The sequence below is a fragment of the Electrophorus electricus genome, chromosome 4 (genome assembly GCF_013358815.1).
Source record: "Electrophorus electricus isolate fEleEle1 chromosome 4, fEleEle1.pri, whole genome shotgun sequence".
In the NCBI taxonomy this organism is placed as follows: domain Eukaryota; kingdom Metazoa; phylum Chordata; class Actinopteri; order Gymnotiformes; family Gymnotidae; genus Electrophorus; species Electrophorus electricus.
In genome coordinates, this window is record NC_049538.1 from 11,536,422 (window position 1) to 11,596,911 (window position 60,490).

The 60,490-nt window shown below is 39.1% G+C and overlaps 7 protein-coding genes across 7 annotated transcripts; 5 read left to right on the plus strand and 2 right to left on the minus strand.

Moving 5' to 3' along the window:
- The first annotated feature begins 10,778 nt into the window (after positions 1-10,778).
- LOC113592364 (extracellular calcium-sensing receptor) lies at positions 10,779-13,769 on the plus strand. The gene is made up of 6 exons (XM_027033235.2): positions 10,779-10,981; positions 11,076-11,358; positions 11,464-12,279; positions 12,370-12,591; positions 12,666-12,789; positions 12,868-13,769. Exons 1-6 carry the CDS (start codon positions 10,779-10,781, stop codon positions 13,767-13,769), a joined length of 2,550 nt encoding a protein of 849 aa, XP_026889036.2.
- A 6,736-nt stretch (positions 13,770-20,505) lies between these two features.
- On the minus strand, positions 20,506-24,497 carry LOC113569247 (extracellular calcium-sensing receptor-like). The gene is made up of 6 exons (XM_035525596.1): positions 24,274-24,497; positions 23,799-24,096; positions 22,696-23,529; positions 21,982-22,203; positions 21,494-21,617; positions 20,506-21,401 (listed from the first exon to the last, which is right to left on the minus strand). Exons 1-6 carry the CDS (start codon positions 24,495-24,497, stop codon positions 20,506-20,508), a joined length of 2,598 nt encoding a protein of 865 aa, XP_035381489.1.
- Positions 24,498-27,760: 3,263 nt separating this feature from the next.
- On the minus strand, positions 27,761-31,983 carry LOC118241257 (extracellular calcium-sensing receptor-like). The gene is made up of 6 exons (XM_035525646.1): positions 31,760-31,983; positions 31,297-31,594; positions 29,952-30,785; positions 29,238-29,459; positions 28,750-28,873; positions 27,761-28,656 (listed from the first exon to the last, which is right to left on the minus strand). The coding sequence occupies exons 1-6, from the start codon at positions 31,981-31,983 to the stop codon at positions 27,761-27,763; spliced, it is 2,598 nt and encodes an 865-aa protein (XP_035381539.1).
- Positions 31,984-33,433: 1,450 nt separating this feature from the next.
- Positions 33,434-37,141, plus strand: LOC113589743 (extracellular calcium-sensing receptor-like). The gene is made up of 6 exons (XM_027029533.2): positions 33,434-33,552; positions 33,763-34,051; positions 34,241-35,050; positions 35,309-35,533; positions 35,923-36,046; positions 36,237-37,141. Exons 1-6 carry the CDS (start codon positions 33,446-33,448, stop codon positions 37,139-37,141), a joined length of 2,460 nt encoding a protein of 819 aa, XP_026885334.2. The 5' UTR covers positions 33,434-33,445.
- A 1,098-nt stretch (positions 37,142-38,239) lies between these two features.
- LOC113589744 (extracellular calcium-sensing receptor) lies at positions 38,240-42,027 on the plus strand. The gene is made up of 6 exons (XM_035525569.1): positions 38,240-38,448; positions 38,812-39,100; positions 39,345-40,169; positions 40,284-40,508; positions 40,930-41,053; positions 41,135-42,027. The coding sequence occupies exons 1-6, from the start codon at positions 38,240-38,242 to the stop codon at positions 42,025-42,027; spliced, it is 2,565 nt and encodes an 854-aa protein (XP_035381462.1).
- A 3,464-nt stretch (positions 42,028-45,491) lies between these two features.
- On the plus strand, positions 45,492-49,427 carry LOC113589727 (extracellular calcium-sensing receptor-like). The gene is made up of 6 exons (XM_027029516.2): positions 45,492-45,727; positions 45,905-46,205; positions 46,434-47,219; positions 47,457-47,681; positions 47,946-48,069; positions 48,514-49,427. The coding sequence occupies exons 1-6, from the start codon at positions 45,492-45,494 to the stop codon at positions 49,425-49,427; spliced, it is 2,586 nt and encodes an 861-aa protein (XP_026885317.2).
- Positions 49,428-49,860: 433 nt separating this feature from the next.
- LOC113589728 (extracellular calcium-sensing receptor-like) lies at positions 49,861-56,768 on the plus strand. The gene is made up of 8 exons (XM_035525405.1): positions 49,861-49,871; positions 50,286-50,573; positions 52,635-52,952; positions 53,135-53,435; positions 53,656-54,429; positions 54,637-54,861; positions 55,240-55,363; positions 55,855-56,768. Exons 1-8 carry the CDS (start codon positions 49,861-49,863, stop codon positions 56,766-56,768), a joined length of 2,955 nt encoding a protein of 984 aa, XP_035381298.1.
- Positions 56,769-60,490: the final 3,722 nt, after the last annotated feature.

Consider the following 60,490-nt stretch of genomic DNA (forward strand, 5'->3'; position numbering starts at 1 on the left):
ATCAGATTCCTCAGGATTACAAATTACACTTACACAAACTGTTCTAACCAGTGATGTTTTGCACACCAACATGTTCTTACAGTAAAATTTCAAAATCAGAATTCTTTTTTTTTTTTTGTCTGCCAAGACATTCTGCCAAGTATTCAACTTCTTCAAATGTTTGTTTGGTAGAATAAACTTTTGATCCAGTAATAGCTTTAAGTCTATTGCGGCAAGTTTCTACCAAATTTTCTGCACATTTTCTCCAGGTTGTTTAGGCTTTTTAGAGGATACTTGTGGAACACAATTTTCAAGCAGTTCCAGATTGTCGACAAGACAAAATCTATATTCAACTTTCACAATTTTGTAGCCAACTCTTGTGTTGCTTTGACCTTTTGCTAGGGCTCAATGTCCTGCAAAAGGTTAAGGTTCTCCCATCTGCAGTAGATTGTCATACAGTATCTCCCTGAACATCGCAACATCCCTTCATCCTTTAACTCTAACAAAATGCCCATTCCCACTGACGAAAATAATTTCCACAACTTGATGCTGCTGGCATTTTTTTGTTGGGTCACTAGTTCAGTCTTCCAAACTCCAGACATGCTTTGATAGCTCAGTGGTTAAGGTCCTTGGACACTGGTACCTCAGTGGTTAAGTTACTCAACTAGTAAATCAGTAGCTCAGTGGTTAAGGTACTTAATTAGTAATTGGAAGGTTGCTAGTTCAAGTCTTGCCAATACTGGGTCCCTGAGTAAGGCCCTCAGTTACTCAAGTTGTATTCACTCATAATTGTAAGTTGCTTTGGATAAAAGTGTCCTGTAAATGTGTTTTCTCCATGAATGGATTTTTCCTAGACATTCTCCATTACAGGCCAGTTGTATACAGAGCTCTTGATATTACCGACTGGTGCACTTCCCCTCCAGTATCAGCCATTGTACCTTCTAGCTGCTTTAAACTGATTCTTGGGCTCTATGTGTCTTCCCTCACAAATCCCCTTCTTGTTCTGAGCTGGGTTTTGAGGTACGGCTTTGTCTAGGTAGTGCATAGTGGTAGAGACAGCTTCCGTTTCCTTGTAATTGATCCAACATTGCTCACATTTCGGATCTTGTTCATTGCTATAACTCTAGCCACAGATTTGTTAGAATGCTATTTGGTCTTTATTTTTACAGCTTTCCTTCAAGAGAACTGTAAGCCAACTGTGCCTGCGTTAGGGCAATACCTTTCATATGCGTAAACTTGGAGCTTTCACAGAAGAGTGGTTGAATACTTATACAAACAGCATTCTTTTTCATTTTTGCCACAGAATATTTTGTTACATAAAACAATATCATTTTAAATTAATCAATTTAGGGGTCAGTCTTTTAAACCTAAATATGACAAAGCATCATTTGATGACACTAATCATGTTCAGGGAGGTTAAACAATTCTGATTCTCATTTTCAAATACCATATTAGTGAGATCCCCTATAGTCTGTGACATTAACTTCATTGCTAACAGCAAGAAACTCATCCAAGCCTTGTTAAATCTCTGCTAGATTATTGCAATGCTATTTTATATGGCCTACCCAAAGGTTTTAATAATCTGTAAGAAATTCAGAATGTCACTGTTATAATCCTCACATAAGGAATAAAATGAGGTATCACTTTACATTGACCCAAGTATTCCTCCACAGGTTACCCATATATTCCAAATTGATTTTAAGTATTTTCATTACTGTTGAAATGCCAGAATAGAGCCAGTAGAGCCATAGATCCAGAAACTCTACTCATATTTTTGCTGTTTTTTGCTTCAAGTTCTGGTTTACTACTCCACATTCCATAGTGCGCTATACTGTCTCTTCAAGGCCAGAAAACAACACAGAAATGTATTATGGCAAATTATGACATGACTAATTTAACTTAAACTATAAAATATATAAGTTCATATATATATATATATATATATATATATATATATATATATAAATCAGTTCATGCAGAAATTACATTAGCTCATGCAGAATTTAGGTCCTTCCATGACTGTTATCATAAAGAGACCCCCCTCTAGTGGAGAAAAATCAGAATGTTATGATCAAAATTTTCTCTTTCTCTGTGGGGCTAATAGGATGACTAGATGTGGTTTATTCTGGCATGTACTGCCTGAAAAAAATATATGTGTGTATATATAAAAAGCATAATTACCTTATGTTTAGAAAAATGTTCAGATAAAAAGGTTTAATATCTTTAAGAAAAATTATTTCAAGATTAGGATTAAAAATCTGTTTCTGCACACCATATGCCAGAAAAACACATTATGTGATCATTACTACAAGGCATATATACAACATGCAGAACTTGTTTAAAACTTGTTGAAATTGTATTTTACATGAGGGAGTTAGTAAAACGTACAGCGAAATACATAAGGTTTCCAGAAAAACTGCAAAGTTCCTCTGAATATTCACTTCCTAGAAATTCAGAAGCATTTTGCTTACTCAGTTGATGTAGGAGGAGACAGTGTCCTATTTCTCTAGAAATCTTGTGTCTTACTCTGCAATTTATACTACTTCTGCATTTTTAACTACAGTACACTGCCTGGAATCTAATTAGCTCTATATGCTTATATATAAGTCTAAGAAAGAGATGCAAATGAAAAAATAAATAAATAAAACAAAGTCAGAATTTTGGGTTTTTTGTATTTTTTTCTTTTTGCTATGTCCTATTGAACTCTTGGGATGCTTAAGATATTAAATTCTTTATTGATTTTCACAGATAGGGGGTACATAACTACATATTTAAATAACATTTTCTATTTCAGTGGGGGGGGAGGGGTTCAAACAAACATTGTGTAGTCTTCATAGTATGTCAATTTTACCTCTGACAATTAGGGTCATATTGTTACAGATCAACTGTCCCTTCAACCACCCAGGAGAGGCTATAAAGGCAGTATGTTCCTTGGGTCTAGAACTCAACCTGAGTGCAGCCTCGGAGATGAGAGGAGTTGCTCTGGTTCTGCTTGCTCTTCTCACGAGGGCACCAAATCCTCACCTTACATCAACCTATACTGGAAAACAAAATCATCCAAGTGTTGCTGTATTAATCCCAATAAATGATCGGGTTGAGAAAAATCTTAGTTTTTGTAAACATGATTACACTGGGAGTATCACACAAAGAAACAAAGAGAAATATGGAAGGTGAGTATAATTTCAAACCAGAATGCTCTTTTTAATTTCTATTTTTAATTGCTTATAACCTTGCATGAACAGCATCACATAGATTTTAAGTAAAGATATAAAAAAATATAGAGAAAAATTAATACATTTTATAGTACTGAAATGAAAAATTGCTAAGAAATAGTTGCTCCCATGGAACACATTAGTGCTGTATTAATAATGATAATTTATTCAATTCTGTGCATTCTCTCATTTCAGGTTTTCCCTAGTAGAATATCATAAGTTGTTTTGTGTTGAGGCACCCAAAGTGAACATACTGTTCATTCAGGTTGCCTTTTCAGAATACCAATGCATCTGTGTCAGTGAATTCAAGAACTGGCAGGCTCTAAATGGTCAACTTGTATCACAGCAAGACGAAGTCATTAAGCAACTGCAGATGGTGAGAATATAACAAATTTTGAATGCTTGTAATGCAAAAGTGCTATATTTAAAAAACAAGTAAAAGGAAACCATAAGCTTTCCAATTAAGGTTTTCAACTGGCAAAAAGTAAAGCCTGTAATAACATTTATTTCTTCATCTGCATATTTGTCCTCTGATGTCCTGGCAGTTGATGTTATACACACACACACACACACACACACACACACACACATCACACAACCTTGGCTTATAACATTTTCCCTCTAAACAGGTTTTCCACTTTTCCAGATTTGTTTGTTTAAGATACTTCCATGTCTATCCTATTTTCATAAGAGCTGTGGGAAGCATACATTTAAAGTTCACATTTCTGCTTTTGCTGAAACATCACTACAGCCACTGGGCAAATATAAAGCATGTAACTACTAAATTCAACATCCAAACACACAGAAATGAGAAGAAAGGCATGTTGTTGTCCTATGCCAGAGTTTTGCTGACTGGAGCATGGTATATAAATAGTACAATCAGTCTGTGGCCCATGACCAAGGCCTGGAATTTCTCATGTAGCTTGAATGAGATAAGTGAAATGATGAATGAAGATGGGTTTATAACATCTCAAATTCCATGTCTTGCTGAGAAATTACTTATTCCAAGGCTGTTGGATAAACAGGAGATCATTTTCATCAAACCTTTGTGGAAGAACATGTTCTACCATCACCTGTCAGTTTCTGCAGCTCTATTATATGACTTCACTCAGGCACATGTACACAATATAACTGGCAACATCTATGCTATAGTAAAAGAGACCAGAGGGAACTATGCATTCAATTTTGCTTTACACTGCACTGGCTTTAGCAAATACAAGGTAAGATTAAACAACACATTTGTGGCTTTCTTGCACTGTGAATGTTTCCCTGACAGCAATAACAGCTAATTTATTTGTTTTGAAAAAAAAAAAAATAGTACAGGAGCTTAGACCAAAATAAAAACTGATCAAAGAAAATAAACTTTAGTACTAATTAAACTGAGTCTACAGTTTCTTCTTGACAAGGAAATTGTGTAGCAATCACACTACAGAATGAATTTGCTTACATTTTATGTGTAGAAATATATGCATCTAATGAGCTGCTTACCAAGAAAACTAACAGATGAAAACCATACATCTGAAGGATGTTTAAATACAAACTGGCCCACATTCAAACAGTGCCAAAAAGGTGAACCTTTTCTGTTTAAAAATAATACCACATTCACAGCACAAGACACAAATAAGGAATGGTCATAACTGAGGTACTGCTATGTTGATTGTGATATGCTTTCCCCTATCTGTTTAGTTGCCAAACAAAACATTCTGCATCTGTTGAAGAGCTACTGGGTTGCTGTCATCAAAGGCCTAGTTCAAGCAGGAATTATGGGATTGTTGCTGTTTGCTGTGTCACTTTATCTGCTCTGTCGTACAGCAGCTATTATGCTCATCAGCTACCAGCAAAAGAAACCCTGCCAGCCACAGAGCCAACTCTAAAACTAAGCTTCTTGCTGCTTTTCACCATTTCATGGTGCTCTCCCTGTCCACTTACACTCACTGCTCAACCATCTGGATGTTCTTTGCGAAGTCCGACACACTGCATTTGGTATTACCTTCATCTTCTGCATCTCTTGTGTCATGGGAAATACAATAGTGGTTTAATGGCCTTCAAGGCTATACTTTCGTGTAAAGTCATGAAATGGTTTAGGCACAAATTCAGTGTTCTTGCAATCATTCTCTTCCAGGTCTGCATTTGTTTGTTTTGGTTAACAGATAATACCTCTTCCCTAAACATAAATATGAACCAGAAAGAACATATCAATCTAGAAAGTGACTCAGGCTCTGCACTAGATCAATTAAGACACATTGCAGTGTTGTCTTTTTTTTTGGCATTTATAGTCAGGAAAAAACCCTTTACTGTGGATATCTATTTATACCTAAACATACCCATATTTACTGGCATGATAGTATGGACACTGTTAGTTAATGCTGGAGCACAACAGTGTATGTTTAGCAAGTGACCTGTATGCAGCGGTATAGAGCTCTTATAATTATATAGGTCAAGGAATTTAAAATTTAAATGTAAAAAAATGTGTGCCAGATTTATTTATATAGCGCTTTTTACAACAGCTGTTACAATACAGCCTTACAAATGTCAGAGTCCAAGCACCCAGTGAGCAAGCTAAGGTGATGTGGTAAAAAAATTAAAATAAAAAGATTAAATTGTTTTGTACCTCAAATCTGATGGTGGTATGGCTGAAATTATATTTGCTCAGAGGCTGAGAAAAATAAAACATTTAAAATTGCTAGCAACAGACAATACATTTTGGATTCTTTTGATTCACAAAAAAAATGGAGATAGTTTACCAAGTTCACCAAGGAGGGCAGTGATAGCTCAGTGGTTAAGGTAATCAGAAGGTTGCCAGTTCAAGCCCCACTACCACAGTCATAATTGTAAGTCACTTTGGATAAATGTGTCAGCTAAATGCCATAAAGTGCAAGTGTACTAGACCTAAGTACAGGTAGTAGTACTGACCTATCACACTTCAGTATCTCACATTCTACAGTAAAAAAAGAAACTCCACAGGTTAGACACAAAATAAGATCACCGCATTTGGTTAAAAGCACAGAAAAGGTTGACAGCACTTGTGTCATTCCGAACAAGGCAGAGGAGCAAGATGTAAATGATGGGAGCAGAATTGTTTATTTAGGAAATCCAGACATTAAAGAAACAAAAACAGGAAATACAACACAGGCTACCATCAACGAGGCTGGAGATGTCTGAAGATGCAGAGGCTTTATGAAGCCAATGGGACACACTGAAAGCAGGGACCTGCAAGATTGAGTGAACGAGGGAAGGTGTGGGGAATTAGAGATTAACGCTCTGATGATTGGGAATAGGAAGGTAACTAAGGTGTGTCATGACTACGGAATGCCAAATGGGCCGTGACAGTACCTCACACCCACACAATTGACCCCAAAGACTATCCCAGGCGACCCACATGGCTCGGTGGAAGGACCTGATGGAAACCCACCAGGTCTTGGTGGCACTAGAAACACGAAGGATAGAGTTGACATTGGGGCTCTTGACAGAGTTATATTGGATGGGAATAAATCTGCAGGAGTATCAGGGATGTCTGGTGAGTGATGTGACTCTTTCCCCCTGAGTCCACTATGGCTTTAACAGAGGTTGTATGTAACTTTTGCTTGAAGGCAATAGAACTGGTCTAAGGAGGAAGAGATACTCACCTTTGAGCTACATAGCTTAAGCTCACCAGCAGAGGGCAGGTTCAGCAAACATGGTTCACACCACCACAGTAGTGGGAGTGTCTCCCCTTCTCTGCAGAGAAACGAACACTGCCCTGCTGCATGGGTTCACCTGGGACGAGCGCTCCCACACAGGATTGGGCAAGGCTTGCATATAGGATAAGTACCAAAGTGAGAACCGTTTCTCCTCCAGATGGTATGGTCTACAATGTCATCTTGGGATCTCATCCCCTCACAATAGGCAAGATTGGCTTGGTGGTCTCTCTTCAGTGCCTCCCTGAGTATGTCAGCAAGAGCCTCTTGATTCCAGTTGGTGGTAGCTGCCACAGTCCAGAATTCTAGGGCATACACCACTGCTGAGCAGCAGTCCTGCTTGAAATGCAGTAGGGCATGACTGCAAGCTCTACCCTACTATGGATGGTTACACTGACTTGAGCAGGCAAACAACGTCAGGAGTCAATCACCAGCATGGTGCCCTAGAGTTTGGCTCTCCCAGTGAGCCTTCTAATGACAAACTCCACCTTGCCATGGTCAAGCATCATTGATTAATAAGCAAAGTACAAGTCACTGTCATAGGCTTTCAGAGTAGTGATGTAGTAGGACTGATATCTCAAATATGTGGGCCATGCAGGGGTACCAATCATGGTTACCAGGCTCGGCGAGAGGGCCTCCACACAGCTGGTGAAGCAATTCAGGTTAACTCAAAGCTGGTAGATCTCCTGTTACTGTCCAACCAGGTCTTGTTGCTGCCAAATGATGGCTGTGCCTTGCCAGCTCAGTACCTCGGTCATGCAAGGATCACTCCCTGACTCCGTTCAGTCAACACCACATTCCCTGACAATCTGGACAAGGCAGAGATGTGAGGCACAAGTGATGGAAGCAGGATGCTTTATTAAAGTAAACCAGATAATAAATAAACAAAATTGAAGAAATACAACAGAGGCTACTATTCACAGAGCTAGAGCTGTCTGAAGACACAGCAAAGTTTTAGTCTCTAAAACCAGTTAATACAAAACACTGAAGACAAGGACCTGTGGGATTAAATAAAGATGAGTGTATGAGATACAGGTGTGACTGATTAGAGATTAGTACTCTGGTGATTGAGAATGAGAAGGTAATAATGAGGTGAGTCATCATTGGGGAACGTGAGTGGCCCAAAGGCTGGCTGGGTGCCAACTGGGGCTTGACAGTATCATTTGTCTAAACTTAAAGTAATAGATGAAAGGCACACAACTCATCTCAGTAGTGAATTTAAATTCAGTTGTTTTCCTTTTTCTGTACCAGAAGGGAAAGTTAGAGCATTATAAAATGCTATAAATGCCAGAAATTCCCAAATACAAAAGCATTGCTAGATGATATCAATCAGTTATATGATGATAAACTCCTATCTAAGTAGTTTGTATTAATGAAATGAGATTTCTGGTTATTATTCTGACTTCCATATAATTATTTTTTTACTAACAGCTGATGAACAACATTTAGTAAAAATCAGTGGGTTTAAAAGAAACCTGAATTCATTCTATTATTTTAATGCACAATACTTCATCACAAGAACCATCTGCAAATGAACAGACATTTCAGAATTCTGATTTCATATTACACTGAATGTGTTCAATAGGCATGAAATAAATAATAAGATTATAAATTAATTCAAAAATGAAGTTTTTGCTAAGTGTTAATGTCTGCACTGCAGAAACAAATAAATGTGCAATTATTTATCTTATTTAAATTTACAATGCCCTCTATATACTTATTTACACAGAGGAAAAAATCTACTCTGGGGACACCTGTGTTATGCTGCATAGAGAACTGATGAATAGGTTGTAGAAACTATAAAAGTCTGGATTTGACAGGATTGCTCCTTATAATCCTCTTGATGTTTTTTGAAAAAACAGGCTCAAGGATCTCACTGCAAGGTTATGTGTTTCTCACTTGACAAATCAACTATTTTAAAATGGTTTTGGTTACAAAACAAAATAAAAAGGTGAAAAGCCTAAGTATTGAAAACAATTTTTTTGCACACATTGTGACTGTGATATTATTGTTCTAATAGATTACATATTATGTAACAACTGGCAAAACAATTGGCGTTTGATGTTACATAAACAACATCTGTTTTTATATTTTCATTCAAGCTTATCTCAGAGAGTTGGGTAAAAAAAATGGGTAAATGTAAATGTTATCTATAATCTCACGGTAGCGGGCAGGAAAAGAAGCAGAACTGAAGACAACTGACGTTTTGTAAAATGTCTTGCAAATGGGTCAGATATTTGAAAGCTATCATGATGGCCATAGAGGACATAAAAACAATCTTTCTTTGAATATTGAAAAGACAAAAAAGAAAGTTCAAGACTGCTAGAATTAACAAAATCTGCATTTTACTGTGCTTGGGAAACCTGAGAGCAAAGAACTGAAAAGCATTGTAAAAATGGCACTGAAAGTTATGGTAAAAAAAAATGCCACAAAGGATGCCATGTGCAGTGTTATGTGTGTGCTGACCAGCCAGCTCAAAGGTAGCTGAAAAATGAAAAGTGGCATACCATATTTGTCCATGCAGTGTATGTATACAAATGCATGCACACGAACAGATACACACCCGCAATTCTTACTTCATCAGCTGTGCAAAGTGCCCCTAAGGCTTCATGAACTTTAACATAAACTGTTTTCACTATATTTAGACCTTTGCCCAAATCTGCTTCTTTTTATTACCTCTACATATTTAATGATGGCCCCAAGCCCAATCCTCAAAGCATCTGTCTTCAGTTTAAATGGTCAAAATTGGGGTTTTGTAGCACAGGATCTTGACGCATGCAGGAAGGGGCACTGCCAGGGATTTTGGGCCCAATTTGGCTCAAAGGAATGAGTCACAGGCTTTTAGAATCATCCTATACCCCAACATATGGAGCCAGCACATGCAGGCATTACGGTCCTAGAAAACTGCCTCACAGTCCTGCTTCCATATAACCTTTTGTGTGCAGTCCATCCATGTGAGTTAAGTCAATCATGAAGCTCAGGTAAAGTCTGAATCAACTTCCTGTAGCAACTATGCCCATAAATGACCTCACCTTCCATTTACTGCAGGGTACTGGGCAGGTGGTGATGGCTTTCACCTTGTCTATATGAGACTGTATGGTTCTCCCTCCTAGGATATAACCCAGATGTGACTGATGCATTTGGAAAAGTGTGAAGGAGAAAAAGAGAGAAATTGTTTGACTTTTTGGGCATTACAATCTTTTTTTAGCCTCACCAGTACAAGGCTACCTAGGTTTTAGCTGAGTTATTTGAATAAACAGTTTGCTTACTACATACAGTTCATTTTAGAATAGTTTTATATGCCTCTATAAAACTGTATATAAATGTACACGTTCTACTCTAGTGTGGCTTGTCCCCTGGTATGCCTCCTCTTTAAGGCATTTTGCACTTACTAGCACCTGCATTAATTAAGGCCTTGTATGTTTTACTTCTATTGTCTCAATGTTGAAAAAAACCCTTCTTAACGATCTAGATTCAAATATTGAATATTGACATTAATATGCAATTTCATAAATAAAATGGAAGCTAACAGCAAAAGCATATTCTTCTCATATCAACTTTGCTAAATATTACTGATAATGAGCTGTGCTGATAACTGGAGTGCTGATTATCACTTGTGTAGAATTGGTGGTGTGAAGAGGGCTGCAAAATGTTTATACATCAATATCATGTCACTGATTTGTCCCATGGCTTCTCCATATGTAAGGGCATCCCCTAACATTCAAATAATTTTGTAATGCATAAAGAATTTACATCATACTCTGCAAACTAGTCCTACCTCTAAAGAAAATATGGTCAGTTCTAGGACACACCCCTGGTAAGAACCACCCTATAGCATGCATGGCAAGCAAAAATGCAGTGTATAAAAGAAGTCACCTCATTCTTATCCTCTTCAGGTTGCTGAGTAGCCATGGGAAAGCTTAATATAATACATCTATGTTTTCTGCTTTGTACAAAAATGGGTTGTGCATGTGAGCTACAACACAAGTTTGAAATGCGAGATATGTATAAAGAAGGACACATTATGATAGGTGGCATTTTTCCTATCTTTAACAAACAGGAGGATATGCTTGTTTCTTTTGAGAAAGAACCACATAATGCTGAATGTAAAGGGTGAGTTTAAAACTAATTTTTGTAAGTAACGGAACAGCTGACAAACGTATAAATGTTTTGTTTGGGTTTTTTGCACTGCTAAAATATTCACCAGATTTGATCTGCGAGCATTTCGCTGGACTAGGATGATGATGTTTGCAATAGATGAAATAAACAATGATGATTATTTGCTACCAAACATCTCTTTGGGATATAAAATTTTGGACTCTTGTGCCTCTCCAACTAATGTATTGCGAGCTGCCCTTACTCTTGTGAGTGGATCAGAAGAAAAGGATTCTTCCTGTCATCCACCTCCCATATCAGCTCTTATAGCCGAGTCTGGATCTACCCAGTCCTTAGCTGTGGCTGAGGCACTCGGACCATTCAGAGTGCCAATGGTATTTACTCAAAAAAACACCAAGAAACATGTAATACTAAATTTCTAAATATTTCATGAAGGTCTTTTAGACTTCTTTCAATGTTCAATTCATTTGTTTGAATAGGTAAGTTACTTTTCAACATGTGCATGTCTGAGTAACAAAAGGAAATATCCCACATTTTTCCGCACCATACCAAGTGACTATCACCAAGCAAAGGCTTTAGCTTTCCTGGTCAAACGATTTGGCTGGAAATGGATTGGTGCTTTACAGTCTGACAATGATTATGGAAGAAATGGTATTTCAGCATTCGCAAAGGAGGTGGAGGCACTTGGTGTTTGTATTGCATTTGTTGGGACAATTCTGCGGACATATCCCCAAAATAAAATCCTTGAAGTTGTTGAGATGATAAAGCAACCAACAGTTAAAATGATTCTTGCATTTGTGCCAGAAGGAGATCTCTATCCTTTAATGCAAGAAGTGGTAAAACAGAACATAACAGGAAAACAGTGGATTGCAAGTGAAGCCTGGATAAGTGCAGCCCGACCATCCACTCCAGAGATGTTCCAATCTTTTAGAGGGACAATTGGATTTGTGGTCCAAAAGATGGCCATCCCCAAACTGGGACCAATTCTAAAAGATATCAGCCCTTACCATAATTCAGAGTCCAGCTTTGTCACTGATTTTTGGGAAACAGTGGTGGGCTGCAGGCCTGTATCTTCAGTAAATATTTTATATAACAGTACAAAAGTATGCACAGGAACAGAAAAAATTAATTACACAAACCAATTTTTTGACATTACACAACTCAGAATCACATATAAAGTCTATCAAGCAGTATATGCGATTGCACATGCGCTTCATCATTTAATGTTTTGTGAAATGCCAGAGACCAATATATCAAGACTATGTCTTAATGCATCACAAATTACCCCAAATATGGTAAGCACTGGTGTTTCAACTGCATTCCATTTAAGCATTAATAGTACTGTTAACTGATACATGACCTACAGCATATTCTTTTTTCATAAGGTAAATGAACATTTAAAAAAAGTACATTTTGTGGATACAGTTGGGGAAAAGGTGTTCTTTGATGAGAATGGAGACCCACCTGTTTCCTATGAAGTAATAAACTGGCAAATGAGGGATGGGATAGTGCAGCATATTCCAGTAGGCCATTTCAGCACCTCTGTAAATGGAACGTATGAACTTGTGATTGTTGAGGACAAGATTGTCTGGAGCACAGGAAATCAGGTAATAAAATACATCTATCCTTTTTTTTCTATTTCAATTTATTGAGTCATCTTAAATGCATTCTAATATGCCAGACGCCAAAAGCTGTTTGCTCAGAAATTTGCCCACTTGGCACAAGAAAAGCACAAATCAAAGGACTGCCTGTGTGCTGTTTTGACTGCATCTCATGTGCTGATGGGTCTATATCAAATACTACAGGTAAAGTTATCAATTTTTATATTAATATTCACTAAGTTTATTACTATTCTGAGTATCACATATTTGTTTCTATTATAGGAGCAGTAGACTGCATCACCTGCCCTGAGGAGTACTGGTCAAATGAAAGAAAGAACAGTTGTGTCATGAAAATCACGGAGTTCCTGACATACACTGAAACAATGGGGATTGTTCTAACTGCTCTGTCACTATTTGGTGCATGTTTAGCTTTTTCGACCATGGTGGTGTTCATATATTTTCGAGACACACCAATAGTAAAAGTAAATAATTCAGAGCTTAGCTCACTGTTACTTCTCTCTCTTTTCTTCTGCTTCCTCTGTCCTCTCACATTCATCGGTGAGCCTACAGATTGGTCTTGTATGTTACGTCACATAGCATTTGGCGTCACCTTTGCCCTCTGCATTTCCTGCATTTTGGGGAAAACCATAGTTGTTGTGAGTGCCTTCAGAGCAACACTACCTGGAAACAATATGGCAGGAAAGTTTGGACCTGCACAACAAAGGGGCATTGTGTGGTCATGCACTGCAATTCAAATTGTTATTTGCATTCTTTGGCTAAAGATTACTCCTCCATTCCCTGATAAGGTTTTTGAGCAACATAATAAAAAAATTATTTTAGAATGTAATACAGGTTCTGACATAGCATTTTGTGCAGTTCTAGGGTACATTGGCCTTCTCGCTGTGATTTGTTTGATATTGGCCTTTTTAGCCAGGAAGTTGCCTGATAACTTTAATGAAGCCAAATTCATCTCATTCAGCATGCTCATATTCTGTGCAGTTTGGATCACCTTCATTCCAGCTTATGTGAGCTCTCCTGGAAAGTACACAGTAGCTGTAGAAATATTTGCAATTTTGTCTTCTGCATTTGGCTTGCTGTTATGTATTTTTGTACCAAAGTGTTATATCATTTTAATCAAACCAGAAAGAAACACAAGAAAACATGTAATGTCCAAAAAATCCTAAGCACACATAATATCCAATGCAAATTAAACCTCTTTTTAAATGATCGTTTTAAAATGGGCCTATCAGTAGACGTTTACATGCAAAGTTTATTCAAAAACGTCTTACACTGTGATTAAATATCTTATTAATTTTGCACATTTAAAAGTCACATATTTAAAAAGTACCCTATGAAATGTAGAAAACACTACCAGGAAAGAAATCAAGTTGTGTTCTACGTTTGAACTCTACAAACGTCTACCAAAACTAAAGACAAAACACATTTCCCTTCTGAAAAACTAGCTAGCTAATAGCAATGCGGTATAAAACTAATTTGCTAGCGTGACCTAACAATGATATTAATTAAAATCTAGCCATCTACCTTAAGTTAGCTAGGTTAGGTTAGCTAGCTAACCTAGACTTCTAGACTGACGACTACGGTATTTAACGTAAAGCGCTGTTTAAAAAATAGGCTACCCTAAACTGAGTTTTTTTCCAATTATTTAAGCCTTGCTTGTGCATGTTTCAATGGTTAATACAATTTTTAAAGCTATTACCCAGCTAGTTAATTATTATTCGGATCTGGTAGAACGCTATAGAACTAATACGACGAAGTAGATTGCTAGTTATCTAACCTATAAACTAGTTAGTGTTCGTCAGCAAGATAACTGACGATAACATTAGAACTATGAAGTGTCAGGGATCTATGAGCGTAGGCTGTGTATTTGTTGATCACTTTAGACTAAAAACCTATCAAATCTGTATACTTTACCTTTAACTATGTATCACGTTTTTATTTAAGATATAGACAAACCTTGTGGTTTCCGGCTGAAGCCCTATTTGGACGGGATTAGTTGTACCTACACGATCAGTCATTTTTACAGACTGCGAGTTCCCACGTCAGTAAATGCCAAACGACAAGCATAAATAACCCAAGATTATTATAATGCAGGGCGCATTGCCATGAAAGCACTCGAGCATTTACTTGCGTTTTATAGCTGCTGGTATTAACATACCAAAGGTCATTTCAGAGGAGTGACATTTCTGGTAATGTCAGAATGGATCTACATGTTTCAATTTTCCAAAAACACATTATTTTTCACCCTCTGTCTGAAACACTGTTAGAGCTCCTTCCTTCCAGATGGGCCCTGTCTGCTCTGATTGGTCAGTTCGCCCACCCCGTTCTGCCCCGGTCTTGCTTTTGGTCTATCAGACACAGGTGGGCCACTTGAGGAACATTGTTATTAAAATAACTGATATAAGCATTCCACAAAAGACCCAAATGTGAGCTACATCAGCCTTTCTAATTTGACTCACTTCTGGTGGAGGTTTGGTAATGGTATGTTACAGATCTGGCTGTACAAGTCGGATGACTGGCCATTCCCTAGCGTCATATTTTTATGGTTTCCTGTCTCGTCATTGGTTCATTTTCTCCATTCTTGCTCCAGTCCTTGTTTTGGTTTTCACCTCATTTGTATCACCTGTGCATTGCTAGACCTCATTACCCTGTGTATGTAAACCCTGCATTGCGGCCTGTGTGTTTGCTGGTCATTTCTAGTGTTTGTTTATATCATTACTTGTATCATTTTTACATTATGCCTCCCATTTTGTCATTGTGTTGTGTTTCATGCAGTTTAAGATGTATTCTCGTACTCTATGCATTTTCTTATCGACCCTGGACTGTTCTAACAGATCTGATTGTGGATTTTACCTTAATAAATCTCGCTCTTCTCAGCGTGTGTGTCCAGCTCGTGATCGCTCCACGTAACAGGGTTAGATGAGAGAGAGAGAGAGAGAGAGAGAGAGAGAGAGAGAGAGATAGTATTTACAAACTGTCAAAATGATTTATTGCTTGATTTGACTGAGTGATTTGACAGCTGTCAATCATCCCCCACACCTCCTCCCCCCTACCCATACAGGACAAAAATTGAATATTGCCCATCACCCCTCCCACTCCTCTCCCATTAGTTGATTCTCTAAGAAGTCACACCTCCTCCCAACAACCCCCCCCCACCAGTTTTTCTCTACTTTCTCTCTTTGTTCAGTATCCTCTCTGACACACACTGCAGTCAGGGTTCATTGACACACTCATTCTCTCTCTCTCTCTCTCTCTCTCTCTCTCTCACACACACATACACACCTCCTCACATCTTATCTGCCATATGTACTCAATCAGGGCAATAAGTAAACTTTTCACAAAACATCATAAAGTTTTCTTTTATTTATTTATTTTTCTGTGATCTCTAAACAAATGTGTTTACTCTGTAAGTTTTATCACACTTGGTTTTTGTCCGTTAGCACACATTGGGCCCTTAACACTTTATAGTGCATTCCACATTACAGAGTGTTTTTGGGGAGGGGTGGATTGTAATTTACAGCTTTTATCCGAAAACCATTTATTTTCTCCACCTACATTTCTTTGTTAATGCCATGTTTTACGGTACTTCACTCCTTTAGTTCACAGTCGTATTTGATACATCTGAAAACTTCTGTCAAGACCTCAGAACATTGCTCAACCATTTTCAGATTGTCTAAGACTGCATTCAGATTGTCTAAGACTGTGTAGGTCAGATTACTGCTACGAAAACACAAAGAAGAGATATGAAACTTGTTGGGTGATACATATTCATTATACAAAATAGGATTCTACTGCCCCAAATGCGGAATGGTAGAACATTTGAGCCCCTTTAGCACAGGTAAAAAAGAACATAAATGTGCACAACCTTGGTGCAAAGTTTGCAGTGAAAAAATAGAATTGGAGGTCAAACATGAATGTTTCATACAACCGTTACAGGTAGAGATAGCAGACAAACATATATTTTATGATATCAAGTCCAGACAGGAAACGGACGTAGATACAGCTAATTTTATATGGTGCATGGGGCTGAAAGGGATGGGTGCATCGAAGCCTTTTTTAAAATGTTCCGTCAGAAAATTTGAAGGATACACATTTGTAGCACATAATGCAACGGGTTATGATTCCTTTCTTTTGTTAAATTACCTGGTAAAAGAAGGGGTTACTCTTACTATCATAGTGCAAGGGGGGAAAATTTGTGCTTTGAAGACATGGCTTAACAACAGAGATTTATAGACAGTCTCTCATTCCTACCTATGAAACTTAGCACCATTCCGAAAGCCATGGGGTTTACAAATGCTAAAAAAGGAAAATTCCTCCACTTCTACAACACCCTAGAGAATCAGAACTATGTGATTTCGTATCCTCAGCCTGAGTTTTACGGTATGGATATGATGAAGTCTCTGATAAAGTCTTTGACTTCAGAAAAGAGATTAAAGAATAATGCTGTAACAATGTTGTAACAAGATTTTGAAAACAGGGTGTAAAATTTTCAGGAGTGAGATTTTGAGAGACACAAGCTTTGACCTATTCAAGTCGATTACCATAGCATCTGTATGCATGAAAATATTCCGCACTATGTTCCTGCCCGAAAACACTTTGGCCATCCCTCCCCTAGATAATTACGTCAACTGTCAGAAATCTTTCTCGATGCCATCTATTCAATGGCTCAAGTACGTCTCAGACAAACAGAACATACCCATTCAACATGCACTTAACATTAGGGAAGCCAAGATCGTAAATAATTTTGTAGATGGTTACTTTGATGATGGTAAAACGCACAAAGCTTTCGAGTTTCTCAGTTGCTTTTATCACAGATGTGATACGTGCTTTCCATCATGAATGCCACAACTTTTAGGTAAAGCCTCAGAAACCTTCGGAGACATTCATCAGAACAGTCTTAATAAAATTCAGATGCTGCAGTGTATTCACAAATGATCTGTCACCATCATGTGGGAAAATGAATGGAATGACATGAAAAAGAATAGTGAAGATGTAAAAAAATTTCTCAAAACCTTTGACTTTTCAAAGCGCTTAAATCCTCGGGATGCTCTGTTTGGGAGTCGTACCAATGCCCTACAGCTCTATTACACAGCTCGACCTGGTGAAAGAATCAATTACTACGACTTCACCTCCCTCTACCCTTATGTGAAAAATGTAAAAATGTACCCCATAGATCACTCTGTTATCCTTTATCGTGACTTTGGGTCATTTGAAAACTACTTCGGCATCATCAAGGTTAAGGTTTTACCTCCCAGGGGGTTGTGGGCCCCTGTTCTTCCCTACCGGGTAAAGAATAATCTCTTGTTCCCTTTCTGTAGAACCTGCGCTGAGCAACAACAGCGTAGCTGTGATCATGGGGATGATGAGAGGGCCACGAGAGGTGCTTGGTGCAGTGTGGAGCTGATGACGGCCCTGCAGAAGGGGTACAGAGTGATGAAAGTATTTGAGATTTGGCACTTTCCTAATAGAACAAATGAGCTGTTTTCAGAATACATTAAAATGTTTTTGAAAACCAAACAAGAGAGCTCAGGTTATCCTTCCTGGGTGGTTGATGAAGCCAAAAAAAAAAAGGAGTATGTTCAAAAATATGAGGAGAACGAAGGCGTTAGGCGTTAAGCGTTAAGCTGGAGGAACAGAAAATTTCAGTTAACCCGGCCAAGAGGTCTGTAGCTAAACTCCCGATTAATTCTTTGTTGGGTAAGATGTGTCAAAAACCAGACAGGTCAAACACAGTTTTGATCAGAGATCCTGATGAGTTTTTAGAGTACATGTTCTCCAACCTGTACAATGTAAGTGATTTCTCTTTTCTGAACAGGGAGGTGGCAATGGTGTAGTGGCATCACAAGGACATCAGGTGCTATAAACTGGGGTACGCTAACGTTTTCATAGGTATTTTTACGACCGCATATGCTAGGCTCGAGCTGTCCAATTTGATAGACCGTTTACAAGACCGTTGCTTGTACACAGACATGAATAGCATCATCTTCAAAAGTCATCAAGATGATTGGATACCGCCTTTGGGCAATTGCCTGGGGGGTCTTACAAGTGAGTTGCACTGTGTTGTGATGAGATTGTAGAATTTGTCAGCTCAGGACCTAAAACACATGGGTATAGGACTCCCAAAGGTAAAACAACAATGAAAGCCAAGGGTATCACTTTAAACTATTCAAATGCTAAACTCGTAAACCTGAAATCTCTGACAGAACTGGTTGACGAATGTGTTAAAAATGGTGATCAGACTAGAGTACTTACGACCACCCACAATCAAATCGTGAGAGATAAAAAGGGCTTTCTGTTGAAAAACAAATCACAAATTAAAAGATTCAGGATTGTTTATGATAATCGTGTTTTGTTGCCTGATTTCAGGACTCTGCCGTACGGGTATTAAGAATCTGATTGTATATAGGATTTGTATTTTTTAGTGTTATTGTAAAATGTCTGTAACTCATTGTTTTGATGCTAGAATGCAAGTACCATTTTCATGTATCGTTTGTGGCAGAAATAGCAGAACATTTTTTTTTCATCAAAACATTACTTGAAAATTGTAATGAGACGTTGTCTAAAGTTCCTGATAACATTGTATGGTGTTATACATTTTGGCAACCTCTGTATGATGAGTTGATGAACAAAATAAACATTAATTTTGTGCAAGGAATACCAGAATCTTTGTGTGATGATGAACTGTTTCCCCTCAGCAAGACTAACCTTCCAGTTCTAGATGATTTGATGAATAACTCCAGTAAGAACGAAGAAGTAGAAAAGGCTTTTACAAAATATACTCATCACAGGAACCTGAGTGTATTGTATTTGGTACAGAATCTGTTTTTTCAGGGAAAGACAAGCAGAACTATCAACCTGAATGCAAACTACATGATTTTATTTAAGAACCCCAGAGACAAGTCACAGGTCAGCGTATTGGCTCGTCAGATGTATCCGGGAAATGCCAAATATTTTGTGGAATGTTTTCAAGACGCCACCTCTAGACCTTAAGCATATTTATTTGTAGACTTGAAAGCTCAGACACCAGAAATCCTTCATCTTAGGTCAAGCGCGTTTTCCTGGGAGACCCCTGCGATGTACGTTCCTAAGAAAAAAGCTTTAAATATTGAAAAAAAAAAATGTCTACATGACTACAGTAAAATCTAATGATGCTGAATACCCTTTATCAGTCATCCCCTCGGTAGAGGAAGGTTATATTATGCAAGGCATCAGTGGATCTCATACTTTCCATTTGCAAATTGGCTTTTAATCTACTCCGTGGTAATAGCCCTCTGACGGCTCGTCAGTATAGGCTTTTGAAAAGACATAAAAAGTGGATAAAACTGTTTGCTAATAAAAGAAAGTCTATAGATACAAAGAGAAAAGCTATTAATCAGTCCAGAGGTTTCCTCTTACTCTTGCTTATTGTAGCCGTACCCTTTAGAAGCAGTTTGATAGCATCACGCAAAGATTAAAATGGATACTGCAGAGAAGATGTATTTGGTACCACATCATCAGATAGAAAAACTTAGAAACATCACGTCCAATAAAACAAATTTAAGACAGACTGTGGAAAACGACCTAGACGAAGTGATGCGGCAGATTTGAAATTAAGTCGAACTGAATTCATTTTCAAAAAACTGAATTGAAACTACAATGTACCTAAATGAATTTAATTACTGCTTTCTTCTATTGGGGCAAAAATAAATGTAACCATTTTATTTCAAATCAATGGGTTTGTTTCTCACTGTCTGTTTGTATTTTTGTGTTTGGTGTGCCTGTATAGAAATATCAGACAAAAGCATTGTAGAATGATTTTTTTTAATTGAAGTATAAGATTTTTTTCCTGCAGACATAATACATACTTTTGTTATTCGTGAAAAAAAAGATATATTCATGTGTTTATGAGTGCTGGATTCAGGGCTATTTTTTCATCATATTCTTTCTAATGTTTTTTTCAGGTCTCAACAGCACAACATAACATTTTGGAGCAAATATACACAAAAGGAGACCAAAAGCAGAAGCTAATATGGCAAACACATGCACAGCAACCATGTACTTTCCACGAGTACTCACATAAACAGGGATGAAGGTTATCCACACAGCAAAAAAGATGACCATACTGAAAGTGATACATTTTGCCTCGTTGAAATTATCTGGAAGTTTTCTGGCCAAAAAAGCTGTTAAAAAGCATGTGCAAGCCAAGAGGCCAATGTATCCCAACACACACCAGAATCCTATCTCAGATCCCACATCACACTCTACAATTATAGTAGCACTCAGAAACTGAGTTCTATTAGCAGCAAAGGGAGGCTTGGTCGTTAGCCATATGATGCAAACAAGAGCTTGAATACAAGAGCAGAATATGACACTGAATCTCTGCTTAGCGGGTCCAAACCACTTCATGACATCACTACCAGGAAGAGTGGCCCTGAAAGCCATCAGAACCACAGTGGTTTTAGCCAAGATACAAGCAATGCAGAGCGCAAAGCTGATTCCAAAGGCTGTGTATCTGATCTGACAGCGCCAATCAGTGGGCTTGCCAATGAATGTCAGACCTATCAGAAAGCACACACAAAGGAACAAGAGAAGCATGAAGCTGAGTTCCATATTGTTGCCTCGGATGACAGGGGTATTCCTATACATCACAAACACACAAAGCACTGCCACAGTCAGACAGGCTCCAATAGTCGAAACCACCCAGAGCACTATACCCAGTGGCTCCCAAAAGGACAGGTATTCCAAGACCTTAGGCAAGCATTGATCTCGGGCTTGGTTTGGCCACATCTCCCTTGAGCATCTCAAACAATCATTTGAGTCTGTGAGGAAATGGATAAAAAACGTTGATATAATTCTGTAATGTCCAGATTTTCAGAGGACTGAGAAATGTCAAATAACCTCAGTTCAATACCTGTTTCATTGCTAATCTCTCCCTCAGCGCATGGTATGCAGTCAAAGCAGCATATGGGTTCACCCTTTCGCCTGGCCTTCCTGGAGCCTGGCAAACAACTTTGGCTGCACACTGACACCGGTGCCTAAAAACCACAGCACAGGGAGAGGGGCAGGGACTACATGGACTTCACTCTTGACATACTCAAGTGCATACAACATCCACATGAAATGAACAACCTCAAGCTTTGCAAATATTACACTTTACATATGTTATATATGCAATATGTTGGAAATAAAAGGAAGAAATGGTGAACAAGTTTGATTTAATAAATATTTCCCTGCCCTTGTGAGATTTGTTAAAAGCCTAATGTAAAATAAACAAAAAAAAACAACAAGATTATGCCATTTAAAGATAATGCCTTCTAAGGGAATCACAAATATGTAGTAAAACTGAATAACGAATAGCTGTATAAAAAATGATCTGCTGATGGATGAAATGGCACACACCTTGTTCCCACTGTGCCACATAATCACTGAATCATTTATGACTAGGTTCGTCTCATCCTTCAGTGAGGCATCATAGAAGCCCACTTTCACCAACTGAAGCGAGCCATCACTCGCAACCTGCCAGCTCATCAGGTCATAAGAGGCAATGGGATCCCCATGCTCATCGAAGCTCACATCCTCACCCAGAGTTGTAAAGTTTGCTCGTTTCATGTAGCTCAATAGCTATGGGGGAGAATAAATAGAAATATTAATGAAATGTCACATACAAGGCCTAATCCCTTCTCAAAATAGCTCTGAATGGGGAGTGTGAAAAGTTTAATGAAGGTGTTTTATGATTTAAACTGCACATAACTATTTAATAGTACAAAACCAGACATCCAAAGCACTTGTTATAACATTTTACTTATTGTATAGTACCTACAAATGGATTAAAAGGTTTTTAATTCATCTTTAGTTATGATATAATTAAGAGCACCACACATATTTTTGTATGAGTATTAGTTTTTTTGTGCATTCAATATTCAACATGTAAAGGATAAAACATTTAAATGTACTAGTTCTGTGTGTTCAATATTTATTTTCCAACATGTATAGGATATAACATGTAAATGTCAGGTAGTATTGTGCAGCATACAAATATGGAGGAAAAAAAGATAGATTGGAGTATTTAATATTGAAAACCTTAGAAACAAATTCAAAAATATATACACAAACCTGCCATGGCAGAAGGTACTTTAGGCTCCCACACGTTCCATTATGAAAGGGGCCCTGTCCTGGAACACAGGTGCTCATATCATGCAAGGCATGTGCTATAAGGTACACAGCCTTGTATACATTGTAGGACACTCTAAGCTGTGACACATCTGAATAGAGGGTGTACACATCATCCAGACTTTCCCTCCCAGTGCAGGCAACTCTGTTCAGGGCTTCCTGTCTGTGTATGTGTGTATTTAAGGATCCATTGACACGGCAGTTGAAAGTGTCCTCCCAAAATTCAGATAAAAAATGGGAGGTTTGAATGTTGGAGGTGTTCAGCAATGTGAGGTATCTATATAGGCTCGGGATTTCCCCCTTCCTAATGGCAAAACCCAGTGTCCCCTGTAATAGATCACTAAAATCACCCCACAGGGCATTTGATGTGGCCCAGGCTTCACTGGCGATCCACTGCAGATTCGTGATGTTTTGTCGTCGGCACTCTTGCAGGATGGTCTGCAGCGTTGATTCACTAGAGAAGTTGAGTATGACTGTGGCTGTGGAGTCTCGAATAATGTTCATTAACTCCCTCAGTGCTTCTTTGGAGAGAATGACGGGGTAGAAGTGCACATATGCAGGGCACACATTATACCTGACAGACTCCTTCAGAAACAGCTGAATGGCAAATCGTGCATAGTCTGAATCTGCGCCTATAAGCCCTACCCAGCTCCACTGGAAATAGTGGACTAGCTTTGCTAAAGCTTTAATCTGAAATTCATCACTTGGCATTGTCCGCATAAATGAGGGGAACTCTTTCTTATTGCTCAGACAGGAGCAGGATGCAAAGTAGCTTACCTAAGAGAATATACAAAAAGACAAAACCAACACTATTAGTAAAAAACTCTTTTTCATGCATTGATGCATATAATGAGGTTTTTTCTTTTCACACTAACATCTGATCCCACCCTAATGTATGGGATTCTAACACTCAGTGTGTAAATCAGTAGCCATTAAAACTACACAGCAAATCTGTGCTTCATTAACACGATGGGTTTGGATTTAAAACTTTCATATTACTCTTCATACAAAATTGTCTTACATATCCCAATACTCTGTAGCCTTACCAAAGGTATTTGGAATGAGCCCAGAGTTCTCAGCACAGCCATGGACACACCTGAAGAAGCATCTCCCACTATGACAGGAGATGGCTGCCTGCGCACATCTGCACAGCTTGCTCCTCTTTCTTTCTCTGGCTGCCCATTGACCAGGAGCAGTGATCTCTTCACTGACACGGGTATGTCATCACAGCTGTCATGAATGTGATAGCCCAGAGACAGCTTTGGTAACAGGTCCTGCCTCTGGTTAATCTCTGCCACTGCAAAGGTCATCGTCCTCATCCACCTCAGGGCTCGAGAACTAAAGCTGCATCACATTCAGAAAATATTTGATGCATGAACTCTGTATACATCATATGGAAATGTTTCACAAAGTTTTAGTAACAATAAATGATTGCCATGTTTAAACCAAACCAATAAGTGAATATAACTTGGCACAGAATATATTCTTTTTCATCTGTCACAGTACAAATATTTTACATACTCCTTGTACTCAGTTGCTGCAGGTTTGCTTTGGAAAAATCTCTCTGTTGGAACAGGGCTGTAATGCAGGGGGAAGAGGCCTCCCAGAATAACATCTCCATCCTGGTAGAAACTTTGGCTGCCTTCTTCTCCCTGATAGATGCACTCATTCTTATTTGTGGACAGACACCACATAGGCATGATCAGGAAAAGCCAGAATGTGAGCAGACATGCATGGTGTGCCATAACTGACACAGACTTACAAGACCTAGACAGGCATATATAACTAACATGATGAGCAGGGGATGGTCTTGACTTTTCCCAAAGAAACATGTGAACCAATGACAATGGCAGCTCCTGCTGTCAGCAATTTTATTACACAATCCATCCATTAATAAGATTGTATAAATCTACTTAGAAATAATAGTCATAAACTATTACTTAACTAATAATTTGCACTATTGGAACCATTTTAAAAACTAATTGTTTTTTATCAGACCTTTTTTATCTTTTCTTTTATCAAGTATTGCCCCACTGTACCTCAGTGGACTGACTGTTAAGTATGTACCCACAAGAGCTCTCAGATCTACTGACAATAACATATTAGTCATACCCACTCTCAGATCTACACAGAGCAACGTACTAGTCATACCCACTCTCAGATCTACTGACAGTAATATAGTAGTCATACTTACTACGTGACTAAAGACCAGCAAAGCAGCCTTATATTTATATTTATCTTTATACACACACACACACACACACACACACACACACACACACACACACACACATATATATATATATATATATATATATATATATATATATATATATATATATATATAAATTTTAGTTCATTTTCTATTTAAATCCACTATATCTAACTTTAATTTAATAAATTGTTTTTGTAATATTTTATTTTTATTTTTGGCAAATACCTTGTAATAAGCTTTTTTTATTCTGCTATCTTATGTGGGGCACTTTGAATTACCCTGTGCAAAAAAATGCTATGCAGATAATGTTGCCTTTCCATGAATTTGAAAGCTATCCATCAAAATTATCCAAACAACAAGTGGTTCATTGACATGGCGCCAGGAATCGGGTTTCCTCACTTTTATATGTACTTGATTTTGATTTTGATGGGAAAAATACACTAAGCAAAGCCTACAAAAGCTTTAATGCTTGATAATACTACAAGGCAGGATTTGTTGGTGTATTAAAGAGACAAGGACAGCAATGGATATTCAGGTTGTATGTGCATAGGTGTGTACAAATACTTGTATCTATTTTATTACAACTTTTATTAGAAAACTACAAGCTAGCTAGGCCTACTTTGGCCAACTCTGCTTCACAGAGACCCATCATTTAAGATGCCATAGAATGGAAAACTATTTACCTTTGCATAGTTGAATAAGGAGAGTTCAGTAGGCTACATAGAACTGACATACCCTGAACCTCAAACTCTGGTATAACCTTCTTCAAATGTAAAGAAGCAAAACAGGGTTATAAACCAGACCAATTCCAAAAAATCCTAGACTGTTATGTAACAGTCTTGATTGATTAATATTTATGCCTCTAAAATTTGCACAAACCAGCCCGTATTCTACCCCAGGCAACAGGCTATTACCGTGGATCAGTACAACTTCAAAAGTTCTGCAATTATTATGAACAACAAAATGATGGCAATGGAGTAGCAGCCATGGTTGACATTTGTATTTAACAGGATTGTGGACAATAACTGACAGGTGTTTCTAATGTAAAAGTATCACAGGTAAGCATATAAATATAAAGCTTGTCACTGCAGGGAAACCCTAAAGTGTTCAGTGCAAAGGTACCATATTTGAAAAGTGGCATTGAAAAGTGGAATTTGTTCAATATTCTATTACCCATTCAAGCCGAAATATTGCAACAGCTATGAACAACTTTATATAACCCGTAAACACAAATACCTCCTCAGCCGTTTTAACTTCTAAACTTAAGTATCATTTTAAAGAACCAATTGAAATTAACGATCCTGAATCATGTCGTGAGATGATAAACACACACTGCGGGACCACAGCCAGATATTCCCAAATGTTCTCTAAGGTAACAAAATTAATGTTACTTTGGGGACCATATTAGGACGTTGCTGAAGAGCCTGTTAATGTCAAACTGAACCAAATCTGCTATTAAAAATATAAATAAAATGAAGAATTGGCAATTCAAGATGGAACATATGGACAAATTTCCATACACTAAATATACAATTTTAAATAAATTCTCAACAAAACAACCTCAGCGTAAAGCTGGAGGGAACCCAATATGCACAAGACTTATCAATTACTGAGCAAGATCTTAAAGATAAAATGAAAATTATAAAATCTAAAAAGGACTTCTGGACCTGCTGGAATCCCAAATTAGATGCTAAAATGTATATTTAATTTGGGTATTGTGAAATACTATAGTTTGATTCCGGTTGTGGATTACTTCACTGAAATCTGAAACAATGGATTTATAACTCCAATTTCAAAAACTGTAGATACATTTGACCATAACAATTACCAAGGTGTTTGTGTTAACAGTAATCTGGGAAAGATTCTGGTAAATTCAAGATTTGTAAACTTCATCATTAAGCACAAGGTCTTGACTCAGCGGCAAATTACATTTTTACAAATTTATCACACCATGGATCATATATACACCCTACCCACCCTAATTGAAAAATATGTCACCCAAATAAAAACAAAATATTTGTGTGTCATCATGAGTCAGGAGCGAGGTGCATGTAAGGAACTTCTAAAAATTTTGTTGTTGTTTTTTTCCACTGAAATACATACAAAGACAGGGAGAAAATCTTTGAATAATGGGCTTGGCACAGTCTCTAGACAAGGTGGTTAGGAATCATCGATCCAAAGCTTGGGTATCTGTTGGGATTGAATAGAATGACTTAAATGAGGGACAGGTGTGGGTGATTAAGTGGGTGATGGGACAGGGGAAGTGGATGTGTGCTGTGCTTGGTGGATGTGGCCTGTGAGGGCTGGCTGAGTACTGGCTTGTTTGCATGCCTGATTGGCTTCAAAAAGGCTTTTGATTCTATTTGGCACAAAGAATTGTTCTATACATTTCTAAGTGTTGTAGGGGGTAAAATATATGACCTCATTAAAGCAATACACAGAATATATGTGTAGCATAAAAATTGGTAATAAGTGAACAGATTTCTTCTTTCAGGAGTGAAGAGTTGGACAGGAATACTCTTTAAGCCCAACTCTATTTAACATTTATGAATTGACACAAATATTAGAACAGTCTACAGTTCCTGGTCTCACTTTGCACGTCTCACAGCAGTTTGTGACTTTATCTGTCTCAATATGTGGTGGTCCTGTATAGAAATATCAGACAAAACCATTGTAGAATTATTTTTTTTTTATTGAAGTATAACATTTTTTTTTTTCCTGCAGACATAATACATACTTTTGTTATTTGTGAAACAAGGTATATGAGTTTGTTTGTGAATGCTGAATTCAGGGCTATTTTTTCATCATATTCTTTCTAATGTTTTTTTCAGGTCTCAGCAGCACAACATAACATTTTGGAGTAAATATACATAAAAGGAGACCAAAAGCAGAAGCTAATATGGCAAACACATGCACAGCAACCATGTACTTTCCACGAGTACTCACATAAACAGGGATGAAGGTTATCCACACAGCAAAAAAGATGACCATACTGAAAGTGATAAATTTTGCCTCGTTGAAATTATCTGGAAGTTTTCTGGCCAAAAAAGCTGTTAAAAAGCATGTGCAAGCCAAGAGGCCAATGTATCCCAACACAAACCAGAATCCTATCTCAGATCCCACATCACACTCTACAATTATAGTAGCACTCAGAAACTGAGTTCTATTAGCAGCAAAGGGAGGCTTGATCGTTAGCCATATGATGCAAACAAGAGCTTGAATACAAGAGCAGAATATGACACTGAATCTCTGCTTAGCGGGTCCAAACCACTTCATGACATCACTACCAGGAAGAGTGGCCCTGAAAGCCATCAGAACCACAGTGGTTTTAGCCAAGATACAAGCAATGCAGAGCGCAAAGCTGATTCCAAAGGCTGTGTATCTGATCTGACAGCGCCAATCAGTGGGCTTGCCAATGAATGTCAGACCTATCAGAAAGCACACACAAAGGAACAAGAGAAGCATGAAGCTGAGTTCCATATTGTTGCCTTGGATGACAGGTGTATTCCTATACATCACAAACACACAAAGCACTGCCACAGTCAGACAGGCTCCAATGGTCGAAACCACCCAGAGCACTATACCCAGTGGCTCCCAAAAGGACAGGTATTCCAAGACCTTAGGCAAGCATTGATCTCGGGCTTGGTTTGGCCACATTTCCCTTGAGCATCTCAAACAATCATTTGAGTCTGTGAGGAAATGGATAAAAAAACGTTGATATAATTCTGTAATGTCCAGATTTTCAGAGGACTGAGAAATGTCAAATAACCTCAGTTCAATACCTGTTTCATTGCTAATCTCTCCCTCAGCGCATGGTATGCAGTCAAAGCAGCATATGGGTTCACCCTTTCGCCTGGCCTTCCTGGAGCCTGGCAAACAACTTTGGCTGCACACTGACACCGGTGCCTAAAAACCACAGCACAGGGAGAGGGGCAGGGACTACATGGACTTCACTCTTGACATACTCAAGTGCATACAACATCCACATGAAATGAACAACCTCAAGCTTTGCAAATATTACACTTTACATATGTTATATATGCAATATGTTGGAAATAAAAGGAAGAAATGGTGAACAAGTTTGATTTAATAAATATTTCCCTGCCCTTGTGAGATTTGTTAAAAGCCTAATGTAAAATAAACAAAAAAAAACAACAAGATTATGCCATTTAAAGATAATGCCTTCTAAGGGAATCACAAATATGTAGTAAAACTGAATAACGAATAGCTGTATAAAAAATGATCTGCTGATGGATGAAATGGCACACACCTTGTTCCCACTGTGCCACATAATCACTGAATCATTTATGACTAGGTTCGTCTCATCCTTCAGTGAGGCATCATAGAAGCCCACTTTCACCAACTGAAGCGAGCCATCACTCGCAACCTGCCAGCTCATCAGGTCATAAGAGGCAATGGGATCCCCATGCTCATCGAAGCTCACATCCTCACCCAGAGTTGTAAAGTTTGCTCGTTTCATGTAGCTCAATAGCTATGGGGGAGAATAAATAGAAATATTAATGAAATGTCACATACAAGGCCTAATCCCTTCTCAAAATAGCTCTGAATGGGGAGTGTGAAAAGTTTAATGAAGGTGTTTTATGATTTAAACTGCACATAACTATTTAATAGTACAAAACCAGACATCCAAAGCACTTGTTATAACATTTTACTTATTGTATAGTACCTACAAATGGATTAAAAGGTTTTTAATTCATCTTTAGTTATGATATAATTAAGAGCACCACACATATTTTTGTATGAGTATTAGTTTTTTTGTGCATTCAATATTCAACATGTAAAGGATAAAACATTTAAATGTACTAGTTCTGTGTGTTCAATATTTATTTTCCAACATGTATAGGATATAACATGTAAATGTCAGGTAGTATTGTGCAGCATACAAATATGGAGGAAAAAAAGATAGATTGGAGTATTTAATATTGAAAACCTTAGAAACAAATTCAAAAATATATACACAAACCTGCCATGGCAGAAGGTACTTTAGGCTCCCACACGTTCCATTATGAAAGGGGCCCTGTCCTGGAACACAGGTGCTCATATCATGCAAGGCATGTGCTATAAGGTACACAGCCTTGTATACATTGTAGGACACTCTAAGCTGTGACACATCTGAATAGAGGGTGTACACATCATCCAGACTTTCCCTCCCAGTGCAGGCAACTCTGTTCAGGGCTTCCTGTCTGTGTATGTGTGTATTTAAGGATCCATTGACACGGCAGTTGAAAGTGTCCTCCCAAAATTCAGATAAAAAATGGGAGGTTTGAATGTTGGAGGTGTTCAGCAATGTGAGGTATCTATATAGGCTCGGGATTTCCCCCTTCCTAATGGCAAAACCCAGTGTCCCCTGTAATAGATCACTAAAATCACCCCACAGGGCATTTGATGTGGCCCAGGCTTCACTGGCGATCCACTGCAGATGTGTGATGTTTTGTCGTCGGCACTCTTGCAGGATGGTCTGCAGCGTTGATTCTCTAGAGAAGTTGAGTATGACTGTGGCTGTGGAGTCTCGAATAATGTTCATTAACTCCCTCAGTGCTTCTTTGGAGAGAATGACAGGGTAGAAGTGCACATATGCAGGGCACACATTATACCTGACAGACTCCTTCAGAAACAGCTGAATAGCAAATCGTGCATAATCTAAATCCACACCTATGAGCCCCACCCAGCTCCACTGGAAATAGTGGACTAGCTTTGCTAAAGCTTTAATCTGAAATTCATCACTTGGCATCGTCCGCATAAATGAGGGAAACTCTTTCTTATTGCTCAGACAGGAGCAGGATGCGAAGTAGCTTACCTAAGAGAATATACAAAAAGACAAAACCAACACTGTTAGTAAAACACTCTGTTTCATATATTGATGTATATAATGAGCTTTTATCTTTTCACACTAACATCTGATCCCACCCTAACCAACACTTTTAGTAATACACACTCTTTCATATATACTGACAAATATAAATGTTATTGCTATTTACACTGTCCATGGACAGCTGATCCCACCCTAAAAATTATTTTAAAAAACAAAACACAAGAGGAAAAATTGTCAGCAAAGAAAAGCCACCTCAGTACAAGTAAAACACAAAACAAGAGTGGACAAGAATGTTACTGATGAAGAATGGCATTACAAACTGTTCAGCCTTCACAGCAAAATCACCAGTAATAAAATAAATACTCAGTGTGTAAATCAGTGGCTAGCTTAACCACACAGCAAATCTTTGTGTCATTAACACAATAACTTTTAATTTAAAACTGATATTACTTTTAATAAAAAATTTCTTACATATCCCAATACTCTGTAGCCTTACCAAAGGTATTTGGAATGAGCCCAGAGTTCTCAGCACAGCCATGGACACACCTGAAGAAGCATCTCCCACTATGACAGGAGACGGCTGCCTGCGCACATCTGCACAGCTTGCTCCTCTTTCTTTCTCTGGCTGGCCATTGACCAGGAGCAGTGATCTCTTCACTGACACGGGTATGTCATCACAGCTGTCATGAATGTGATAGCCCAGAGACAGCTTTGGTAACAGGTCCTGCCTCTGGTTAATCTCTGCCACTGCAAAGGTCATCGTCCTCATCCACCTCAGGGCTCGAGAACTAAAGCTGCATCACATTCAGAAAATATTTGATGCATGAACTCTGTATACATCATATGGAAATGTTTCACAAAGTTTTAGTAACAATAAATGATTGTCATGTTTAAACCAAACCAATAAGTGAATATAATTTGGCACGTTTCATCTGTCACAGTACAAAACATTCACATACTCTTTGTATTCAACTGCTGCAGGTTTGCTTTGGAAAGCTCTCTCTGTTGCAACAGGGCTGGAGTGCAGGGGAAACAGACCTCCCAGAATAACATCTCCATCCTGGTAGAAACCTTGGGTGCCTTCTTCTCCCTGATAGATGCACTCATTCTTGTTTGTGGACAGACACCACATAGGCATGATCAGGAAAAGCCAGAATGTGAGCAGACATGCATGGTGTGCCATAATTGACACAGATTTACAAGCCCTAGACAGGCATATATAACTAACATGGTCAGCAGGGGATGGTCTTGACTTTTCCCAAAGAAACACGTTCACCAATGACAATGGAGGTTCCTGCTGTCAGCGATTTTATAACATAATCCATCCACTATGATTGTATGAATCTAACCAGCTTTTGCTGCCCATGCCTACCTATTAAAACTTACCTATTATAAATAATAGCCACAAACTCTTATTGAAGTATTAACTTGCCCTTCTGGAAACTTTGCCCTTAAGAAAACTAGTTTTCTGTGAATTCTGTAATCTATCAACTGTTCATCTCTATTACAGATCTTAATGAAATAATTTCAGGTAATTAGTGGAATTTCTTTTCAACAGCCTTATGAGCCTATATCTATCTATCTATCTATCTATCTATCTATCTATCTATCTATCTATCTATCTATCTATCTATCTATCTATCTATCTATCTATCTATCTATCTATCTATCTATCTATCTATCTATCTTTCTATCTATTTCTATAATTATATAAAGTAACTGGATGATTGTGAAAATAATCAAATTAGAAAAAAACATCATATGAAATCACAGTAATAAGATTTATTTGCTAAATCTGAATTTGATTCAGAATTGATTTTAGGATGTTCTTAATGGCCTTCAAATGTCGTCATGGTATTCTCCTACTGTACCACAGTGGGTTGACTGTTATGTATGTACCCAAAAGAGCTCTCAGATCTACTGACAGTAACATGCTAGTTTTACCCAGTCTCAGATCTACTGACAGTAATATAGTAGTCAAACTCACTACATGAATAAAGACAAGCAAAGCAGCCTTTTCTTAACATGAGGCTTGAGCGCTTGACAATCTTGGCACATTCAAGAGGAGGGTCAAAGCCTACCTGCTCAAAACCTAACTGAAGACTTCTGCACTTTATTTCCTAAAATTCTATATTTTATTTGTATATTCATTTATTCTGTTTAAATCTTCTGTTGTTCTTTGCTTTATATTTTATGCTTTATGTTTATATTTTTTTAACTTAATTTATATGATTCGGTTTTATTTCTATTGTTTTATCTTAGTGCCTTGAATTTGATTTTATTGATATTGTATTCTTTTGTAAAGCACTTTGTAAACCTTGTTTAAAAGTGCTATGTACACATATATAATTGCATCTAAATATATATAATCACTTTCAGACATTATATACATATATTTGCTCATTATGTATCCTACATCTTAGACTAACAATTTTGGAGGTCAGGGGTAGTCTTTCATCACCTGACTAAGAGATATAATGAGATGCATGGTGTCTATCCTATATAAAACCAGGACAGTTCTATCTTTGTGTAAAGTTGGCAGTACAATGATTTATCTCTTCCTTCCTGTGTTCCTCCTCCCCTGCAGAGGTGTACCTTTTCCACCGACATGTTCATCACAGGGAGACTTTGATCAGCCTGCATTCATGGCTCATGGAGACATCACAATCGGAGGAATTTTCCCTTTGCATTACAGAGTGGAACTACCAGCAACAGATTATACAAGCAAACCTTTGGCAGCACAGTGTCAAGGGTGAGGTCATCTAATATCCTTTCAATATAACACTGAACTTGTTTTTTAGGTTTTGTTTGTTTGTTTATTTTAACATTATCGTCCATCACTAAGTAATGATTATTTTTTACTAATTAAACAGGCATCAGTCTCTAATATAATAAAAGTAATAAAAAAAAAAACATTTATGCTGTCAATAAAGATTGAAATATTATTCTTTATATTGGCTAGGTTCGACGCCAGGGCACTTCGCTGGGCTCTGGCCATGAGGCTTGCTGTAGATGAGATTAACAACAGTGTAGACCTGCTACCCCACCATACGCTGGGCTACAGGATCTTTGACTCCTGTGCCACTCCAGTCACAGCTCAGAGGGCAGTGCTGGCTGTACTGAATGACCTGAATGTGGCTCAGAATTTGATGTGTTCTGGTGGGGAACCTGTACTTGCCATAGTTGGAGAATCTGGTTCTTCACAATCCATTGTTGTCTCTAGAACACTGCAGCCTTTCAGAATACCTATGGTAAAAAATATTTTCATCAGATGGTTTTTGCTTTTGCATTGTCCATTGGTTCAGTTATGAATGTAGTTTTTAATTTTGATTATTTCAATTATACACATATATAAAGATCTTTGTTAATAGTTGTATTCTTTTACCTTAAATATTTATCTTTATTTAAAGGATGTTTTTTGTTTGTTTGTTTTTTTACAGATAAGCTACTTTTCAACCTGCTCCTGTCTAAGTGATCGAAAACAATTCCCAACATTTTTCAGAGTAGTCCCAAGCGATGACTACCAGGTAAAAGCCATTGCTCAGCTCTTGAAGAGATTTGGCTGGACATGGATTGGCGTGGTCACTGAAGACCATGATTATGGTAGATTTGCTTTGCAAGGCCTGAAACAAGAGATAGAAAACACTGATATTTGTCTGGCCTATCACAAAATGATTCCTAAAGATTTCAAGCAAGATCAAGTCCTTGAAATTCTGAATGTGATGAGAAAGTCTACTGCAAGGGTGGTGGTTGTGTTTTCCGGTGAAGGGGAATTTTACCCTTTCTTAAAAGAATTCATGACTCAAAACATCACAGGAATCCAGTGGGTTGCCAGTGAAGCTTGGGTCACTGCCTCAATATTAGCAGAAACATATCCATTCTTAACTGGCACAATTGGATTTGCTATTCGCCAAGGCCATGTGCCAGGGCTGCAAGAGTATCTGATGATGGTAAACCCCCAGAAATACCCTTCCAACCCCCTGGTGCAGGAGCTGTGGGGGGCTCTGTATGGTTGCTCCCCCTCCCCTTCTAATGGTGGCACCCAGTTGCCCCTCTGTACGGGACAGGAGACGCTCCGCAAACAACACTCGGCCTACATGAACACCTCCAGTACTCGTGTCACTTACAATGTATATAAAGCAGTGTATGCCATTGCTCATTCCCTTCAGAGTTTCTTTCAGTGTGTACCAGGAAGTGGGCCTTTTAATAGTTCTTCATGTGGAGACATCAATGATATCTATCCATGGCAGGTAAAATATATTTTTTAAATCATTAACAAATTTAACTGATTCTTGGTCATAATTAAACAATATTACAAAATGGTAAAATCCTATTGTGTTTCTTAAATGTGATTCATCACTCAGTAAATTACAAATGACTAATTAATATTGAGTAGAACACAATCTTGCATGTGTGTATAAACATATTTACATAGACTTGTATTGAGTCGTGATGAAAAAAATAAAGTCATCTTTTTTTTTTTTGTAACCCCTCCTTTGGCATTAAAGCTGCAACATTACCTTCAGGAGGTTTCTTTTTTGGTCTCTGGTGAACACGTGAACTTTGACACCAGGGGAGACTCAGTTCCATCTTATGATCTTATAAACTGGCAGAGACAGAAAAATGGAGACATCAGCTTTATCAAAGTGGGTCTTTATGATGGAGCGAGGGATTCTGGGAAAGAACTGGTCATCCAGGATCAGGCAATCATGTGGCTTGGCAATCAGAGCAAGGCAAGGTGCTCAGACAGTGACCTGTGTTAGAGTGCCAACTGTTGATTAACAAACATAAACATATATTCAAAAAACATATATACTTACAGTGTCACTAGGAGGAAAAAAAACCTAACAATTTTGTAATAAGAAAGTCTTATTGAACTTGCTTGTTTAAGTAAGATTTCTTAAAATGCAACAAATATAAAAAAAATGTCTTTTCTTTTAACTGGTTCACATGGTTATGAAATACAACTGTACTTCTTTTGTTTGTGAAAAGCATGTTTGGTGGCTCATTAGTCCCATAATTACATTGCTATCCCATACCTTTGCTGCTCAACTGAATGTCAAATGTAGCTATTTTATTAGCTATTCAGTCAATTATTTGTCTTTTATATTTGTGAAAACAGGTGCCAGTATCCATTTGCAGTGACAGCTGCACTCTGGGATTTAGGAAGGCTGTCCGTAATGGGGAGCCTCTGTGCTGCTTTGACTGTGTACCATGTGACAGTGGCAAAATTAGCAATCAGACAGGTAAGGAAAACATGAGAAGTATAATTTATGTTTTCTCTGTTAGACATTTAAAAATAGCAATTCAAAAATTATAAAATTAAAATGACTGACAATTAGTTGTAATACATCATGTTGATAAAATGATAAAATTCTTCTAGTCTGAGTCTTTCACTTCAAGGTGAGATATTTTTCTTGTATTTTGACTTCAAAGATTCAGTAGACTGTATGGAGTGTCCTGAAGATTACTGGTCTAATGCTAATGGAACAACATGCATTCCTAAGATTGTTGAGTTCCTCTCCCAGAGGGATACAATGGGAGTTATCCTGATGGTGATAGCCATAGTAGGGTCTTGTCTTACGACCGCTGTCCTGGCAATATTCTTGCACTATCGAGGAACTCCCATAGTACGCATCAATAACTCAGAGCTGAGCTTCTTCATCCTGTTCTCCTTGACTCTGTGTTTTCTGTGTGCATTGATCTTTATTGGGGAGCCCACATCTTGGTCCTGCATGTTGCGCCACACGACTTTCAGCATCACCTTCTCCCTCTGTATCTCCTGCATCCTGGGCAAAACCTTAGTGGTCCTGGCTGCCTTCACAGCCACGCAGCCTGGAAACAATGTGATGAAATGGCTCGGGCCTGTGCAGCAGAGGATCATCATCTTTAGCTGCACACTGGTACAAATGCTGATCTGTGCTGCATGGCTCATAGCCTCCCCACCGTTCCCTTACAGAAACACACAGTATCAGCATTCCAAGATCATTCTAGACTGCAGTGTGGGATCAGACCTGGCTTTCTGGTGTGTCCTTGGCTACATTGGCCTCTTGGCGACTGTGTGTTTTGTTTTGGCCTTCCTGGCACGCAAACTACCTGGAAATTTTAATGAGGCTAAGTATATCACCTTTAGCATGCTGATATTTTGTGCTGTTTGGCTAGCCTTTGTTCCTGCCTACGTCAGCTCACCTGGTAAATTTACTACAGCCGTTGAAATATTTGCTATTTTAGCATCCAGTTTTGGCCTGCTTTTGTGTCTGTTTGCTCCAAAATGTTATATTATTTTACTCAAACCAGAAAAGAACACTAAACAGCATCTAACAGGGAAGACAACAAAATAATTTCTCTTTATTATATATTATTTCCTTCTTAATTCTTAAATAATTTGCTAATGTATTAATACCTTCAATTATGCTAAATTCTGATGATTTTGCATTACCTTAAAAGTTATTCTCTATAACTATACAATTATATGTACTATAAATCTGACGAGGGCGACATTGAGGAAGCGAGAGATGAAGTTGAACTAGCATGTTCTTTATTATCTATAATCCTTGAAGTAGTGATGACAAGTCTAGGTAGTCTCCAAGATCAGAGCAGTGTTACACCAACAGACGATCGTGGTTCTGTCCGCTAATGGACAGTGCTGTCTCTCCAAAACTGTAGGAGTATAAATAGTGTGTATGGTTAACGAGCAGTAGGTGTCTCCTGTCAGAAGGCAGGGGATTGCGAGCAGGGAAGGCAAGTGGTATGGTCCTGGTCTGGAGGAGGCATGTTCCTCCCCATAGGGGACCAGTCTACCATGACAATAAAAGGAAAGGCTAAATTTGACTCTAGATGTGCATTATGAGTAATTAACTTATTATCATATGTTGTTCTAGAACCAATATTTATTTACTCAGAATGCTGCTGTGGGACTTTTAACTAGGACAAAAAGAACAAAGTAAATAAGTCAATTTCTAAAATCTCTACTCTGGATTCCAGTTAGTTACAGAACTGATTTTAAAGGATTTACTAAATTTTAATTTAATTGCTTTTAAAGCACTACTAGTCTATTAGTGAAAGCATTAGGCGAAGAATACTTTTCTGATATTTTTGATATTTTGTAGACCCCAGCATTCAAGAACTTAACATTTACCAAACCAGGCATTTTTTACCCATAGTACCTATAGTAACTATAAACAATCATGTGCCTCTGTAATAATGCATCATCTTTAGCTTGCTTCTCAAATATATAATCATATTCAGTTTAATACTTTAATACAGTCATGTTTGATAAAATAAATACGTTTCTGACCCATAAAGACCCACTAGGATTATAAGCGTGGCTGATGTCATGTGACTGTGATATATAATGAAATGGAGGGCAGTCTAGTATAAAGCAGGTTCCCTGCCCTCTCTGCACTCACTGGAGAAAGCGTGGGTATCTGTCAGTGAGGATGACTCTTGTGCTCCTGTGGCTCCTGAGTCTGCCTCTCCCTGCCCTCAGCGAAGCTTTGGATCTTCAGTGCACCCTGCAGAATGTCTTTAACCCAGGCTTCATGGCTGATGGACATTTCGTCATTGGGGGTATTTTTCCCCTGCATTACAACCAGGAAATGCCAGACCTGAACTGCACCTACAAACCAGGCCCAGTGAAGTGCAATGGGTGAGAATACTAAAACTGCAGAAAAGCAAGTGCATTTAAATGTAATGAAGTATTCCAGGGGCACAGGTTAAGGTGTACGTTAATAGCCCTTTTTCTGGGCTTTAATTAATTAAGCCCATTCTGGGACTTCCTTTTCAGCCTGAAATTAATTAATTGTGTGTTATGAAATAATGCCTTAAAGAGTAAAGTTTATTAATATACAAGATTCTGGAGAATATAAATAATTGTGTGTTAAGAAATGAGCCCTGAATATGTAAAGATATGGAGATACTTAAGAATGCACGGTTTGGTATTGAGCCACTTACTCTCATAATGGGGTTGTGCATTTGTATATTTGTGAATGTTTGGTCTTTCCATATGCAGGTTTGATCCCAGAGCTTTCCGCTGGGCTCTGGCCATGAAGCTTGCTGTGGAGGAGATTAATAACAGTAGCAAGCTGTTACCTGGCCATACCCTGGGCTATAAAATATTTGACTCCTGTGCATACCCTTTGACAGGGCAAAGGGCAACTTTGGCTGTTCTAAATGGGCGAAATGAAGCAGACATGCCGATGTGTTCTGGTGCTGGCCCGATGGTGGCCATTATCGGTGAATCAGGTTCCGCTCAGTCTATTGTTTTATCCAGAATTTTGCGACCTTTCATGATTCCAATGGTAAGTATTGCCTGTCAGACCATGGTTAAGACAAGGATGTTTCACTGCTGCATTCCTGTCAGATGATTCACATATCCTAGAGCACCTTACTTAATTGATTCTGTGTGTGTGTTAGTGTGTATGGAAGAGTTTGTTACTTGCATTCATGTATGTGAATGACATGAATAGACATGGTAAAATATTAAATATAACTAAGTGTAAATTAATAAGTTCTGTACTTTTTGGTGTGTTATCTCCATTTTAGATCAGCTACTTCTCATCCTGTGCCTGTCTCAGTGACAGACGTGAATTCCCCACGTTCTTCAGGACCATCCCCAGTGATGCATACCAGGTTAAAGCTATCGCCAAGCTGCTGCTACACTTCAACTGGACATGGGTGGGTGTGGTGCGGGGGGACCACGCTTATGGGCACTTTGCCCTGCAGGGACTACTAAAGGAGTTGGACGGCACAAGTGTTTGCATAGCCTACCAGGAGATGATCCCCCTGCTGTACAATACCCGTAGAGCACTAGAAATCATTCATGTCATTAACAGCTCCAGTGCACGGGTGGTGGTAGTGTTCTCAGCTGAGGGGGAGCTGACACCCTTCCTGAGGGACTGTATGGAGCAGAATCTCACTGGAATCCAGTGGGTCGCCAGCGAGGCTTGGGTGACAGCCTCAGTGTTCACTGAAAGCAAATACTACCCCTTGCTAGGAGGAACCATCGGGTTTGGGATACGACAAGGCCACATCCCAGGGCTGCAAGAGTATCTGATGATGGTGAACCCCCAGAAGTACCCCTCCAACCCCCTGGTGCAGGAGCTGTGGGGGGCCCTGTATGGTTGCTCCCCCTCCCCCTCCAGCAGTTCCAGTGGTGGCACTCAACTGCCCTTTTGCACGGGGCAGGAGACACTCCACAAGCAACACTCTGCCTACATGAACACCTCCAATACTCGCATTACTTACAATGTCTACAAAGGTGTGTATGCTATCGCTCATTCCCTCCACAACCTCATGTCCTGCAAGCCTGGAAATGGCCCATTTATTAACTCCACATGTACGGATGTCACTAAAGTCTACCCATGGCAGGTGACTGTTATATCCCGTATTCTTACACTAAATAATATCAATAATAATAATTGTTATAAGCTGTTACAAAAAGTTGTACAATGTGTACATTTGATCCTATGTGTGATTTTATAGCTTCAACACTACCTCCAAGAGGTCTCATTCACCATTTCAGGAGAGAGGGTCAACTTTGACATGAAAGGCGACTCAATCCCATCATACGACCTGATTAACTGGCAGAAGGGCACGGCAGGCAATATTGAGCTAGTTAAAGCGGGCATGTATGATGAGGCTCAGGAGGCTGGGAGTGAACTGGTCGTTTATGACACGGCTCTTGCGTGGCCTGGAGACCAGAGTGAGGCAAGCGGCACTCAGAATGTAGTTCAATACATGAGATATCATCTTTTGAAGTTCTGTAGGGTCAAGTGGAGGTAAGTTGGGTAAATGCATGCAGTCCTCAGACTGGATCAGGCTATTCTGTGTGAGAAGCCAGAGACACATCTTCAAGTGTTGCACACTTTTACTTTTTACTGTCACCATTATTACTGATTCTGGGAGGCACTCCGATATATGGCACATTTCATGATCCAAAATGCTGCTCATAATGCTTTTTTGTCATGATAATAAATATATACATTAGAAGCAAAAGTAAATATGACATTTTTATTTATATCCTATTGTTCACAAAAAATTACAATTACCTGTAATTTTGGGTCTTATAGGTAGATCTTAGATAGGTAGATCTTTTCTGACCTCTGACTGTTGTGTTTTTGGGAAACAGGTGCCAGTATCCGTTTGCAGTGACAGCTGCACTCCAGGATTTAGGAAGGCTGTCCGTAATGGGGAGCCTCTGTGCTGCTTTGACTGTGTACCATGTGACAGTGGCAAAATTAGCAATCAGACAGGTCAGTGGCTATAGTCAAATTTAAAATATTACATTTTTCTGACCTATATTTAATCCTATTTTTATTGTTTATTTTTAAAAGATTCAATAGATTGCATGGCCTGTCCTGATGACTACTGGTCCAATGTTGATGGAACAGCATGTATCCCTAAGGTTGTTGAGTTCCTTTCCCATGATGCAATGGGGGTAATACTGACAGTAATTGCTGTGGTAGGGGCTTGTGTCACTTTATCTGTATTTACAGTCTTTCTGTACCACAGAAATACTCCCATAGTACGCATCAATAACTCAGAGCTGAGCTTCTTTGTCCTGTTCTCCTTGACTCTGTGTTTTCTGTGTGCATTGATCTTTATTGGGGAGCCCACATCCTGGTCCTGCATGTTGCGCCACACGACTTTCAGCATCACCTTCTCCCTCTGTATCTCCTGCATCCTGGGCAAAACCTTAGTGGTCCTGGCTGCCTTCACAGCCACGCAGCCTGGAAACAATGTGATGAAATGGCTCAGGCCTGTGCAGCAGAGGATCATCATCTTTAGCTGCACACTGGTACAAATGCTGATCTGTGCTGCATGGCTCATAGCCTCCCCACCGTTCCCTTACAGAAACACACAGTATCAGCATTCCAAGATCATTCTAGACTGCAGTGTGGGATCAGACCTGGCTTTCTGGTGTGTCCTTGGCTACATTGGCCTCTTGGCGACTGTGTGTTTTGTTTTGGCCTTCCTGGCACGCAAACTACCTGGAAATTTTAATGAGGCTAAGTATATCACCTTTAGCATGCTGATATTTTGTGCTGTTTGGCTAGCCTTTGTTCCTGCCTACGTCAGCTCACCTGGTAAATTTACTACAGCCGTTGAAATATTTGCTATTTTAGCATCCAGTTTTGGCCTGCTTTTGTGCCTATTTGCTCCAAAATGTTATATTATTTTATTAAAACCTGAGAAAAACACCAAACAGCATTTAATGGGCAAATAAAAATGATCAATTATAGAATACAGAATTATTTTTGGATGATTTGTTTTCTCTGTCAAATGCAGTAATCTATGTAACTAGTTTCAATGCAAAGTAATAAACTTTGTAATTCCTGATTCTCTTTCCCAAGCATCTAGATGACACGTGTGATTTCATACAATTACAGCAATCGTAATTATAAAAATATGAATATATGTACTTAGTATACTGTGTGCTTGCCAAACTATGTTCTCAGAAAGTAAGAGGGTAGAAACACAGATTTTGTTGTTTTTTCCTCAGTACTCCAGAACACTGGATTTGAACAAAGCTACAATCAAGTGAGGCTAAAGTATAAGAATGTCCATCTAAAAGCAAGAGTTTTTACATCTCTACTGAATTCCCTATTTTGCTATTTTATATTATTTAGGAGCATATCTAATTTGTCTTTACATTGTCATATTGAAAGGATATTTGGAAATTGGATTGACTGTGCTTTGGGTCTTGTTTAATGTTAAATACTTGATGACAGATTCTTTGCCTTCAGTTACTACCTGAAGTCTGTGACCTGTAGCAGATCCCTGTCATGAAGTTATTTCAAGTGCTTGGTCACTTTTCAGCCTTAGCTTCAGGCAAAGACTTTATAGTCTCTTCGTATAGAATGTCTCTGGTTGAAGTCAGACCGTAGACTGTATATATAAAGTACGGTACATCACACCGACTCCCACTGTGCATTTTTGAAGACACCAAGATGGCGTATTTACTGTACATGAAGCATCTTAAACACAGGTTCCATATTCAATACTTCGAGGTGAGATATTTAATAATTGCCTATTATTTTTCTGTTAGCTATTTACAGGATATCACTTACATTATTTAATTTAATGTGACATGATGAACAATAGTTTAATACTCAACCCAAAGTAAGGTGCTTCAGCGACATTTCAACTAAAAAGGGTACCTAATCATTGAATGGCCAATCTTCAAGGATGATCACATTTTATCTCTTTTGCATCTGCTCATAACATCTCATCACACCCTCTGGTGGATGGCCTGTAAAACATTCAGAACACACAAACAGCACAACCACAATGACATAGACTGTAACATTGACACATAACCTGACAATGAGACTACCATACCAGCTCAACATCTATAACCAGGCTACTGCCATGGCAGTGTTAACAATGTGTTGAGAGTCTCTTTCCTGACTATTATACAGATAAATTGTCCTGTGGTTAGGAACTGACTGATGCATAAAGAGGGGAAGGGTAGCTGACAGACAGTACTCTTGTAAAGAAAGTGTAGGCACAAGGTAGGTATATATAACAAGGAGGAAAACTAGACACAAGGAAAAACAGTGATCAAGAGGAGCGGTCTATGTGGAACTAGAATGCTCCGTATATACTAGCACAGAACCCATGAAAGAGAATATATTTACTGCATGGGTCCCAGGCACAAGTACTTGTAGGGCAACATCAAAAGAAAGACAGACAGCAACGGATAAGTCCTTCTGGAAACACCAGAAACCTGTGCTAACTCAGGAACTTACTTGGAAGGACAGCAAGGAAAAATACAGAGTGGGAAAAAGGAAAAGAACCAGAGCATATCCTCAGGCAATTAATTGTTTGAGTTGATCAGGCCTCTAGAATGGTACTCTTTTACCTACCAAGCATATTACTGTAGGCTGGGCAATGGCAATATTATTGAGGACTTCAGGTGGCAGAATGTTCCCTGGCTGCAACAGGCTGTAGTCCTCCATAACTGCAGGTGGCACTGTTGGCATTTGTAGTTGTAGTGACACTCTGGGACGAAAAGCAACGGGAAAAAGGTTGATGTCTGTGACACTGAGACTTCAGGAACAAAAGGTGTCACTGTCACATTGGAGGGACATCATAAAGAGAAGGATGTGCTACATGCTGTTGCTCCCATGATCAAGATCATTGGAAGAGCAAAGCCCACAGTTGGTCACTTATTAGCATAGCCAAAACTGAACTAAATGGTGTGTGACATGGGAACACTTTAAGTAACTGGGTATTCCACTTTATTACAGGATTTTGGAGATGCAGCGCAAGATCTTTGGTTAACATGGAGGAAAAGGAGGAAAGGAAGTAAAAAAGAAGGAGGTGTTGAGACCTTAAAAGCAGAAACATTAATCACTCATAACCTGAATTACAGAGTGTGGAGAGAGAAGACTGGCCTGTAACTTGCTCAAACCCCTTCTAGCACAATTTCTCCTGAACTATACCAAACACTAGAAGCCATGGAGTCAGATGGGTGTTAGTCCAGAACCTGGTGATGAGAGAAGCTTTGGCCAGAGACAGTGCAGCAAAAGAGATCCCAGTCAGACTGGCAGAGGAGGTAGCTTGGAGGCATGAAGCCAACATGGGTGCAGGAGACACTGAAGCTGCAAAGCCTTGAGAAGCACAGGAGGCCATAGCAGGAGAGACCTGGGAAACATCCAGTGGAGAGGTGACTATGGAGGCCATTGGACTGTAGAGTCCATTGGCACAGTTGCGTTCACACAATCAGACTCAGACATTGTGATAATGTGTCATCCCACACACTGGCCAAAAATACTAACATGCAAATTAGGTAGGCCTAGTTCATTTTCATTTACAAACTTTGTTACTTTATTATTTGCTGTGTAACAAACAGTTGCTAAGATACAGCTAGCATTAGGCTGCATTTATAATTATCTCTGAATTATTCCAGATAAATGTTGTCATAAGTGCATTTGGGGGTACATATACATAAACGTAAACCTATCCACTGCCCTAATTAACTCATTTTCTTCTTCATGACAGCATAGCAGCAGTCAGACACTAACTCATTGTTTTTTGTTGTTGTTGTTTTTTACTTCACTGCTAGTAACATAGATGCTAGTTTATTGGTTTATTATCATCATGAAAGACAGCAACACCATGGGCTGCATAAACAGCGTAACACTACTGTGATTCCAACTGCAGATAAACTCTCCTGTGAATTCAAGTTAATTAGAACAAATTCCAGATTCAAATGCCATATCTAGAATCATCTCAAATCCTTTAGTTTTCTTGTGAATAAATTATGCTACAGTAACAAACTACTGGACAAGCAACATAATTACTCAGTTGTCCAGGTATGTTAGTCCCTTATAATGAGAGGATAATGTATAAAAAGGGCTAATATTGCTACACAGCTCCTGAGATGTCTGCACTACATAGCCATTATTTTATTTTAAATTCATAGTTATACATGAACCACACATAAATAAATACAATTGGACAATTGTACAATTATAATATTTGCTATAACATTCTGTACACAACACAAAGACATGAGAAAACCTTGTGTCTTTGTTATGATTGACACTGAATTTAAATCCACACCTCATTTGCACAATTCACACCCACATTTACTGACAAGCCTTTACTGCAAGGTGACTATTTAAACCAGTGTAAGGCAGCCATCCAGACCTTCAGAGTGCTGGGAGGGACCGAGCTCCCACCATGCAGATCACTTCAATTCTGGTGTCATTTGTATCAGTGCTGTGGGTGACTGCGTTCAGCACTGCAGGATGTAAAGCAAACCCAGACAGCTGCAGGCTGTGGGCTGAGCCTCAGATGCCTATTTTGTCTATGGATGGAGATTTTGTAATTGGAGGGATTTTCTCTGTTCACTACTACATGAAATCAGAGCAAAATACCTACACCACGATGCCAGCACAGCCACAGTGTGCTGGGAGGTCTGTCTGTGAGGATAGAATGTCATTTATTTACAATTACAAAGATAAATGAGAAATGAAATTTTATCTACCAGTTTTTATACACGTTACCTATTGTAAACACAGCATAATATGTGATTCCCACATATTTGTCTGACGTTTTCATGGTTTTGTCTATTTTACTGTGTTTCCAAACAGCATGGAATTCAGGCAGCTGCACTTAGCCCGGGCCTTGGAATTTACCATCCACGAGATCAACAACAGCACAGAGCTCCTACCGGGAATCACATTAGGCTACCAGATATACGACTCGTGTTCTGCAGAGCCGATGTCAGTCAAAGTTGCATTTCAGTTTGCAAATGGCTTGGTCAGCGTTTTCAACGACACCAATGCATGTTTAAAATCTGCAGCTGCCACTGTACCTGCTGTCGTCGGAGAATCTTCTTCCTCCCCATCAATTGCCTTGGCCAGAATGCTCGGTCTATTTGGAATTGCAGAGGTGAACATCATTGGGGGTGCAGAACATCACATCTTTTTAAAAAATCTTGCTATTAGTTTAAACAGATAAATAGTTGACTTATAAATTATGCTGCAGAACACTACTCTAAGACTTGTAGAGAAAGGTTTTATATATAGTCTACCTTTATATATACATTATGCAACCTTACAACAAAATCAGGACACTAACGTATCGGTTCTTTCTCTTTTCGCACACTCTAAATTACAGGTGAGTCATTCTGCAACCTGCGCGTGCCTGAGCGATAAGAATCAGTTTCCGACATTCTTTAGGACGGTACCTAGTGACCACCACCAAGCGGCCGCACTGGCAAGAATGGTGAAGTATTATGGGTGGACATGGATTGGGGCAGTACGCAGTGACACGGACTACGGAAACTACGGAATGGCAGCGTTCCTAAAGGCAGCGCAGGAGGAGGGGATCTGTGTGGAGTACTCCGAGGCCTACTACAGAACACAACCGCGCATTAAACTGGAGAGGGTGGCAAACGTCATCCGCAGGTCCACGGCTCGTGTAATTGTAGCGTTTATAACAGCAGCCGACATGAAGTTTCTCTTGGAAGAACTGGTACAACAGCCACCCCCTCCACTTCAATGGATAGCCAGCGAGGCGTGGATCATACATCCAGACATTGTGCGGTTTAATATTTGCGCCGGTGCTGTGGGTTTTGGAGTCCCCCGGTCAGTTATCCCAGGACTTCCTGAGTTTCTTCTAGACCTCTCTCCAGCACAAGCCTTGAAATTGCCCATATTAACAGAATTTTGGGAGAGATCGTTCAGTTGTAGCCTAAAAGGGCGGACAGGCTCCTCAGAGTTCATGCGAGAATGTGACGGCAGTGAGGATATCCGCGCGCTACAGAACCCATACACAGACACGTCTCAGCTGCGCAACACTAACATGGTGTATAAAGCTACATATGCTATAGCGCATGCTATTCACAGTGTTATTTGTAATCACACACAATGCGACAAAACTAATAAATTCTCACAATGGCAGGTATAACACTACTTAATTAAAACCTTTTAAAACTGTTTAATTTATTAAGTCAAACTATGGTTATTGCAGTGTGTTAGATGTGTATGGCAAAAATATTCACTAATGACAAAGCATCTTATTCATGTAATCATGTATTAATGATAGGCTACAGGTAAACTGTTTGTTTATTTATTTATTTTGTAGTGAGGAATTTAAATGGTGCCATGACTTTTCTTTAAGTTGTATCTATTGCTGCAGATACTCAACCAGCTCAAGAGAGTGAACTTCACCACAAAGAATGGTTATCAGGTCAACTTTGATTCTAATGGAGACCCTGTAGCTGTCTATGAGCTCATAAACTGGCAGTTTAAGAAAGATGGAACTTTAGACTTTGTGCCAGTGGGCTACTATGACTCATCCAAACCAAGAGGACAGGAGTTCAGAATGAGCAGTGCTATCCACTGGCTGGGACATCAGACAGAGGTACAGTATAACTTACACTGTACATACCAGACATAATTACTCCCTAGAAAACAGGGGTTTCCTCCAGGCCTGGAGGAAAAGAACACTTGAGTGTCCATTATTTTCCTAATTCTGAATCACCTTATTTAATGAATGAAGTTGCTTTAATTTTGTGCAGAATTTAATCAGATGTATTACAATAAGTAAAACAGTAACCTGTACAGTGACCATTACCATCCAGGATTTGCATTTAACTGTTTCTCTAATACCTGTTGTCTTCCCCAGGTGCCAGTGTCTGTGTGCAGTGAGAGCTGTCCTCCAGGCACCAGGAAGGCTGTGCAGAAGGGAAGGCCTGTCTGCTGCTATGACTGTATACCATGCGCAGAGGGAGAGATCAGTAACAAGACAGGTTATGTTTCACAGAGCATAATGTGAAATGAAGGTTTTACTAGACTTGTCTTGGTCTTGGTTGTCAGTTTACAGAATAAAGATATCTGTCAATGCTCAGTGCAGGGTAGAACATGTCCTTTGACTCAGCAGCATTCTGTATTTAATTCATATATAGCCACAGAAGCATTATACTAACATCAGTAATACAACAAAGCATTGCAACACAGTACCTTTAATTCACAACGAAAATTTTATTTAAATATTTGTATATATTTACAAACAGTGCCACTAAAAATAATTAAAATAAGAAAGAGGCTTTGAAAGGATCCAAGAGAAAATGAAACACATTCATAGTCTGCTTGGGTCATTCTCTTGTGCAACTCTACTGTGTTCTGCAGTGTGATGCCTTACTAGGAGATTGTTTCTAATATGTGGATCTGACATTATTTTTCTAATCTCTTAGATTCTCTGGACTGTATGCACTGCCCTCCAGATTTCTGGCCTAATGCTAATCAAGACAGCTGCCTCCCCAAGCCTGTTGAGTTCCTCTCCTGGGATGACACTTTAGGCATTATCCTAACTGTGTTCTCCATCACTGGAGCCTTCATGTCTGTGTGTGTAGCTTCAATCTTCTACAAATACAGGGCGTCTCCCATAGTCCGAGCCAACAACTCAGAGCTGAGCTTCCTGCTGCTCTTCTCTCTGACTCTGTGTTTCCTCTGTTCACTTACTTTCATTGGTCGGCCCTCTGAGTGGTCCTGCATGCTACGCCACACAGCGTTTGGGATCACCTTCGTCCTCTGCATCTCCTGTGTTCTGGGGAAAACAATAGTGGTGTTAATGGCCTTCAGGGCTACACTTCCAGGCAGTAATGTCATGAAATGGTTTGGGCCTCCACAGCAGAGACTTAGTGTTCTTACCTTTACTCTAAAACAGGCCATTATATGTGTGATTTGGTTAAAAGTATCTCCTCCTTTCCCTTTTAAAAATCTAAGGCTCTATAAGGACAAAATCATCCTTGAATGTAATGTAGGATCAAGCATAGGCTTCTGGGCTGTGCTGGGTTATATAGGACTCCTGGCAGTTTTGTGTTTTGTTTTGGCTTTTCTAGCAAGGAAGTTACCTGATAACTTTAATGAAGCCAAATTCATCACATTTAGCATGCTCATATTCTGTGCAGTTTGGATCACCTTTATTCCAGCTTATGTCAGCTCTCCTGGAAAATTCACTGTAGCTGTAGAGATATTTGCTATTTTAGCTTCAAGCTTTGGTTTGTTTATTTGTATTTTTGCTCCAAAATGTTTTATAATTGTTTTTAGACCAACAAAGAATACTAAGAAACACCTTATGGGTAAGGTACCCTCAAAAGCACTCTGAGACCCTAACTCAGATAGCAGATGTAACTTAAAGGTGCAGTATCATTATATAAACTGCAGCCAGTTATGATTAGATTTACATGTACATAGTAAATCAGTGTCACCCATAAGCCTGTAGTGTCTGTTTTATGTTTGTGTAAGCAAGCTTGATGAACCTAACATGCTTTTTATAACCAATCAAGTGGATTAAAGTAGTTTTAGATAATCTTCCTAAATTATCAACTGAATAATCTCTTTGGTTCATGGCCACGTCTGTTCAGATATTCATTTTTATTTTTATAATGTAGATAAAATATTTTTAGAAATATATTAAAACAGATTGAGTTGGCCTTCACTGTCACACAGCTTGTTGTTACAAACAAGATGATTAAGTCCCACTGCACGCAATGGGCTGTACCACATGACTAGTGAGGAGAGGAGCATTCTGTGACAAAATGACAAAAAGGTGAGACCACTGCAGATGTCTACTAAGTGATTAAAATGCAATGCTGGTGTTAAAATATCCAGCTTTGTCAGACATGCTGGTCTCTTTGATGAGGGTTTTCAACAATTGGGTTCTCATACTGTATGCTATTAAGCCAAATGCGATTCACATTGTACCTATTCTGAAGAAGGATGGATGCATCTGAATTTATGGTGATTTCAAGGTCACACTGAACCCAGTACTGTCAGTTGAACACTCTAAATCATATTGATGAACTTTTTGCAGGCTTGGAAGGAGACTTGAAGTTCAGTAAAATCATACTCTTCCAGGCATATATGCAGATGTGGTTAGATGAGAGTTCTGAATAGCTGCTCACGATTGTGACCCATAAGGGACTTTTCAGATATACACATCTGCATTTTGGGGTTATTTCAGGGTCATGCCAGTGCCTGCACTTTTCCAGAGAACAAAGGATCAAATTGTAAGTGGACTGCCTGGTGTTCAGCGGTACTTGGATGACATCTTGGTAATTGGAAAAACTAAGGAGCTGCACCTGAGCAATCTAACCGTCACACTACATCATATTAAGGACTATGGTCTGAGAGTTTGCATAAACAATTATGAGTTCTTCAACTACTTTGTGGAGTACTTAGAACATGTCATAGAAGCCAAGGGGCTTCATAAAGCAGACCTTGAAACCGCTACACCGGTTACTCTGTCAAGGTAGCCAATGAAGGTGGACAGAATAATGGAACAAGGCATTCACAGAAACAAGGCAGCACTGACACACTTTGAACCAAAGTTGCCAACACAGCTAGCCTGCAATGCTTCACCATATGGAATGGGGGCTGTAATTTCCAATATCATGCAATCAGGTGAGGAAAACCAAATTATGTTCACTTCAGGCAACTTGAACAAGGCAGGAAGCAGATATGAGCAGGTCAGTGAGAAGCTTTGGGAATTGTCTTCAGTCTACAAAGGTTTCACCAGTACTTGTTTTGGAGGCGTTTCTTTCTGTTGACTGATCACAGGGCACTGACGACTGCCTTCATGGGGTTTACCCTCTCTGGCTGCCTTCCTTATGCAGGGATGGGCTTTGCTGTTGTCAGCACACACATACAATATCAAGTATGGCAAGTCAGAATTACACCACAATGATGATAGGCTTTTGAGATGGCCATTGCTGTTGTTACATCCTGAGAGCAGCCAGCAGGACATATTTTACTTAAGACAAGCCAAGGAGACCCTGGAGACATCACCACAGATGCAGAAGGGAACATGAAACTACTCTGTCCTGTCAAAAATGATGGAAGTAATCACTGATGGTCATGTTGTTCATGATGCACATTTACAACGCTACCTGTCCAGGTGATGATCTCTCAATCCAGTCTGGGTGTCTTCTCTGTGTCAAACACTGTTTAGGCTTCTGACAATGCAGTTTGAAGAAGACACACTGATCAACTACTGCAAGGGTCTACCCCTACTGCAAGGGTCTGACATACTGATGCCTTCAGCAGTCACAGTGGACCATCATTCTCCATCCTTGTCTATTGTTGCAGAAAACAATTCCCAAAAGATAAATTCTGATGGGACAGCAATGCAAGACACTTCTGTTTCAGTGCCAGTGGTGACACCCAATGGAGAACAGTGTTACCTTCAAAAGAATGATGTCCTCCTTCCTGATTGACATATCGGTTAGCACTTAACCTGTGAGAGGGAGGAAAATAACCCCCGTGGTTGAGTCAGGAAATGAGTACTCTACTCTACCCTGTAGTTAGTTATTAAAAAAAAAAAAAAAAAAAATCCAAAAGATAGATTTGTTTGTTTTCTGTGCAGACTTGTCTATGTGTGGTAGTGTGATTTTCATGTTGCTATGTTTCATTTGGGCGGGGGGGGATGTGATTTTGTCTTTTGTAAAATGTTGACTATTCAGTGATTCCATGCTTGTAGTGATGCACGGAATGTTGGGATAGGTTGTTTCCTTGTTACTGCATGAGAACAGAATGCCAAGTAAACACCATTAGTTAACATCTCTCAGTGTTTCTGTCTCTCTCTGATTATTCCTGGCAGACTTAAATTTCCGACATAAACGTGACTTCATCTCACACACTGGCCACTCACTTCTCAGCAGCTGACAAGCATTCAGTCAACGTTCATAATAGGAACATAGATAGCTAGCCAATTTCCAAAACCAGACTTCCTGAATCAGTGGATTTGTTAAAAAATTTAGTTTATCATCTTGAAAGACAGTAACATCAAGCGGCTGCAAAAACAATACCTTGACTCTGCAGTGGCACATACAACATTAGACCTTCACTGCAACTCAGCTCTCCAGTGCTTTTTAACAAAGTACAAGTTCATTTGAACAAACAGACTCCAGGTTCAATCGCCATACCTAGAATCACCCCAAGACCTTCGTTGTGCATAAACAAATCTAGAGTGACATGCAGCTGGACAAGAAACAATTGCTACACAATAGTCGTTATTTTTGGTCCCCTAAATTGAGAGAATAATGCGTAAAACGGTGAAAATGCAACATACTTCGCTTGAAATCTGAAGTATGACTTCATAGTCATTGTTTCAGTTTAAATCCAGTGTCACATACAGTAGTCCAAATCTAAACACAAATAAAATATAATTGTCCAACTTATTTAAAGACTGTATATACTATAATAATATTCTATGACAAAGATATGACAAAAACATTGTTGGTCATCATTATGATTAACACTGAATATAAATCCACACCTTCTGTGCTCAATTCACACCCACATTTACTGACAGGTCATCACAGCAAGGTGGCTATTTAAACCAGTGTAAAGCAGCCATCCAGACTTTCAGAGTACTGGGAGGCACCAAGCCCACCATGCAGATCACTTCAAGTCTGGTGTCATTTGTATCAGTGCTGTGGATGACTGTGTTCAGCCCTGCAGAATGTAAGGGAAACACAGTCAGCTGCAGGCTGTGGACTGAGCCTCAGATGCCTATTTTGTCTATGGATGGAGATTTTGTAATTGGAGGGATTTTCTCTATTCACTACAGCATGAGATCAGAGCTGAACACCTACACCACAATGCCAGCACAGCCACGGTGCACTGGAAGGTTTGTCTGTGACTGTTAAGTTGACAGTACAGAGAGCATGTAATTTATTTACAATTACAAAAAGAAATGAAATTATGCTACCACTTTTTCTAGTCACATGTTACTTATTGTAAACACATCTTAAGTTGTAATTGTACCTGACGTTTTCAGGGTTTTGTCTGCTTTACTGTGTTTCCAAATAGCATGGAATACAGGCAGCTGCGCTTCGCCCGGGCCTTGGAATTTACCATCAACCAGATCAACAATAGCACAGTTCTCCTGCCGGGCATCACGTTAGGCTACCAGATATACGACTCATGCTCTGCTATACCGATATCAGTGAAAGCTGCATTTCAGTTTGCAAATGGCCTGGAACCTGTTTTCAATGTCACCGATGCCTGTTTAAACTCTGCAGCTGCCGCTGTACCTGCGATCGTAGGAGATTCTTCTTCCACTCCGTCAATTGCCATGGCCAGAACGCTTGGTCTTTTTGGAATTCCACAGGTGAACATCCTTTGTAGGCTACATCACATCGTTCTCAGGCATGCTATTACTATCGCTATTAAAGTGATAAGTAGTTGTATAAGAAGGGTTTATAAATTATGTCACAGTCCAATACTCTAATGTAAGACGTGTAGAGAAATGCTTTACAGATATTCAGCGTTATAACTAAATCAGGATACTCAACAGTTCTTTCACTTTTCAAACACTCACTGACTTATAGGTGAGTCATTCTGCAACCTGCGCGTGCCTGAGCGATAAGCGTCAGTTTCCTGCCTTCTTTAGGACCGTTCCGAGTGACGAACACCAAGCGGCCGCACTAGCGAGAATGGTGAAGTATTATGGCTGGTCATGGATTGGAGCAGTGCGCAGCGATACAGACTACGGAAACTATGGAATGGCAGCGTTCCTAAAGGCAGCGCAGGAGGAGGGGATCTGTGTGGAGTACTCCGAGGCCTACTACAGGACACAACCGCGCAGTAAACTGGAGAGAGTGGCAAATGTCATCCGCAGATCCACGGCTCGAGTCATAGTAGCGTTTCTAACCTCAAGCGACATGAAGTTTCTCGTGGAAGAACTGATCCGACAGCCACTGCCTCCGATTCAGTGGATAGCCAGCGAATCGTGGATCATACATCCAGACTTTCTACGGTTTAACATTTGCGCCGGTGCTTTAGGATTTGGTTTCCCCCGGTCAGTTATCCCAGGTCTTCCTGAGTTTCTACTAGACCTTTCTCCAGCTCAAGCCTCGACATCGCCCATATTAACGGAATTTTGGGAGAGCTCATTCAGCTGTAGCCTTAAAGGGCGGACAGGCATGCGGGAATGTGACGGCAGTGAGGACATCCGTGCGCTACAGAACCCATACACAGACACGTCTCAGCTGCGCATCACTAACTTGGTGTATAAAGCTACATATGCCATAGCGCATGCTATACACAGTGTTATCTGTAATGACACGCAGTGCGACAAAACTAATAAGTTCGCCCCATGGCAGGTATTTAAATCTTAATTTAAGCATCTTAATTTATACATCAAATCAAGTCCTTTTAAATGTATTAAAAGATATAGAGGATTCAATATTGACTACCGATAAAGTATTTTATAAATGTAATAATAGTGTACTACAGGTAAGGGTTTTGGTCTGTAGTGAGGCATTTAAACACTGCAATGATCTTTCATTAAGTTGTATCTACTGCTCCAGATACTCGACCAGCTGAAGAGAGTGAACTTCACCACAAAGAACGGTTATGAAGTCAACTTTGATTCCAACGGAGACCCTGTAGCTGTCTATGAACTCATAAACCTGCAGTTTAAGAAAGATGGCACTTTAGATTTTGTGCCAGTGGGCTACTATGACTCATCCAAACCCAGAGGAAAGGAGTTCAGAATGAGCAGTGCTATCAGCTGGGTGGGAGGACAGACAGAGGTACAATAAAACACTCCCTGTACTTTCACTGTACAGAGATGTTCTTAAACTCCAGGCCTGGAGGAATACAACACTCAACTGTTCATTATTTTCCTAATGCTCACTCACGTAATTTTATTAATAAAGGTGCTTTATTTATCCACTGAATTTTTTTGTGTTAGAATAGGAAATACAATAATTTTTGCAGTTTTCCTTAAACCTGATATGATTTATGAAGGCTCATGAATTATCTACTGAATTTAATTGGATGTGTTAGCACAGAAAAAAAAAAAAACTAACCTGTGCAGTGGGCATTATCATCCAGGACAGATACTTCAAACAGAGTAGATTTGCATTTGATTGTTTTTGAATTTTTCTAATTCATATTGTCTTTCCCAGGTTCCAGTGTCTGTGTGCAGTGAGAGCTGTCCTCCAGGCACCAGGAAGGCTGTGCAAAAGCGAAGGCCTGTCTGCTGCTATGACTGTATACCATGTGCAGAGGGAGAGATCAGTAACAAGACAGGTTTTGTATCACAGAGTATAATGTGATATTAAGATTGTATTAGCCTTGTCTTCTGCCTTGGTTGCAAGTTTATAGAATAAAGATATCTATCGATGCTCAGTGGAGGGCAGAATATGTCATTTGACACAGCAACATTCTGTACAGAATTTATATATAGATATATAGAGAGGCTTTATATATAGATATATATTGAGGTTTTATATATAGATATATTTTGAGGCTTTATATATAGATATATTTTGAGGCTTTATATATAGATATATATTGAGGCTTTATATATAGATATATAGAGAGGCTTTGAGGGGATCCAAAAGAAAAAGAAACACAACATAGTCTGAGTGGCTCAAACAATGAAATTATAGTCAGTGATACACTTTTTGGAGGCAGTCATAGTGTGGTTGGATGATTGCCTTGTTTCGACTCTACTGTGATGCCTTACGTGAAAATTGTTTCTGATATGTGGCTCTGACATTAATTTTCTAATTTCTTAGATTATCTGGACTGTGTTCGCTGCCCTCCTGAATTCTGGCCTAATGCCAAACAAGACATCTGTCTCCCCAAGCCTATTGAGTTCCTCTCCTGGGATGACACTCTAGCCATCATTCTGACAGTTGTTTCCATCACTGGGGCCTTCATGTCTGTGTCTGTAGGTGCTGTCTTCTATAAACACAGGGCATCTCCCATCGTCCGAGCCAGCAACTCAGAGCTGAGCTTCCTGCTGCTCTTCTCTCTGACTCTGTGTTTCCTCTGTTCACTTACTTTCATTGGTCGGCCCTCTGAGTGGTCCTGTATGCTGCGCCACACAGCATTTGGGATCACCTTCGTCCTCTGCATCTCCTGTGTTCTGGGGAAAACAATAGTGGTGTTAATGGCCTTCAGGGCTACACTTCCAGGGAGTAATGTCATGAAATGGTTTGGGCCTCCACAGCAGAGACTCAGTGTTCTTACCTTTACTCTAAAACAGGCCATTATTTGTATGATTTGGTTAAAAGTATCTCCTCCTTTTCCTTTTAAAAATCTAAAGCTCTATAAGGACAGAATCATCCTTGAATGTCATTTAGGATCAAGCATAGGCTTCTGGGCTGTACTGGGTTATATTGGGCTCTTGGCTGTTTTATGTTTTGTTTTGGCTTTTCTAGCACGGAAGTTGCCTGATAACTTTAATGAAGCCAAATTCATCACGTTCAGCATGCTCATATTCTGTGCAGTTTGGATCACTTTTATTCCAGCTTATGTCAGCTCTCCTGGAAAATTCACTGTAGCTGTGGAGATATTTGCTATTTTAGCTTCAAGCTTTGGTTTGATAATTTGTATTTTTGTTCCAAAATGTTTTATAATTGTTTTTAGACCAACAAAAAATACCAAGAAACTCCTTATGGGTAAAGTACCCTCAAAAGCTCTCTGAAACCATAAACGCAGATAGCAAATGTAAATTAAAAGTCCAGTAACATTATATAAACTGTAGAGAGTTGATTAGATCTACACATACAACATAGTACACATAGTAAATCAGTGTCAGCCATAAACCTTTAGTCGCCAATTTATGTTTGTGTCAGCAAGCTTGATGAACCTAACATGCTTTTTATAACCAATGAAGCGTATTAAAGACGTTTTAGATAATCCTCCTAAATTATCAGCCCATTAATCTCATTGGTTCTCTCCCATTCAGATATTAATTTTCATGTCATTTTATAAAATATATAACATATTTTATAATATTTAAATATATCATGATATTTAGTTATAAAATATATCCCCTATATATCCCTCCATTACTAATCAAGTGGATTAAAGAACCTTTAGATAATGTTTCTAAATTATCAACCAATTCATTTAATTGGTTCACTCCCATGTCTGTTCAGATATTCATTTTTCTTTTGAGAATGTGGATAAAATATTTTATAATGTTTAAATATATAATAAAACAGGTTGAGTTAACCTTCATTGCCACATGGCCTGAGGCCTGGAAACAATGTGATGAAATGGCTTGGGCCTGTGCAGTAGAGGATCATCATCTTTAGCTGCGCCCTGAAATGCTAATCTGTGCTGCATGGCTCATAGCCTCCCCGCTGTTCCCTTACAGAAACACATAGTATCAGCATACCAAGATCATTCTAGACTGCAGTGTGGAATCAGATCTGGCTTTCTGGTGTGTGTAGGGCTACAATTACCTTCTTTTGGATTTGTTTAAAATATATGTTATTTTACTTTTCAATTTTGGACTGCGAGTGTGCTAGTTTGCACAGAAATGTTCATCTAAAACTTGAGGCAAACAGGATGGACAAAGAAAAAAGAAATGCAGATTAAACAATTATTTTTTTTATATGTTTGTCTGTCAAACCCAGTCATCTCTGCAGCTACTGTATTTACACAGTGATAAACTATGTAATTATTGCTTTTAAAGACATTTGAAAGAGCATGTTTACATTATCCAATACCTAAAGAAAATCAAATTTTGTCAGTAGCCTAATCTGATCAAAGTGTTTACCTGCATGTGGGCAATCAGATGAGTTGGAAAACCCTGGGTTTACATGAGTCAGGCAATAATCAGATTTCTGCTTGGCAACCAGCCAATAATCTCACAAATGTATGTAACAAGCTTCAACGGATGTATTATAAAATTTACCATGGCTTTTTGTAAACTTGGACCCAATGTACTGACAAATATGGATCTTCATTTTTTTAATGGTTACTAATAGTCCAAAATGCTACCTTTGTTACAGCTTTCTCTATATTGATGCAAAGACGGAGACAAACATTTTATCCATGTGCATCTGATGCATTATTCATAGGGGCATTTAATTCTGTTAGCCACTTCCAGGATAGCTCTAAAATCCAGCTTTTTATTTGATTTCATAAGGCTTTTATCCGATCTAAGAAATCTGCATATGTTGTTTACATGTCTGCTTGAATAATCAGATAACTCGAGAAATCTGATTATGATTATTAATACATATAAATGCACTTAGTGATTGGTTTGTCTGTTAGGTCATATACTGGATATTATATTGCATGTTACTACAGGGACCAGTATGCATTAACAGTAAATACTGAGTGCATTATGCAGTATACAGTAGGTAGTAGGCTATTTCAAACATAGCCTATGATACCATTTCACTGCGAGTTATACTGTGTATGACTATGTATGTGACAAATAAACTTGAACTTGATTTATAGTTCAGAAATTATTGAAAATGTTTAACACTGTGCTACAACATTTCTATCAGGCAAATTAAGTTATTTCAACCCTCTTGTACCTTGCTACCATGATTGGTATTTCTGGGCCTTGCCGTCTTTGCTGCACATTTCGTTTTAGCAAAGATAACTGTAAGGGCCCAAGGCAAGGAGCCCGGGCAAGGAGCAGGACGTTCAGACTCCCTCGACGGATATAGACATTTATTGTGAAAAACAGAAGACAAGGGCACTCACATAAATGGTGAGCACATAAAACATCGTGGAGGCCAACACAAACAAGAAATGACAAATAGCTACATTTTCAACAACAAAACTGCATGCACCGACATCGGTTTAAATACACACAAACAATACACACTAAACCATTTGCAGGTGTCAGCAGACACCAGAGACGTGGCTACAAACAAGAACAAGTACAATGAATTCCCACAGCATGCGGCGGGCTGAACCACATGACCAGTGGAAAGTGGAGCATTCTGTGACAATAATAATAATAATAAAGAAGAAGCAGAAGAAAAAAATACCAGCAATTACAATAGAACTTTAAAACAAAACACAAGCCTTGGTTGCAAGATTCACAGTTTAGCATATCATATATTTTAGCATTTTAGCATTGGCTCTATAGTATGCAAAACCTTTAGTTGCTCTCCCTGCACCTGTCTAAAAGAGGGAACATAATAGGGGCACTGAAAACCTCCAACAAAAAGGTTGGCATTCAAATAAAAACATAGTGGTTCACAATTAACTAGTGACATATTTGACAAACTACATGTATTATTTAGTATTATTATGAGAACATTAAAATGAGAACATAGAGACAGGGGATGCTCAGGGATGTTCAGGGAGCATGACTGCATGGCTCTCAAAGCAAATCAAGGGGATCCCAGGTTGTAGGGAAACATCAAAGGAAAGACAGACAGCAAGTCCTTCTGGAAACACCAGTAACTCCTGCTAACTCAGGAACATACATGGAACAAAAGAAAGGAAAAATACAGAGTGGGAAAAGGAGAAAGAACCAGCAGAACCAGTGCATATCCTCAAGCAATGAATTGTTTGATCTCATAAGGTCTCTGGAATGGTACTTTTTGGCATACCAAACATATTACTGTAGGCTGTCCAATGGCAGTACTATCCAGGACTACTATCCAAGGGGCACTGTTGGCACTCAAGGTTGCAGTGATAGTCTGGGGCACTAAGCAACAGGAGAAAGGTTGATGACAGTGACATTGAGACTTCAGGAACATAAGCTGGCACTCTCACTTTGGTGGGACATCCCATGGTCAAGAAGGTTGGAAGAGCAAAGCCCTCACGTGGCCACTTATTAGCATAGCCAAAACTGAACTAAATGGTGTGTGACATGGGAATATTTTAATTAACACGGTTTTCACCTTTCTTACAGGATTTTGGAACTCCAGAGCAAGATATTTGGTTAACAGGTAGTAACTAGGCAGGACAGGAGGCTCTGGAACAAGGAGGTGAAGGGGTGGTAAGACTTTAAAAGCGGAGACATGAATCACTGAAAACCTGCCATACAGAGTGTGGAAAGAGAAGACTGGACTGGAAGTTGCTCAACAAGCACAATTTACCTGGACACAATTTCTCCTGAACTGTACCCAAAATTGGAAGCCAATATAGGAGTCAGAGAGGTCTTAGTCCAATAGCCAGTGATGAGAGAAGCGGTGGCTTGAGACAGTGCAGCAAGAGATCCCACTCAGAGTGGCCGCTTGGGGGCATGATGCCAACATGAGTACAGCAGACACTGAAGCTGCAAAGCCTTGAAAAGCACAGGAGGCCACAGCAGGAGAGACCTGGGAAACAGTCAGGGAAGAGGTGACTGTGGAGGCCATTGGAACACAGGGCTTGAGCACACTGCTACTGACACGGTCACATGCTGACACATTGTGATAATGTTTCATCTCACATACTGGCCAA

What these genes read in the sequence shown, in the direction of transcription:
- LOC113589744 (XM_035525569.1), top strand. Translation starts at nt 38,240, where the DNA reads ATGACTCTTGTGCTCCTGTGGCTCCTGAGTCTGCCTCTCCCTGCCCTC. An exon ending in CTAAAGTCTACCCATGGCAG is followed by an intron (nt 40,170 to 40,283) that starts GTGACTGTTATA and finishes GTGATTTTATAG; the next exon opens with CTTCAACACTACCTCCAAGA. An exon ending in CAAAATTAGCAATCAGACAG is followed by an intron (nt 41,054 to 41,134) that starts GTCAGTGGCTAT and finishes TATTTTTAAAAG; the next exon opens with ATTCAATAGATTGCATGGCC.
- LOC118241257 (XM_035525646.1), bottom strand. Translation starts at nt 31,983, where the DNA reads ATGGCACACCATGCATGTCTGCTCACATTCTGGCTTTTCCTGATCATG. An exon ending in GCTCATTCCAAATACCTTTG is followed by an intron (nt 30,786 to 31,296) that starts GTAAGGCTACAG and finishes ATATTCTCTTAG; the next exon opens with GTAAGCTACTTCGCATCCTG. An exon ending in AGAGATTAGCAATGAAACAG is followed by an intron (nt 28,657 to 28,749) that starts GTATTGAACTGA and finishes ATTTCCTCACAG; the next exon opens with ACTCAAATGATTGTTTGAGA.
- LOC113592364 (XM_027033235.2), top strand. Translation starts at nt 10,779, where the DNA reads ATGGGAAAGCTTAATATAATACATCTATGTTTTCTGCTTTGTACAAAA. An exon ending in CATAATGCTGAATGTAAAGG is followed by an intron (nt 10,982 to 11,075) that starts GTGAGTTTAAAA and finishes AATATTCACCAG; the next exon opens with ATTTGATCTGCGAGCATTTC. An exon ending in TCTGGAGCACAGGAAATCAG is followed by an intron (nt 12,592 to 12,665) that starts GTAATAAAATAC and finishes CTAATATGCCAG; the next exon opens with ACGCCAAAAGCTGTTTGCTC.
- LOC113569247 (XM_035525596.1), bottom strand. Translation starts at nt 24,497, where the DNA reads ATGGCACACCATGCATGTCTGCTCACATTCTGGCTTTTCCTGATCATG. An exon ending in TGTGGCACAGTGGGAACAAG is followed by an intron (nt 21,618 to 21,981) that starts GTGTGTGCCATT and finishes TGTGGTTTTTAG; the next exon opens with GCACCGGTGTCAGTGTGCAG. An exon ending in AGAGATTAGCAATGAAACAG is followed by an intron (nt 21,402 to 21,493) that starts GTATTGAACTGA and finishes ATTTCCTCACAG; the next exon opens with ACTCAAATGATTGTTTGAGA.
- LOC113589728 (XM_035525405.1), top strand. An exon ending in CAGCCACGGTGCACTGGAAG is followed by an intron (nt 52,953 to 53,134) that starts GTTTGTCTGTGA and finishes GTTTCCAAATAG; the next exon opens with CATGGAATACAGGCAGCTGC. An exon ending in GGGTGGGAGGACAGACAGAG is followed by an intron (nt 54,862 to 55,239) that starts GTACAATAAAAC and finishes TGTCTTTCCCAG; the next exon opens with GTTCCAGTGTCTGTGTGCAG.
- LOC113589727 (XM_027029516.2), top strand. Translation starts at nt 45,492, where the DNA reads ATGCAGATCACTTCAATTCTGGTGTCATTTGTATCAGTGCTGTGGGTG. An exon ending in CAGCCACAGTGTGCTGGGAG is followed by an intron (nt 45,728 to 45,904) that starts GTCTGTCTGTGA and finishes GTTTCCAAACAG; the next exon opens with CATGGAATTCAGGCAGCTGC. An exon ending in AGAGATCAGTAACAAGACAG is followed by an intron (nt 48,070 to 48,513) that starts GTTATGTTTCAC and finishes CTAATCTCTTAG; the next exon opens with ATTCTCTGGACTGTATGCAC.
- LOC113589743 (XM_027029533.2), top strand. Translation starts at nt 33,446, where the DNA reads ATGGCTCATGGAGACATCACAATCGGAGGAATTTTCCCTTTGCATTAC. An exon ending in AGCCTTTCAGAATACCTATG is followed by an intron (nt 34,052 to 34,240) that starts GTAAAAAATATT and finishes GTTTTTTTACAG; the next exon opens with ATAAGCTACTTTTCAACCTG. An exon ending in ATGATATCTATCCATGGCAG is followed by an intron (nt 35,051 to 35,308) that starts GTAAAATATATT and finishes TTGGCATTAAAG; the next exon opens with CTGCAACATTACCTTCAGGA.